General features: G+C 35.1%; 3 protein-coding genes and 1 pseudogene across 5 annotated transcripts; 3 read left to right on the top strand and 1 right to left on the bottom strand.

The window, feature by feature from the left end:
- The first annotated feature begins 2,445 nt into the window (after positions 1-2,445).
- LOC130591091 (inactive glucose-1-phosphate adenylyltransferase small subunit 2, chloroplastic-like) lies at positions 2,446-6,477 on the top strand (annotated as a pseudogene).
- Positions 6,478-14,847: 8,370 nt separating this feature from the next.
- LOC104907659 (hypothetical protein) lies at positions 14,848-27,437 on the top strand. 2 transcript variants are annotated; one of them, XM_010696619.4, is made up of 14 exons: positions 14,848-15,166; positions 15,705-15,849; positions 16,784-16,851; positions 16,955-17,008; positions 17,268-17,351; positions 17,428-17,513; positions 18,440-18,520; positions 19,622-19,752; positions 23,780-23,821; positions 23,928-24,004; positions 24,078-24,168; positions 24,293-24,374; positions 26,452-26,524; positions 26,958-27,437. In XM_010696619.4, the coding sequence occupies exons 1-14, from the start codon at positions 15,078-15,080 to the stop codon at positions 27,124-27,126; spliced, it is 1,272 nt and encodes a 423-aa protein (XP_010694921.1). In that variant the 5' UTR covers positions 14,848-15,077; the 3' UTR covers positions 27,127-27,437. The 2 variants fall into 2 exon arrangements, with proteins under 2 accessions (XP_010694921.1, XP_048498930.1); XM_048642973.2 differs by having other exon boundaries at positions 15,681-15,849.
- Positions 27,438-36,967: 9,530 nt separating this feature from the next.
- Positions 36,968-42,525, top strand: LOC130591244 (uncharacterized). 2 transcript variants are annotated; one of them, XM_057394249.1, is made up of 3 exons: positions 36,968-37,508; positions 38,237-38,296; positions 39,954-42,525. In XM_057394249.1, exon 3 carries the CDS (start codon positions 40,528-40,530, stop codon positions 41,707-41,709), a length of 1,182 nt encoding a protein of 393 aa, XP_057250232.1. In that variant the 5' UTR covers positions 36,968-37,508; positions 38,237-38,296; positions 39,954-40,527; the 3' UTR covers positions 41,710-42,525. The 2 variants fall into 2 exon arrangements, with proteins under 2 accessions (XP_057250232.1, XP_057250231.1); XM_057394248.1 differs by lacking the exon at positions 38,237-38,296.
- A 9,981-nt stretch (positions 42,526-52,506) lies between these two features.
- On the bottom strand, positions 52,507-52,890 carry LOC104907668 (uncharacterized). The gene has a single exon (XM_010696626.1). The coding sequence runs from the start codon at positions 52,888-52,890 to the stop codon at positions 52,507-52,509; it is 384 nt and encodes a 127-aa protein (XP_010694928.1).
- Positions 52,891-72,089: the final 19,199 nt, after the last annotated feature.

Here is a 72,089-nt window from a genome sequence, read left to right as displayed (position 1 = left end):
ATGTGCCACGTGGCGCTCTCCCTAGAGAGTTTTAGTTGATGTAATTCATGTATAATAAAAAAATTAAGAATTTGTATAGTATAGGGTTTGATCCCAAGACCTCAAGTACATATACTAAAGTTATAACCACTAGGCTAAGTTGTATTTAGTGTTATTATCATAAAGAATTATATTAATAAATGAAATTTTTTCTTACCCGGAGCATAGCCCGGGCCTAATACTAGTTTTCTTCTATAAGTAGTGTCCAAATTAGAAATGAGAAATCTATTACAGGACGGAGGGGGTAGTTTTAAGATATTGCAATTGCAAATTTTAAATAATACATTATGCATGTGAGCTCCACATTCACTTTCTCTATGAATCATTTCATGACTTAGATCATGGGATGATCTAAATGGATGTCATAACCCAAATTAGATCATTAAAAAATCATAAGACGGGAGGCTATGTTTTATTACATTTCAATCATGACACAAATTCAATTGCTTCTACTAAATTCATTTTCCTCCAACTTCCTTACTGTCATTTTGTGGATCACTCACGAGTTCCTACCAAGTCAAAGGCCGAAAATTTGAATTTTTTGCCGAAAATAGTGTTTTTGGTACCTTTTCACAAAACTTAAATTTAGGTTGGTATATCCCCACAAAATTTTTTTAGTGAGGTATATCCCCACAATATGTCCTATTACCTTGGTATATACCCACAAAAAACTCCACAAATTCATAATCTAAAATGACATGAGTGGCCATACTCGTATGACATCAAGAGGAGTACAAAATCTGTTCTTATATTTAATTAAACTCAAAAGATAGTAATTAAACAAAGTAAGAAAAGTTCATTGTCAATTCAAGAGCACAAGATAACACCATGTTAAGCAATGAGGTTAAATAAGTTATACAAACTATAAGCAAATTTATAGAAGGATAATATAGACCTTTTCAGCCTACCAAGTTAACTCCATTGTTCCTTGTTGTTAATTTGTTATGCTCTTCCATGGACAGTACTCAGCAAAATACTAAATCATCAACAAGCAAGCAGCCTCCATTGTTCCTCTGAGATTCCCAGACAGGAATTTTGCTTAACATATTCAATAATGCAAAACCAGCTTGCATCAACAAGAATAAAGCAAGCAAAAGCAAGGAAGAAGAAAGTGACAATGGCCCTGTTTGGCAATGAGCTTTTTCAACAGCTTTTAGAGGTTTTGAACCCACTTTAGAGTTTTGACCAGTCAAACCTCTAATATGGGTGTTTGGTTAGGAGAGGTTTGCAAAGGAGTTTTGGAGTCAAAACTCTCAAAACAAAAACGCTGCAAAATGCAACGTTTTGTTCAGAGGTTTTACAAAACATAAAACTTGAAGACAATTTTACCCAAAATCAAGTATCATGATTCATGATTAACCCAGTGCAAAACCACCATGACTTCCACCACCAACAACTCCACCAAAATCAACCACTGTAAACACCACTACCGACATCCACCAAAAAAACCACCACCACCAACCACCACCATTGATGAAGAATCGCTGATGGAGATTGCGCTGCCTGGTGATGATGAACAGTAGTGATGATAATTTAGATGATGCTGAGTTGAACGATTGTGATTGATGATGATGATTCTTGATAATACTTGAGGATGATGATGATAATACTTGACGATGATGATTCTTGATGAAGGATTGATGATAACGATGAGATGGTGGTTTTGATGAAGGATTGATGATGGTGATGATTTAGTTTTTTTTTTCAAAATGAAATCAGTGGGGATGGGTTGGAAGTGAAAGAGAAAGAGGAGAGAATGGGGTTGTGGAATTTGGTGGGTAGTGGCTTGTGGTGGGTGACAAAAGGGAATATAATAATAATAATAATAATAATAATAATAATAATAATAATAATAATAATAATAATAATAATAATAATAATAATAATAATAATAATAATGACCTATGTCTATAATTGTCATTTTACACCATAATATACTTATCAGCTTTTATCAAACAGCTAAGTTTTACCAAACACATTTATATAAACAACAGTCAAATCCGCAGTCAAATCCACTAAATAAAAAAGTTAAAACTCTAACAGCAAACTCTAAACTCTAACAGCTAAACTCTAAACTCTGTTTGCCAAACAGGGCCAATAACTGATAAGAAGCTTAGAATCAAAGTTCAACCAAGTGGCCTTAAAATAAGTTTAACAAATTCCCTTTGAACCCGCAAATAAAGGCCATATAATTTAGTAATGTCAGTTATTCTTTGTACCAACAAAAAAACATGGTTCATGTGGGAAATACCATGCAACAGCCAACCATGAAGAAGAAACCTAAATATTCTCTGTTCATGCCTTCTTTCTTGGTTTAATAATTGGACATTTGACTCTTAAATATAATACATGATTTTCAAAGTGGAAAATCTAACATTATTTTGTTATAGCAAAACAACAATCAACATTTGCCTAATTTATCATGGTGACATTGCAATTATCCTCAATATCCCCTACCAATATCACTCACTCACTTCTCAAGTTCTGCCATAACAACGTAAAAACTCCTAAGAAACTTCAGTTTTCACTTTGTTCAAGGTTTTCCATGTCCAATCTCCAGCATCCATATCGAAACCTTTCTTTTTCGCCGTCAGAAAATCAGGTTTGTATTTGTATTATGTATGTTTAGATTTCAAAGTATTATTGTAAGTTTTTGGGTTGGCTTTTTGACTTAATTAAGAGAAATTTTGTTCAAGTAAGAATGTTGCAACAATATTATTTGATGTTCAGACTGCAAGTTATTCCCATTAATGAGAAGAAGATCAGCAGGTGCAATTCCATTTGGAGCAAAATACAGACTGATAGATGCTGTTGTTAGCAACTGCATTAACAGCAACACAGCCAAGATCTATGCTTTAACACAATTTAACTCCACTTCTCTCAATTCTCACATTACAAGAACTTATTCAAATGTGGGTCTTGGAAAAGAGGAATTTCTTCAAGTCATTGTTGCTTGTCAAAGCCCAGAAAATTAGTCCTGGTTTCAGGTCAGTAAACCATTTAATACATGCCTCTTCCTTTTCCATATAAGTACCCCATTCGCTTTTCCACGGTGTCTAATGAATAGTTTCTAAGTTTGGCCTTGAATAATGAAGTGTTCACTTATTCAAAAACGGAAGAAGTATGTAGGAAGTGAAGCTTTAATAGTGTTCTATGCTACTCAGACTTGGGTACGTATTTATGTGTGACATGGGTACGTGTCCAACTGACAGACTTGGCTTCGTATGAGAACTATCCATGACTTTTGTTCAGAATCACGGAAATCAAGAATCCAAGTACATATACAACGTTTATAGGTTCAAACTCCGTTTTTTGTTTCTTTTCCCTTTGGTTTCTCTACTTGTTTACTTACTTTGTTAATGACAGGGAAATGCTGATACTGTTAGGAGATTTTTGTGGATGCTAGAAGACTGCTCCGCGACAGAGTTTATAATCCTCCCTGGCTACCATCTTTATAAGATGAATTACCAAGATATCCTTCAGCTCCACCACGAAAACCGAGCTGATATAACTATTTCAGCTCTAAGATCAGAGAAGAGGCATGACAAAGGTTTTGGCATATTGAAAGGGAATTCAGAAATTGAAGTAGTTGAATTATTTCAAGAAGAGACTGCTTTTCCTTTGGTGAGTTTCTTGGACCATTTTTCCATCATACAGGAGAATAAATATTTTTTCAGACTGAACTTTTTTTTTTGAAAATATAAATCAGGTAGGAAGAGTTGAAAATACTGAAGATAACAACTGTACTACTTATGCAAGCATGGGCATCTATGTTATTAGAAAAGATGTAATGGTATATATGCTCAGAGAAGAACTTCCATGGGCTAATCAATTTAGAAGTGAAGTAATTCCAAGTGCTTTATCATTAGGGATGAAGGTCAGATGTACATGCCTTTGCTACTTTCTTTACTGTTTGGTCAGATTTATATTTACTTTGTTAGTATCTATATTTATTGATAATTTATAGAATTAGTAATAAGTGTTGATTATAAACTATGTATGACACGTGATACTCTCTTTCTTCCATTCGCCATCATTCCATGTCAACAATATAAAAAAACAAAAAAAAAACTTACAGAACATTGTCAATATGGAGTCTCAAAGCCATGAGGTCCCAAGTATGAAAAAATGTGACTGATCCACACACTATAATTTTATTGATTCTCTGCTCAAAAGTAAAGATGATATTATCAGTCTTCAATGAAAGATAAGTAAGATGATATTATCAGTCTTCAATGAAAAATAAGTGTCACAACTTATAATGATGTGATTACAAAAAGTGAACGAAATGACTTATTGCCTTTTAGTAGCATATTTCCAAATTGAACAATTTGAGATCACATATTAATTAACACAACCATCTTTCATCACTCACTAAATGTAGGACACATAAGAATGCTACTGTGTAGCCGCTCATTCTTGTATTAAGTACGAAACATATATATATATATATATATATATATATTATATATATATATTATATATATATATATTAATAATATATATTATATATATACAATCTTTCTTACGTAATGGAAAGGATTGGGTTGGACCTTTGATAATCTCAACCCAATTCGATTCAAAAACTTTGTGAGCGAGTGGGAGGAAAGTAAGAGATCCACCTTAACTTTGCCCTAGGAAAAAGTCAAACCCTTACCTCCAAGTCACAAGTTCAATCTCTTATGTAGATTAAGACATGTTTGGAAGCATTTTTTTTAAGGTAAAATGAAGTTCCTCGCAAAAAGGGGTGAGACTCGATCCCGATTCTGGAATCGAAAGTGATGTCAATACCACTAGGCTATCACAAATTGTTCATGTATGGTAGCATATATACATTGTTTACTTGAGGATAGATGCATTATACTTATGAATCTGCCTCTACTAGTTTTAAGTTTGAACTCCTTAATACACTGTTCATTTATGGCTTCAAACAGCAAGCATATGGAATCTTTTGCCGGACATATTCTTTTAAGGAAGTTGTTCTGAGTATCAATTATTCAGAAATATTATGAGCATGTCGTTCATCGAAAAAGATGGTATGAAATTCTCACATACCTGAAAAAGTTTATCCTTTTGCTGTTCATTTGGTCAATACCAGGTTCAAGCATATCTATTTGACGGATATTGGGAAAACATGCAAAGCATCAACGGATTCTATCAAGCCAACATGGAAAGCACTAACATCACAAACATTAGATACAAGTCAGTATAAACCTTTTTTTATATTTAAGTTTGTCCTTATTTTTCTCGAAAATAGATCCCACTCTTTTTTAAAAGGAGGAGGTAGCGAGAATATGTCATTATCAGTACATCTTAAAGCTGTCAAAAAATGACCTAATCTGATAACCCAATCTGAACCTGTAATGATTTGTAACTGACTTGCACCTAAAAATTTGGCAAAACAAGTCACATGTAACCTGGCCTGTACCCGTCCTGATAATAATCGATACCTGCTCTTGACCCGATACTCTACGACCTGAAACTCAACTGATACCCGCCCAATAAAGACCATAACTAAAATGATCCGAGCTGACAACGATCTGAATCCGATTCGACACCGATCTGAAACTGATTATAACTTGACGTAACTTGTTATTAACCCGACATGTTGGTGCCCGTTACCAGATTTTACTAGACCTATGGCGACCCGGTACATTATTTTACCCGACTTTTTGCTACATGTTACCCGATTTTACCCGACTTGTTGATTGTTGATAACTCGACTTGTCATTGACTTCACCACATAGTAACATAATAACACTATTATAAAAAGACATATAATTAGATGAACTATTCAAGCATTGATTTTCAATAAAATCTTAAATGATGATACAAATTTGAAGCAACGCCACACAAATTCATACTTGTTCCGTGTTCGAAGTGACCTGAACCCAAGTATAATACAACCCGATAACAACCAACATGAACCCGACTCGAACCGCTATTACCCTGACCTAATGAGTATTCGACCCACGCATGATCTGAACCTGAAAGCACCCGCTACAAACTTGCAATAACCCCGATCCGATACCACATGATCACAAAAGATGACCTGTCCCGAAATTGGCCGCGCCGAACCCAATCGAACGGGAAAGAAGAAATTGACCGAGATAAACCTGACCGAATTATGACCGTTCCCGACCTGTTTGATTTAATAATCTGACACGACCTAACTGAACATGACCTGAAACTTGAGATGACCCGACCTAAACTCGACTCGAGTAACTGAATTGACATCTCTTGAATTTCATTGTCATTTAAAAGTCTCATTACATCTAATGCAAAATTCAATCTTTTGGTAACAGTTTCTGTGGTAGAGATTCTCCTCTCTATACTTTGCCTCAACGTCTCCCTCCAACTAGAGTAACTGATGCTGTAATAACCAACAGTGCCATTGGAGATGGTTGCATTCTCAATGTAAGAAGTCAACAACTTTAGTATCGTGTTCATAGCAAAAAAAAAAAGTTAATTAAAGATGTATTAACCTAGTGGTTAAGATTGAGGTGCTGTGAAGTGTAGACAAAAGGTTAGAGCATCTCCAATGGTTTCATATAAGGGCATGCTTGCAATTTTGGCTAAATATGTAGTTGTAGCTTAACCACTGGAGAGAAGAAAAATAAACCTGCTTGCAAGCAAGTGTAGCCCAAACAAGCAGAGTAGCTTGAAAAAATAAGAGGGAACTCATCCAATTATGATGTGTCATGTGAAAACTTTTATTTATTTCTATGTTTTAAAAAAATGACAAGCTAAAAAGTGATGTAGCTTACCATTGGGAGACATTGTAGCTAGCAAGCAATGTTGCTTAAAAGGCTGATGTGGTAAGTCGTGCTACAAGGTGTTATAGCTCACCATTGGAGATACTCTAAACAAGTTTGATTCCCCCTTCCCTTTTTTGTATTATGTACTGCATTCGTGGCTCATATATATTAAAAAAAAACTAGCAAAAAAAGTCAAATCAACTTAGGCTTTGGTCTCTTTCAAAAGTCAACATACTAAATTACTCTATAGTGAAGTTGTTCATATTTAGTAGAAAACAATCGGTTAACTTAATCATTTGCATATAAGAATTAATTTAAGAAAACCAATAACAACTAAAAAAATCTTTTTTAAATTTTAGGTTTAACGTTGGTATAAATTCATTTTGGTTAATAAAAGTAATATCAGGTAAAGACATGGTTCATATCCTGGATTCTCAATTGCCGGTCGAGAATATACGAAGGGACCAAGTAAAAGATGAGATTAAATTTTGCGTATGTAGCCCTGGTCCGCACTAATATTAGTGTGGATGAGAAGCCTTGTTTTACCCTCCAAATATAGTGACCCTTTTTTAATATAGTGATTCATTTCCAGTCTATATCATAAGTACTCATCTCTACCTATGAAATTTTCGAACATAGTGATTCTTTTTCTTTTCTATTAATATACGCTCCTTTTGTTACATTAATTTAACATACAAATTCCCTTTTTAACATATGTTTTCTCATACATTCACACTTTACAACCTATAGTCACTCCTTTTTCATATCGACTAATTTCTATTTTTTTTATTTTTTTAATCGACTATTTTTTACTTATTGCATTTTTTCTCCGTAAAGGTATAGGCTCCTTTTTTTAGCATATGGTTAATCTTTTTTATATAAACTATTTTATAATATACTGGCATTTATTCCATATAGTTATCATTTTCGAGTTTGATTTGTAAGAGAGCACCTACCGAGCAATATGACCGAGGCCTTGGCAACGAAAGCATTGCGGTTTCTTGGCCTTGCTTGTGGCACTAGAAGGAGCAGTGGTAGAGGTGGTGGATGGCTCGATCGCCTTGGCCTTATCACTCACCAATTCAGTCATGGGGGAAGGAGTGCTCGACGAGGCATCCAACGAGGCAACAGGTGGTTTAACCCAAGAAGGCTTCTTAAAACGAGGCTCGTTTTGTTGGCGTTCAATCTTGGAAGTAAGGATGCAAACATCATCACACGTGACATATTGCTGCAATTCAACCAAGTTGGCGATTGATTTGTTTAAATCGACAAGAAAACGAGCGATTTTTGTTCGTCCTCTTCTTGAATGTCACACGCCATAGTTAGCCGTCAAAACTCCTTAATGTACTGCTGAACGCTCAAAGTGGTTTGATGCAAGGAGTTAAGTCACACAAAAAGCTCTTGTTTATAGGTTTGAGGCACAAAACGCTTGCGCATCTTAGCTTTCAGAGATGACCATCAATCAATGGCCGGTTTGTCCTGCCATGCACGCCTTGTACGCATGAAGTCATACCAAAGGGAAGCGTACTATGTGAGTTTCAGAATAGCATAGGAAAAACGAGAGCCATCGCTTAAGTTCTTGTGATCAAAGAACCGATCCAACCTGATTTCGCACTCCAAATAGGATTCGGGATCGAGGTCTTCATTAAACGAAGGCAAATCAGCCAACCTTAGGTCATCTTCATGTCGAGGTTGATGTGGAGGCGAGCAAAGTTTGCATCACGTTCAAAGGTGGAAACTTTCGTGGACATAGCAACCTTATATGATTCTTGTTACAAGATTCACTTAATTTAGGCTCTTTGATGTAGTTTAGTGGCTTTTATATATGAAAGATTGAAACTTTATTTGATCTTGAATGAATCTTGATCAAAAGAATGGTTCTTTAATGTTTCTTGATTGTTTCTTTAATGAAAATAGTAGCAAGAGTCGAGTATATTGGCGTATTTCGTCTCAATAACTCAATTTGTAACTAAGATATGAAGAACTTAGGCGTATTTCGTCTCAAAGTTCAACTAGGATTTTGGATTCTCTCCTAAATCTGATAATTCACAAGAATTAACTCAAACATAATCTCTCATCTTATTAATATGGCCGAAAATTCCTATTTATATTAAAAGATTCCTAAACTTATTAAAACTAGTAAAGCTTAAAGGATAAAGATAAATAACTAACTAACTTATCTATCTTTATCTTAAAGGATAAAAATAAATAACAAACTAAAACTTATCTATTCTAGACGCCTACTTTAAAGATAACTATAAAAATAAGACTCCTAATATGACTCAATGACAAAGGAATTAGACTCCTAAGTATAATATGATTTCTTAATTCATCACTAAAACACTCTTAATTAAAGCAATTAAAAAGCAATTAAACTACATAGTCTCCTAACAGAACTAGGATACTACATAGATGTCCTAACAGAACTAGGACTCATCCCTAAACGACCTTAGCCACGCATCAATAACCCCTTTATATATATATATACTAGCTTTTTATGCACGCGATGCGTGCGATGATATTTTTATGCATAACTATTACTAAGTAGTAAACAAACATAAAATGAATGTTAATATCTAAGTTCACCTCCATTTTGTGAATAAGATTCTTTGAAATACTAACAAATAGTATTTAAAAACACTTTAATAAATAAGTATAAGTAATGAAATTGCATTTATAACTACTTTTTTTGTTGACTACAACTAATTTTCTTGAAAATCCATGGACACTCATCAGCCCAGTCAACTTCAAATATGTAATCAACAGTGTGGAACTAATTACTCTATTACATTATTACACTATTACTCCCTCAGTTCAGCTGTTTTACGCCGAATAGAACATGCCTTAAGTAGCATTACACTATTACAATATTACTCCATCAGTTAAACTTATATATACCGAACAAAAAAAAATTAAGTCCATATTATCTGTTACGTTGAATTTCCAATGCAACAATATTATAATTTGACTAATTGCGCTAATTTATACTTTGACCTACACTTCTATTTGAAACCCAAAATTTTGAGTGACTTTTCGCAGATTAATGTAGTTTTTTGTTTTTTTTTTCTGAAAATGGATTTTCGCAAAAGTTGTTCGCAAAAAGTTTGATTTGTTTTGTTTTCAAAAGTCATTTCTAAATATAGATTTTTTTGCAAAAGTTTTGGGCGAAAATTTTAATATTGACATTATTTTAGAAAAAACTAAATTTATTTTATATGAAAATGAATTAAATTTAAGTCTGATTGTATAAAAACCCTTTCGAACTCATTTCTATCATCTCCATTTTCTTAACTACATAACAGTCTACTAAGTTGTTATTGTTTATTTCACAATGTATTAATAATATATTTTGAAGGTTAAAAGAATTATGTACCTTTTTGAAAGTTCGCAAATTGCCGATGGATGAATGTGTGATATCTCCGTCAAAATCTTATGTTTTTTCTCAGATTTGTGTTTATAGGTAACTTTTGTGAGTATGTAATTGTGAATTGTTCTTGAGGAATTTTTGTAAATGTTGTTATATGTATTGACGTTCTAGGTTATTAGTTTTAGTTTGTATGTTAATTTTAAGTTTTAATTAGTTTTCCTGATTGTTTGAGTGATTTTTTTTGTTTTGATAATTTGATTATTTGAGTGATTTGCGTGATTTTATATAACGTGATTTTCTTAATTGTATGAGTGATTTGTAAAGTTCCTTCTTTTAAGTGATTTTTGAGTGAGTGTTGTAAATTAATTTTCGGTAGTTTTCTTTGAGTGCCGATTGTAATTTAGAAAGGGAAGGGGGCAAAATAGGCATTTCAAAAAAGGACACCATTGTTCCCCTCTTCCCTTATATAATAGAGATATAATAAACAATTTAAATAATTCAAATAACTTTAAAGAAATTTTTAATGATTTTAAGAGGGTTTATAAATCAAAGTTTATGGTTTTCAAATTATTTATGAAATCATTTTAAGTACTCACAAAAACTACTTTAACTTAATTTTCATTAACTTAGATAATTATTTTAAACATGGAAAACCAACTTTATTGTACTCCTTATTGTGTTTTAGAAAAACTAAGAAACATTTTCAAGTTATAAAAGATTAAGTTAGTCTAAAACATACAAACTTAATGAACTAGGCTAGTTTAGGAAAGTTATTGATTTTGTCCTAAAAATAAAGGTAAAATAATAAAACTAATTTAAAACTCAAATAAACTAAAAGAAAAGGAAAAATAAGTTTTAAGAATCAGTTTCTCAATTGAGAAATGAAACAGAGAAAAACGAAAGAAGGAGAATGCGACAGAGGAGGCGAAGTAGAGTGAAAAGAAAGAATAAGGTGGCGCTAGTTGCTTGGGGGGTGTCCGGCAAAGCTCGGGCGGGGATGGTGGGTCAGGCATTTCGAGTGGTGTGGCTGGGCGTGGCTGGAGAAGAGAAGGGGAGATATTTGGGCTGGCGATTTTGCGTGCCGCGGTGGTGACGGCGAAGGTTGAGGTGGTTGGTGCGTCGGTCGATGGTGGTGTAGTGGTTTCCGGTGGTGAAGTGAAACAGAGGGAATGTGTTTATGGATTGTAAATTTTTTTATTTATTTTTCAAAACAAAAATCAAAAATTAAGGGAGAAGAGAAAGGAATTGAAGCAAACCTTTGAAGATTGTTTGCTTGAGCGATTTGGGTGAAAGCAATCCAGTATTTATAGAGGTTTGTGGTCAGTTTTTTGAGCTTTGGTCAAGCTCTATTAATGGTGAGCTCAGTGAGGCTATGGCGTTACGGGTTAGCTTTTGAAATTTTACCCCTAAAAATCTAAAATTGTGGACTTAAATCAATTTCAACTACAAAGGCTTTAAATTTTGTTAAAAAATTGGTTCCTCTGTTGTTGTTGTCAGATGTGAGAAGGGGAGGAAGACGGTGATGTTGAATCACGTTTTCCACTCTCTTTTTTTGTTTTTGTTTTAATCTTTTCCTTTTTCTTTTGGCTAAAATAACACATGGGCTTTGGACTTGGATTTGGGTTTATATGGTCTGGGTTGCTAAGATGGACATTTCTTTGTACAAGAATACCTACAACCAAATAAATATTTCAGTTACCATTATTAAATTATTTATAAATAATGAAAATGAATAATAAAACAAGTTTTAATTAAATCATTTAAATAAAACTTGTTAAGTAAATAAAAACTAAATGAAATCATTATTTTAATAAACATAATAAAATTAAATTATCATAAAAATAAATTTAAGTGGAAATAATATTAAACCTTAGTAAATAATAAAATAAACTCTGAAAATCCAGGGTATTACATTCAGTTAATGCAATGGTGCTGCCCAGTTAGTTATGTATCGAGTTTCAGGATCTGTCATTGGAGGTACTAGAAGAAGGAGATGTTGAATAAGTGTTGGGTTCTTTGTCAGTTTAACCCTCAATTTATGATGAAATTAGGGAGGGTCAATCAAAGGATGAAAAGTTAGAAAAGATTTGAGATAAGATCCAGGATGGTCAGGTGTCGGATTTCCAGATAGCTGATAACGGAAGTATCCGGTTCAAGGGGAGGTGGTGTATACCAAGTAATAGAAAAGATTTGAAGTGGAAATTAATGGAAGAAGCTCATAGCTCACCTTATTCAGTACACCCCAGGTGGTGATTAGTTGTATAAGAACGTGAAGCAAACATTCTGGTGGCCAAACATGAAGCAAGAGGTAGCAGAGTTCGTGGCTAAGTGTCTCACATGCCAAAAGGTCAAGTTTGAGCATATAAGGCTGCAAAAGAAGGTTCAGCCTCTGGATATTTCAAGTTGGAAATGGGATTCTATATCAATGCATTTTGTGTCTACTTTACCAAGGACTAAGGCTGGAAATGATACAATTTGGGTAGTGGTAGATCGTTTAACTAAATCCGCAACTTTCATACATATGAAGAGTAATTGGTCGATGCATCAACTGGCTAAAGCATATGTGAAGTAGGTGGTGAAATATCATAGTGTGCCTAAGGACATTGTTTTGGATCGTGATTCGCGGTTCTTGTCCAACTTTTGGCAGAGTTTGTAGAAGTCTTTAGGTACTAATTTGTTAATGAGTACAACTTTTCATCCGGCTACAGATAGGCAAACAGAATGAACGATTCAGACTTTAGAAAATATTTTGCGATCTTGTGTTATGGAGTATCAGGGTTTGTGGGAAGATTCTTGGATTTGATAGAATTCTCCTATAACAACAGTCATCATGCAAGTATAAGTATGGCTCCGTTTGAGGCTTTATATGGTCGAAAGTGTAGAAGTTCAGTCGACTAGAATGATATTAGTGAAACCGTGCTGCTTAGACCGAGTTCCTCAAAGAGACGGTGAAGCAAGTGAAAGTAATTAGAGAAAAGATCAAGGTAGCTCAAGATCGGCAGAAGAGTTATGCAGATTTGAAGCGGAGGGATGAAGAGTTCCAGGTTGGAGTAAGGTATTGTTGAAAATATCTCGAATGAAAGAATAACAACCTTAAAACGAGTACTATACTTGACCTTGAAAAGAATCAATTAATCAATCCTTTTCCCACTCTCTTGAAAAAAGAAAAACAACCCACGGAGGCGGAGGTATCCCAAAGGGATTAGTCTCATTGTCTCTGCATATGTCCTTTTGTAATATTTTGGTGTTTGAACCATAAATTAAACTCATTTCTCTCTTTATGTCATCACAAATTCCACTTCCAAGTCCTAACCCTTGTTTATTTTACTACTATGTGAGTGGAGTGGTGCAACCATGCAAGTAGATTTAACTTTTTGCTTGTTTTGTGGTAAATGAGTATTATAAATGTGGTCTTTTATTTATTTTTTTGGTTTTCAATAGTTTGGGTCCTAAAACTTCTCATCCATGTACGAAAAGTGTGTCGCAGTATGGGGAGGGAGAATGCAGCTTGAGTTTTTCTTTTACTAAAATCGCAAGAAGCAGGTCTGCTATCAATGCTAGAAAAATTGACCTGTTAAACCGGTAACAAGTCATTAATTTGTTAAAAATTTAAATGACATCAAAGTTAGCTTATTCCAGGATAATCAAATGATTGGCTTATTTTTAGCGGATCGCGCAAAGGTTAGTTTATTCTTAACAATTTTTCCTTAAAAAAGGGTTGGCAAAACGTGTCTGACGCAGACGGTGCGCCTGATGCCGCCACGTGCAAGCGACACATGGGCTGAGATAGAGACACATTGGTTGAGACAGAGACACATTGCCTAGCGCACTCTCTGCGTGAGGCGCATATTGCTTTTCTATATTTTTTAAATATTTTCCTATAAATTTGCAATGATTTTTCGGATCTAAAGAGATTTTCGAACGACTATAGGAATACAGATTTTACGAACACTCTCTACACTCGAATACTTACAATTCTCTTTCTAAACCAACTTTCAGACACAAACACAAACACATACCTACAAAAACACATACGTACATTCATATTTCGATTGATCTTTAGGCTTCATGATTGCTCGTACCGAAGGTTGTCATTCTCTCAAACCTAAGTCGCATAGGTATACTCCCGAGGGTCCTTACAAATAAATTCATTATTTTTTATATTGAAGTTACTAACTGCTACTTTCATGATATAAATCTTTAATATAAAAGTCGTTCTTTTGTCTATTTTAATATTTTTTATTTATTTATTTTCATACATATGCATGTTACATGATTGTCCTGTTCATGCTTATCACTAACATGTTATTATTGTCCAATAAAAAGACTTCTTATGAATATTACTCCATCTTATACACACAAATTTATGGGGAACATGACAAAAGTACTTAATTGTAATGTAGTTACTGCAAAATAATTTAAAGTTCAAAAATGTATTATATAAAATATTAGCATACAATCATGCATGGGCTTAAACTTATGGAGATGTGGTAGCTTTGGGGAATACCATCTCGAATTCCAGAACATTACACAGGGTTCAAATCTTTATTCCAACAAAATATTGATGCATTCACTTGGGGTGGCAATGAACCTTTATACTTGTTATATGCTAGTAGTCTAGTAGAAGTTGATATTTGGACCAATTATTTTTCTTATATAAAAAAAGCATGTAGTAGTTAAATTTAGTACAAGTAAACGAAGTTAAAAATATGGAAAAGGTCTTGGCCAAGGTTGCGAGAGAAGCCCGCCGAAGTGAAGTGCGCGCCTTCTGTTTGTTTACCGGGAAAAACACGAATTGTATTTGTCGGAATTGTCGCACAACCCTCTGTTCCTTACACAACTCCTTGTTCCAATCTTCTTCTTCTTTTCTCTCTCTCTCTTTCTGACGATCTAGACGCAAAGACAGGACAATAATGGGAATCTGGGCGAGCAAGGAACCCCCTCCGCAGGTGGTGTTGGTCCCACCCCTTTTCGACTTTCCTCCGCTTGGAGCTCGAACCAGGTTCCCTAATTTTTGCGGTTATTTTTCTATTGAATTTCTCAATTCTTAAATGTACCTTTCTGTCTTACTTTTGCATTTCTTTTCCGGGAATTTGCCAATCTAATGACATTTTCGTCAATAAAATGCCCACTAATATCTAGTCGTAGAGGTCAAATGTCCGGTTGTGATTTACGACGGGATGTTTTGAGCTCTACAACAATATATTGGTGACATTTTATTTAGGAAAATCCCACTGAAGATTATGTACATTTGAGAGATTTCATTTACTACAGTACTAGTAAATTATAATTCCCGGTAATACTCTGCCATGTCCTTCCATTTTCCGTTTGGACATTGCGTGCATTGATGTATCTTCTTGTTTTACTTTGTTCGTGTGCTTTTCCCTGGTGTCCGTATGACCGTATTTCTGGGTTGTTTTTTGTTTTATTTTTTAGCGAGAATGTCTACTTATGTAGGGGATACTTGTTATGTAATGATGGGTGAGATAATTTTTAACTGCTTAGTTGACATGCAGGTGTTTATTTTGATATTTATGCAGGATGTTGGAGTCCTCGTATGATTTGTTATTTGGAAAGCTTGCTCTGAAATATCTTTTCGAGGATTACTTTGATGACCCGGGGAACTTTAGTACAAAAATCTTGCTAAAGCCTTTGGATGACCCTCATGTAGATCTTATTGCAACTGTATCCTTTTTGAATAATGATGTGATTGTGAGGTGTGCAATTCCTGTATAAGGTGATGTATCCAATTATTGTACTCACAAATTGTTCTCATGCCATGGCCTTGCCACCCTTTCAGAACTCTAAGGGGGTGTTCGTAATTGGATCTAATAAGTTCTGAATTTATCTCATGTTTACACTTGAGTGGACCTGATTAGACCTAGTGGGCCCTGAAACTTTATTTTTTAAGGTTAATAGGATGCACCCTAGATTGGTTATGAGGTCAGGCACATACATTTTAGGTTATGATCGTGTATTAGGAAAACGAATATATAAGTGAAATAGGTAGTGAAGATTTAAATTGATAATGTGATGAAAAAAGTGTAAAATTTGATGATGATATGACATTTTAGGTCCTTTATCTAATCCTAGAGGTTTAATAGTTGAGAAACCAATGTTTTCTATAAGTCTATGAGCTTCTTATACTTTTTTTAAGGGAATGAGCTCCTCATACTTGATCTTGATATAATAGTGACATTTTCTTCGTCTTAATGGTTGATAACTTAACATAATTCAAAACAAACTGAGGGCGTCTACTTCTTCGTTGTCTTTCTTCATATTGATTCAACCTTCGTATGTTGGAACAGCTACATTGAAAATTTTGTTAATCATGAGGTGATAGTGCTCAGTTATTAGAATAAGGGCCAACATTTGCTTCTCTCTGTACAGAAGGATGAATGACCATTAGCACCTGTGAGCTCTGGTTCCGAAATTTCTAGTGTCAGCCCGAATAGCTGATCAAACATTTTGTTCAACAGTTGTGAGTTTAACATTTAATACTTTATTCAATCTCTCATAAATTTATAGCTCTGCTCACCTTTTCTTATGATTGCTTTTTCAGAAGCCAAAGTTGAGAATTGTGAAAATGAACAACATTTGATTTCTTAACAATTAATAGGTTTCTGGTCCACTTTATCGTAAGTCAGGAGGAACCGTTGGAAGTAATGCACAGTTCCGTTGGCAAAGGTATACCAAATTTTCAGATGACTCCTTTTTGTATCTGTTGGTATATTAATTAATGAAGTTTAGTCACCTGACTCATTTTTGCTTCTTTTTTTCTGACAAGCAGTGATGTTGATGATCCTCACACATTTGTTGACTTATGTGTTGCAAACACTGATCCGTAAGGAACATATCTTGACCAAAATTCTACATGTTCCTCCTATAGAATTTGTTGCAGTATTCTGGCTCCGCAACAATTTTGTCATTTGTAGTTAATATAAAAGGCTACTACAATCAGTGGGGGAAAGCATTATATGTCTGATTCTCCCACAGGATTTCTGTTACAAAAAGTTGACAATTTCTATAGAACTGGAATAGCTTGTCCATGTCTTTCTGCACTTGAACCCTAAATCTTTAATAGTATAGATGTTTTATTTTAGGGTGTTACGGGTACGATCTTGTGCATATTACCCAAAATATGGATTTGGGGCCTTTGGAATCATCCCGCTTATAACAAAGACAAGGTACTGTCTGAAAGTGAGAGTATAACAAGTTCTGATTTTGAGTACATATAATCATATAGGACTTGGTGCTGTGCAGGAAAACACCTGATGATTATGGTGTGATGGGATTGAGATACGGCTCAGGGAATCTTTCATTTGGAATGACAGTTGTTCCTTTCCCTAGTATGTGACTTACCTTGCCAAGTAATTTATTGAGTTTCAAGGAGTCATTTATGGATTACGAAATCTTTTATTTCTTGCCATTTGCTAGTATTTGATGACATTCAAAAAGTCATTAGTTTTGTGTTTTAGAAATGGTGTTTTATTTGCCTTTGCTGGTTGAGATTTTCTATGCTCACTATATCAAGAATCTACGCTTTCTCATATACTCCATTTTCCTAAGTCTTACCCATTTACTCTTGAAGTGATCAAAGTTATAAATATTTGAGCATCTTTTTTTAATCCATATATAAGAAAAATTAAATTATCTTGTGAAGCTGTGATTTTGTTGGATTTGTTCTATTTGATGAAATTAATTTTTTAAATAATTTCTAATAATATGTTGAAAAGGATTTTAATGGTTAAAAATGTGCATCGAAGACCGTGTCAATAGATACGAGTAGAACTTAGGAAAACGGAGGTACTATGAATCTATGATCTAGTTGTCTAAATCAGTAGGATCAACCAATCAACTACCAGTGCTCTCATTTATGCATATGTGAACAGCCACATCATGAAGAATATATGTTGCTACAATGATAATGTTGATGGGGGTCTCCATGGTTTATGTTATACTCCCTCCCGTCTCTATTAGTTTACCCATTTGTTTAGGGTACATTTGCCGAGGCACTGATTTAAACCTTAATATTTCTAATTATCAATAAGCAAACATTACAAAAAGTTGATATTTGGATAGTAGACATTGAGACAAATCTAACAAGATTTCACATTATTATATTTTTTTTTAAGTACAAAACACAAGAGATAGTCAAATTCATGTATGTGAATAGTGTCAAAAACCAAAACGGGTAAACTAATCCGGAGGCAGTATCAGCTAAGATTATTACTGCCTGCTAAGTGCTCCATTATCAATATTTCTTTTCCTCCAGACTCTGATGAGTTTCCTAGAAGTGCTTGGTTGGTCAGCAAGATGGGTAGACTTACTGCCGGGGCACAATATGAACCACAATGTAAGTACCATCATCCCCAATCTTGCAATGTACAATTCATTAATGTCAAAGTTAATACTCGAGTTAGTTTTTTGCCTTGTCACAGTTTCTTGTTCTGTTTTTTTGAGATTGGATTATAAGTAGTTTATACATTTTGTTGCCTCTAACATCCTTAAATCCTTTAGACAAGTAAGCTGTATAACTCACATTGCAGGTTAAAAAAAAAAAAATTCCCTTTGTATGAAGTCAAGTTGCTTTGCTATCTTTGATGGTCGCTGACCCTAATGTAATTTAATTTTGCAGATTGAGATGTTATGGGTTTTATAGATGTATTCTTATTTCCAAATTGAATGGAGTTCTTTGAATATTGGTGTGCCTTGCTAGTACCCAAATATTTCTAATGAGGCTTCCTAAGATGTAGAAACTAATTTTGAGCCTTGTAGGAGCTGTTGAAAAACAAAATCTTTCTGAAAACATGTTTTTTGCTTCATTTTCTTCAACCAAAAGGGTAACTCTGGAAGATTGCTCTTATGTCTACTACTTCCTTCGTTTCATATTACTCGCTACACTTCTCAATTCACGGACTTCTAGGCAATTTTTGGAGAAGAGAGAGGTAGAGAGTAAAAAGAAAAGGGACCCATGTGAGAGGAGAGAGATAGAGAGAGTTTATTACCCAAAAAGGAAGTGTAGCAAGTATTATGAAGCGGAGGAAGTATATGTTAGATCATCAGGCGAGTCTACTATATATTTGGAAGCAAGTGTTATGCTTCTTTCATTTGATGTATTCAGAAAAGGCATATTTAATAGTCTTATTTAAATTTGGGATGCTAGGGTAAGTAGCTGGCATCTGCCTAATTTTACCCTTGAATGTAAACATAAGATAGTCCTTGTTCAATTATGTGTTATTTCACAATGGTCATTCTATTTGTCGATCTTCTTATGTTTACATCTCCGAGTATTGTGTAGTACAGTCGCAAGAGGTTTGTTGATGCTTTTGTTAGATAGTTCGGTTATCGCTTATTTAGTTACTTTGCTTTTTGTTTAAAGTTTACACGGTAGAGCATGAGCTAGATAATTTAAACTTTTGATGAGTAACTTCTACATGTGAATAAATAATTTCAGATGGAACCAAAGATGATTTTAGATTTAAAAATCTAAAGAACTGGAGCTGTGCAATTGGATATGGATTGGGGTCAGGCAGTCCACTGAGCCCTTCTTTCAACTTTGGTCTTGAACTGGCAAATAGTTCCCAGGTATATAAATTATTATCATCTCTGTAATAATATCTTGTTTACCTGTTCTGCATATCTTCTTAGCCTTAAAACTTGCTCTTCTTTTGTCATCATAGGAAAAGCAATATGTTTCACTTTCCTATCATAGGAAATTGAATATTACTCGCAACATTGACATTTTTGGCAATACATTCTCTTTTTCACTATCCTAGCACACGAGGGTTCTTTTTTTTTTTAAAAAAAAAAACTATCTCTATTTTTCTCTCTCTCTTCTCCTGAATTCTTGCGTCATCCTTCAATGTTGCGAGTAAACGAATCGGAGGAAGTATATTACATACGTTTATGACGCATTTAGGTTCAGGTTCTAGTCCAAAGAGAGTGATACATTGCAAGACCATCTATTAAGTTCACCTATAGAAAAAGGCACAAGGAGAGGGGCAAATGTGTCCCTAGTCTCATTTAAGTTATGACACATGTTTAAGTGAATACACAAATTACAAATCAACAAGAATTCTGTTATAGAGATGTCAAGCGATTTATGTAATTAGGATAGTTTGTTATGATAGGAGGGAATATAGGGAAATTGTCACAGCAAGAATATCTTGTAGTTATAAATAAAGTAGGAGAATGAAAGAAGAGGTATCGAGAAATAGAATGAGAGAAAGTGACTTGGGAGAGCTCTACATCCTCTCGAATGAGTTTGGGTTATATTTGGTTTTCTTACTTGAACAATCAATACAATACTATCTAGTTACCATTCTTGATAATTTGCTTTGTTGAGTTGAGTTCCAAGCAAACTTGGTATCAGTGCGTCCATTATCGGAAAACGATGACGAAAATATCTTAGAGTTCCAGCTTGAGGTTGAGGTAGCTTTACTGAAAAGAACCGTCATCGAAGAAGTAACCACCACTGTCATTGATGTAGCTCATAAGCTGCAACTGATGAGTAGCCTCGAAAAGATGGCCACTTATGCTATGTTCTTTTGGACTAAACAAAACTCTACTAACTGAATTTGTCTAAATGAATTTTCATTAATTAATTCAGTCTTATTTCAAGGAGGATCTCCAAGGAGTCCGAACCAACTCTGAATGCCTGGAAAGAAGAATAGTCTCACCCCATAACATCAAAAGTCAAAACCACCTGATAGCGCAAGCCGCAGATATTTCAAAGCGATTAAATAAGCGAATTGAGAATTCAAATTTTGTACTGAAATGAATATGTCTAAACTGAGCTGAACTTAATTTGCCTGAACTAAACATAATTGTACTGAAATGAATTCAATACTTTCTCTTCAAGCTCCGGACCTGAATTGGTATATGGATACGGGTGCCTCGTCTCATCTCATGAATAATTCAAGTATCAACTCTTCTATTCTTGATTGGCATAATTTAAATACTCATATTATGATTGGTGATGACACAAAAATACCAGTTAAAGGTTCGGGCACTACCACTCTCCCTAAACCTTTTCCGCCTCTAACACTCAAAAATATTCTTTATGCTCCTAATATCATTAAAAGTCTCGTCTCAGTTAGTTAATTCACTTCCGATAATTTTGTCTCTATTGAATTTGACCCCTTTGGTTTTTCTATGAAGGACCTAGGGACGGGGCTCATATTGACGAGGTGCAATAGTGTTGGAAATCTCTATCCTGTGTCATCTTCAACTACATCTTTTCCTTTTGCTCTTGTTACTCTCTCCCCGGATTTCTGGCATAATCATTTGGGCAATCCTGGCAATCATGCTCCAAATTTTCTTAGGACCAATAAACACATTTCATGTAATGAAGGGACTAACCCTTCAGTTTGTTATGGTTTTCAATTAGGCAAACATTGTCGCCTTTCCTTCCCTATTTCTCATGATAAAACTTATGCTCCTTTTGATATTATTAACACTGATTTGTATACTTATCCTCTCAATTTCGATACTACCTATTGTTTCTAGATGATTATTCTCATTATCTATGGGTTTTTCCTCTCAAATCTAAATCGAGTGTGTTTTCTGCTTTTGTCACTTTTCATGCTTATGTCAAAACCCAATTTGGTCAATCTATTAAAGCTTTGCAATGTGATAATCATCGGGAGTATGCTAATGAAAATTTTACTCTTTTCTCTCAACAAAATGGCATGATATGGCGACACTCGTGTCCTCATGCCTCTTTTCAAAATGTCACTTTTTAACAATTGAATCGAGTCGGTTCCATTGTGCCGATGTGATGTCTCTAGAATGAGAGAGTTGGGATTGATGTGGTCAATCACGGTGCATGAGTGACAATGTATTTTGAAGAGTTCAACCCAACTGCCATAGTTTGCTTTCTCCCTATCGAGGATTTCAAGGACTTCGTTTCTGAATATTACTAACAGCATTAGCAGGGTGATAATCATTGGAGGGAGGGGGGGGGGGTTGAATTTTTGGAAGACTCTGCGTCAAGGGGGTTCACCATGGCAGCAAGTCAGTAGGGGAATAAGGTAGAAGATGATGGTATACTGAAAGTAATATGTGGAGGGTAGGGAAGTCAACGCAAGTAGAAGGCAAAGTAATAAGAAAGCAGATGTGAATGCGGAAGGCGAAGGCTATGGAAACAAAAATTGGATCTTTGTAATTTGTGGAACCTAGAAAAACCCTAGTGCTTTGATACCATGTTAGATTGTGTAAACTCCTCGATCTTGGAGTGTTGTATATTGATCATATATGTAGGTTACATAAGTGTTCGTCCTAACAATGTTAGGAAACCTGATGAGATAAGGATAATATAATCCTAATTCTATAAAAAAAATATATCCCTAAATATGTGGAGAAAATATCTTAAATATATTCTCTATCATGTATCAACTACTTATACATTAAGTCAAGTAGTCAACAATTGGCCACATCTTACACGAACAAGTAGACGCATAATAAACTGAAGACAAACTCTATGTTAATTTGTGCCAAGCATGCTTTCCTGTAGCAGTGGTTATCTTGGGAAATATAGCATCTGCAGTTTGCATATTTGCAATGGGCTTTGAGCCCTTGACGGTTTCCTCCTTTAAAGGATTACCGCTGCTTTCATGTTTTAGGAGTTTTTGAAGTCCTGTGATTACTTTGTGTGTTCCTTTCGACAATTTCCTATATGTCTTGACTTCAGAATTTTCTTCAATTGAATAGCACAAATAATTGAAAATAAGGGCTTATTTGTTGGTTTAAAGTTGGAGATATATCAAAATGGGGGGATGAAAGAAAAACATACTAGAAAGGAATATTTATCAAAAACCACCTTTTATGACCACTTTTTTGTGAGAAACCCCCTTTAAAAAAAATGGTTAATTAGCCACCTTTTTGGTTCTTTTTTTTTGTTGGAAGCCACCACTTGGCGGAATTCGGTGGTTGACCTCGATTTTCCGGCGTTAATCATCAGATTTTCACCATTTTTTCAGAAGTTCGCCATTTCTTCCACCTTTACGCTTCTCCCTTCTTTTGCTAGCAACTTCCTCCCTCGAATTTTTTTTTTTTTGAAATTTCGGAGCATGGAAGAAAGAGGAAGAAGAAGGGATAGGAAGGCTACGAGGGAGGGGGGGTTGCCGGGAGATGCGAGGGGGGAGGGGGGTTGTCGGGGGATGCATGGGGAGAGAGGGGCTTAGGCCGGGAGGGTGAGGATGGTCGTGGGGGGGTTTGCTGGCGGGTTGCGAGGGGGGAGTGGGGTTGTCGGGGGATGTGAGGGGGAGGGGGGTTGCCGGGGGATGCGAGGGGAGAGGGGGAGAAGAACAAAGGGGGAAGAATGGCAAAAATTTGATGGTCAACGCCGGAAAATCGAGGTCAACCACCGGATTCCGGCAAGTGGTGGCTTCCAACAAAAAAAGAACCAAAAAGGTGGCTAATTAACCAAATTTTTTTTTAAAGGTGGTTTTTTTTCACAAAAAAGTGGTTATAAAAGGTAGTTTATGACAAATTTCGCTACTAGAAAATGCAACGAAATGATGATAACAACAAACTTTTACTTCTAATAATATACAAAATGTTGCTGTATGGTATTCCTAGTGACTTTTCATGGATCGGTACTCTATTGCAGTTTATTGCCTCATGCTACCAACATGTTGTTGTTCAAAGAAAGGTATGTCATCCACCTCATTTTACATTTATTGGCTACTTCCTGTAGGGCTGTTTTTCAAGCCCTTATTGTTTTAGCCACTAAGCTGTGTACTATCTCCATCTTTCAGGTACAGAATCCCTTTGAGGAAAATGAAATAATTGGAATTACAAATTATCTCGATTTTGGTTTTGAATTGAAAACAAGGTAACCTAAAGGTGGACCAAAACAAGGTTTTCCTAGTGAACTCAAGTTCATTCATTTTTTATTTCTGTTTCAGGCTAGAAGATAACAACAAATCAGATAAATCTCAAGAATCAACATTTCAAGTAGCAGCATCTTGGCAGGCAAACAAAAATTTCTTGTTGAAGGTACATGATCAACTATTGTGATTTTTCATATTAAAATGAATTGACGAAGGTACATGGCTGTATCACTCCTCTCGATTTTTCATATATATGTAGTTTGATGTTGCATTATTTGGTGACTATGCAGGGAAAGGCGGGGCCTTTAGGCTCTACTTTGTCATTGGCATTCAAGTCCTGGTGGAAACCTTCTTTTACTTTTAGCATTTCAGGTGCCTTCTCTTTCGTCTTATTTCTCTCCCTTTGTTTGATAATTTATTCATGAAAATTGATGAACGTTGATAGTGAAGCCATTCCCGTTGAGAAATTAAGTGAGAAAATAGAGGGACTTTGGGGTAGAAGGGGGTAGTAGAGGAAAGTTGTCATGTACTATGATGACATTTCTTATCTTGGTTGATAATGGGTGTATATTGTCACATATACCAATTGCCATATGGTCTTTAGTAGTCAAGTTTGTTCATTTTAATCCTAGATAATTGGGGCAGGGAGATATCGTATACTATACAGTGCCAACCATTCTAAGCTTTGCCTCCACAGAAGTGACACAACCTATCGTCCCTGTGGTAAGGATACTGAGACAAATTTATAGTACTTCAAACCCATTTTGAGCAACATATCAATTACATCAAGATTTTATTGGCAAATTTTATTATATGTGGATTCTTAAGATATGCTGAACAAGCTTAGTTCCATAATTCAAATTTTGTTTGCTATCATGTGAGATAATGTGTTAGGTCATTATTCTGAACGCAAGTCCGAAAAGAATGAGATGGATCTGCTGTTTCCTGTGCTTCTGTGACGATCATGGAGAGGAGGCGGCATTACGTTTCTTCTCCTATCCCTTGCAATTGAATTTCATATTGGATTGTCCCATATATAATGTACTTTTAAATAGAGTCTAAGTATAATATTCTATTATTCTTATGTTATTTTACTGCTATGCTTGTCTTATGGTCTGTTTGGTTTGATGGAAAAAAATTTCCATGGAACATGGTTTTCCATGAAACATAGTTTCCGTTGGAAAAAGCAAATGAATATTAGTTGTCCTTATATTTGTTTTTGGTTTGATGGAAAACTATCAAGCTAAGAAGAGAAAAATGGAGATGTTGGGAATTGGAGAGCGGATGAAAATGATTTTCCTTTAAATTTCGGAGGAAAATGTTTACAGAGGGATGTAATACTCATTTCCACCTTAGGTTCCTTTTTAAATCCCTTGTCCAACCAAACAATGGAAAAAGGGGAAACTCGTTTCCTGGAAAACATTTTCCTCCAAAACAAAATGGGGCCTTAGATTCTATTAAATGTCAATTATATTGACAAATCATACAAGTCAGTTGAACTCTCTTAATCTTCGAAAATATCAAGTAGACTTCGTTTGTGGTGGGAGTCAACAAGCTGAACATTTGACTGATTGTAGAACTTAATTTCATGTCTTAATCTGTCGAGGAATTTGTAAGTTGGACACTTATTGGTGATGTAGAAAATATTTGACTGCTTATTGACCAGTAATAGAATGGGTTCAGTTGGTTCATGCTCAGTTGATGAGACAAACAATCAAATTCATATGCTATGTTCCTCTTTTTTTTCCTATCTTTTGATGGCCTCATTTTCAGAGAATACATTCTCTGGGGACTAGGGGCTTTGGTTTGACTAACTTATAAAAGGCCTGCAGCATTTAGTTTCTTTTCAATTTGGCTTATACAGTTTTTGTCCGTGTTTCTTTCAGTGGAAAAGAATATGACAAAATAATTATTATTGGTTGTGTTGTCAATTAGCTTATTGATCTGTATATCACGTCAATATTAGAAATATATATTTTTTGGATGGTTAGGCCTTAGTTTGAATCAGGCTAATTTCGATTGGTCAGGTTTTGGATATAGTTTGGGTACAAAAATAGGCTTGGTTCAGGTAATTTAGAACAAGTATACTGATACGAGTTACTTTTCATAGGTCTATCAGTAACTTCAGACTATTTTCTATAGACCCTATTGAGTTTCAAGAATTTGTATACGTTTCATCATTGTCTTAGAAAAAACTAAATAATTTGTTGTGAGATGCAAATTTTAAGGATTTTTTTTGTTGTGTCAAACAATTTCATCTCCAGTGAAGTTTGTGTCACCAAATATCTTTTGCACTAGGCGCTTTAAAAATTGTGTATAATGTTTTCTTGCTGATCTTTTGATTTCATTGCATAATCTCATTTCAGGAATATGCATCTATTGGTTATAACACCTAGAATGTTTGAGAAGGAACTTATAGATGTCTAATTTGACCTTTGTGGTTCTACAGCTACCAGGGATCATATGGTGGGAAATACGTCTTTTGGATTTGGCATTCGTGCGGAAAATCTGAGAGAGGCCAGGTATATTTTGTTTTTGAAATGTAGTAAGGAAGAGGTAGTTTTAAGTATCTCCTCTCGAGCAGATCATCTCAGAGAAGTTGGGTATATGCAAAATCCCGTCATCATTGTGCATGGAAAATGGCTTAAATTGTCTACTCTTTACTGCCACAGTAAACAATGAAGCCAGGAACAGGAGGGGGGACTTGAACCCTCAACCATGATCTAAGATTAAGCTTTTCTAGCCATTTATGATTATCAGTCCTGAATCATAGAACACGAATCTGTGAGCTGAAGTCTCTGATCACAATAGCTTCCCCTTGTTTAGTTGATGTGTGCTCCAGTATTTTTAAAAGCTCATATTCTTCAGCTCTGCTTATATATGCACTTGTGCTATTCAGAGCTTTCGTAAGAGTTTGTATCCTGCAGTTACTGGATGGACTTTTTGTTTTTGCAGTTATGAAAGAGCAGACCCAAATTTTGTCATGCTGACTCCAAGTAAGGAGCACATAGCAGAGAGTGTGCTCTGGAAAGACCGGAAGGAGCCATTTTGTCAATCAGATATAAGTGCTGGAAATTTTGATGGCTTGCCCAAGGAGTTGAGACCTTTAGGAAGATTTTTGTAGTCCTGTCCTTTTGTCAGCGCACATGTTAAACCCATATCTGTGGAACTATAAATTTTATCTTTGTCAAGAAAATACTTTGTATAATTAGGATTGCCTCCACTCATGAGAAAACCTTTTAAAGCAGTGTAAGAAGATTGTTGTCAAAAAAAAAAAGTGCAAGAAGATTAAAGTTACAGTAGTTTCTTTTGTTGGCAGAATCATAGATATAAAGCAGAAAAATGAAACAATTACAATTACCCTTGAACCTTCCCTGCTTTAATGGCAAGGTTGTAAGCTTTTGCTACCTTAATTCTAGCTACCTTTAAGTCTTATTGAACTAAAGCTATTTTTAGGATGGTTCGAATGGACGAATGCGCTTGATGTGGTTTTTAAGTTCTTTTCACCATGTCTTATGAGTCCATTCAAATTTCTAATCGGTGAATCTGAAGATGTAATAGATCCTTAATGTCATGTAAGAGTGCATAGGCCTATGCTTGAATAGCGGAAGATGTCTTTATACCGTTGTTGCTGAAGGGATTTAAGTACTATAAGCGGAATTTCACGAATCAAATTCATAACCACTTAAAACAGGATCACGTCTCAAGGATAAGAGAATAGTTTAGAAGTAACCTTTGAAGTGTGATTTTCACAAAGCTTGTTATAATCCAGAGAAAGAATCGCAACTGTGATTCCTCTACTTGGTCCACCAATCCGGATCAACACTTCCCCAATGCTAGCTGGAAGGAACACGTTTTTCTTCTTCTTTAATGGAGTAAGCGTGACTTTTGGGAAGAATAAGAGAGAAGAATATGAGTGAGATCTTGTATCTTTTCTTGTGATTGTCTAACTAAATATATAAGTATATTTAGGTTAGGAATCCCCTTCTCCTCGCCTTCTCTCTCTCCTCTTGGCCGACCACCCTAGAGCCCTTTTGGGCTCTAGGTTTTTCTTTTTGTTGATCCAAATAATTATGTGTGACCTAATAGGATCTATTTGATTGGGCTTCGGGTTTATAATTTACTAACACAAAGTTCTATAGCATTCTCTAGCAAGACATAGACGACCCAATTTAATGATTTTATTATCTCCATAATACAATCCATATTATATTTAGTAATTGCATTAAAGTTGAGGACATAATTCCTTCAATTTCCCACTTGTCCGAGACGAGTGTGCAATGTTTAAATTCCTCAAGTCTCTTAGTGTCCAATTTGATAGTATGATCATATCTCTATGTCATCCATACTAGTTTTCAAATTAATCCTTGACATCCGAGTTCGAATTGATCAACAAATGATCATCATATGATCCATTTAAGCACAACCATGCATTTTTCAATTTTCACTCTTCAAGGGGCCAAGACACCCATCCCATCTCATATAGGAGGACCTTTTCAATCTTGTGGCAACCAAAACTCCCACTTAACTTTTAGTACAACCCGAATGTTGCCTTTATAGTCCCCTTTTACGGCATGGCGTTTCACAGTATCAAAGTTATACTAATCATTAGGTTAAGCAGTGTTCCACTCATGTCTTGGGAATCCACTAATATAATTTCGAAGTTATAAAACTTCTAAGTAGGTCTTGTTCGATTATGTATCAACTATAGGTATCCATATGATTGATTAAACATCTCCATGTTCCCATAGCCCATGAAACGACGCTATCAATCAATCTTATATGCTAATCCTTTAATAAGTCATTTATGCCCAGTTGAATGCCTTAGATTAGGAACTTTAATATTCTATGAATTCTGTTCACTTATGGTGTTTCATTCATCAAATCACATATTTGACAAAACCATTGAATTCAAGATATGTTTTGGAAATTTGATTTAATACCAAACCGATAATTAAATAAGACAAAATTTATTCTCATAAACATAAGTAGCAAAATCATGTCTTTATACTGTAACAAGTTTCTCTAAACCTAGTACAATCTAAAGCCACTCTAACATTTGCTTCAAGCCTATAGCCCTAGCGTGACACTCATGCTTGGGTTGAGGTAGTGGTTTAGTTAGCGGATCAGCCACATTCTCATCCGTGTGAACTTTACAGATTCTGACATCCTTCCTGTCAACTATCTCTCAATTGAGGTGAAACTTCCTCGTCACATTTTTGGACCTGTTATGTGAACTGGGTTCTTTTGCTTGCGCAGTAGCACCATTGTTGTCACAGAACAACTCAATCCCTTCCAGAGCACTAGGTATGATATCCAGCTCTATCAAGAACTTCTTTATCCAAACTGCTTCCTTAGCTGCTTCAACTACTACTAAATATTCTGATTTCGTCGTAGAGTCTGCTACAGAGCTTTGCTTTGAGCTCTTCCAGCTCACTGCTCCTCCATTTAGACAAAGACGTACTCTGACTAAGAGCGGTAATCATCACTGTCGGTTTGGAAGCTTGCATCAGTATAACCTTCAACAACCAACTCACTTTGTCCTACATAGACTAAGAACAAGCCTTTAGTACTCCTTAAGTACTTAGAGATGCTCTTAGTTGCAGTCTAGTGTGCTTCTCCTGGATTTGCTTGGAACCTGCTACACATGTTCAAGGCATATGCAACATCTGGTCGAGTACTTATCATGGCATACATGATAGATACTACAACCAAAGCATAAGGGATGCTACTCATTCACTTTAACTCGTCAGGCTCATTCGGGCACTTACTCTTGCTAAGCGATATGCCATGTGACTTAAGCATTATTGCTACTGGAGAAAAAGTCTCATCATAGTCTATATCGTGAATTTGCCTGAATCCTTTTGCAACCAGTCTTGCTTTGTAGACATAGAAATTTCCATCTTTGTCTGTTTTCAATTTGAACACCCACTTGCATCCAATAGGGTTAACCCCCATCAGGCAAGTCGACCAGGGTCCAAACTTTATTCTCAGCCATGGAGTCTAACTCGGATTTCACGGCCTCAAGCCATTTCTCAGAGTCTGGGCTCGTCAAAGCTTGTTTGTAGGTAGTAGGTTTTGAATTCTCCAAAATCATAATTTTAGAGTTTTCAGTTAACAGGAAATCAACCAACTTCTTATTTTGAATCCTTGGTCTAGTAGACTTACGCGGGGCCTGAGCATCAAGAGAAATGGTTTCTTCAACATCTTGAAGATTTTAGCTTGAATGAGATTCAAGTAGGACGTTAGGAGGTTCATGCGTTGAATACGTCATCTCCTGAACATGACTTTCGTCTTGTCAAGCCGTCTCTGACATGGTGTGAGCCATGTCCAGTTGTTGCTCATCTCGAATTTCTCTGAGTATTATCTTACTCCCACCATGTCTTTCGAAAAAAGAATTCTTTTTCAAGAAAGACATCATCACGAGAAACAAACACTTTGTTCTCTTGACGGTTATAGAAGTATTAACCCCTTTTCTTTATTGGGTATCCCACAAAGAGGCATTTATCTGACTTGAGTGCAAGTTTGTCTGATAGTAACCGCTTTACATAGATCTCACATTTGCAAATCTTAAGAAGAGACAAGTTTGGAGTTTTTCAATTCCATAACTCATATGGAGTCTTTTCTACAGCCTTTGACGGGCTCCTATTCAGTGTGTGTGCAGCTGTTTCGAGAGCATATCCCCAAAAACAAATCGGAAGATCCGCAAGACTCATCATTGATCGAACCATATCTAGCAAGGTTCGATTCCTTCTTTCAGATACACCATTCAACTGCGGTGTTCATGGTGGAGTTAACATAAGCTTTTAGATGATCATCAAATTTTTGGCTCAAATACTTGCCATCACGATCAGATCGCAGTGCTTTTATTGTCTTACTAAATTGATTTTGTACTTCACTTTGCAACTCTTTGAATCTATCAAAAGATTCCGACTTATGTTTCATTAAGTAGACATATCCATATCTGCTCAAATCATCAGTGAAGGTAATGAACTAATTAAACCCTCCCCTTGCCTTATGCTCATAGGACCACAAAAATCTGTATGTGTGAGGCCCAAGAGATCACTGGCCCTTTCACCCTTCCCAATAAACGGTGATTTTGTCATCTTACCCATTAAGCATGATTCACATACATCAAATGATGGAAGAATACCATCCTTTTGTAACTTTTGGATACACTTTTGGTTTATATGACCCATTCAACAATGCTAAATGTAGGTTAGGTTTGCATCATTTGATCTTTGTTTCTTGCTATCTATGTTATAGACTTGTAATGACCTATCGAGCACATATAAGCCATTTCTCAATTTAGCACCACAGAACATATTATTGCAGGAAATGGAAAACATTCGTTCTTAATTTCAAAACAAAACCCTTCAGAATCCAAAACAGAAACTGAAATTATGTTCTTAGTTATCGAAGGAACAAAATAACAATTATTTAGTTCTAAGACAAAGCCAGATAACAAATGTAGACTATATCTTTCTATGACAAGTGCAGCAACCCGTGCTATATATCCAACGCGCAGCTCTACCTCGCCCTTTGCCAGCTTCATACTTCTTTTATTCCCTGCACATCATTAATTATGTGAGAACCACAACCGGTATACAATACCTATAAAGAAGTCAAAGTCAAATTGATTTCTATAACAAATATACCTGAAGTTGAAGCCTCATACTTCTTTTCCTCTAAGTATACAAAGCAGTTCCTCTTCCAGTGTCCTATCTTGTGATAGTGGAAGCACTTGCTTTCTGCGGCGACCTTTGGCTTGGCAATTTGCTTAGGTTTTTTAGCAACAACGACAACTTGCTTGCCTTTGTCCTTATTTCTTGCCAATTTCTTCTTGAAACCTTTTTGTTGTATTCACTATTTTGATGACAAATATTTATCTTTGATTAATTTAGTTTCTTTTATTTCGTGTGTTATTAGATTTATTTATTTTATTTTATCTTATAATCTAGGTTTGTTATTTGTATCTTAGGTTTATTATTTTATATCACAAATATCATGTAATAACTTATGGAGAATTGATTAGGAGTTTAATCAAAAATTAAGTTATTAACTTTATTTGTGTTTGTGACCAATAATTAATATTATGGACTTTAATTTGTGAAAATATTAGAAACCATAATATTCTTGGAAGCTAGTATATGCGCAGGAAATGAAAATGCTAATTGATGAAAAGCTTTGTGAGGCGCTAACTTCCAGCACCTAAAAAGGAGGGTTGTTGAAGTAGTTCCTAGATTTTAGGAACTACAACAACCCACAACAGCCCACCTAATTCCAAGGCGTGTGATCGTGGCTGAAGATTTGGAACCGTAACAGCACATCTTCCAACGGATTTCTAACGGCTACAAAGTGGATGAGTGAGGCTGAATTTTAGCTCCCACTATGTTCGTGTAGAAGATCATGGGGCAATCAATTATCTACTTATAGTTGTGTTGTAACGAACAGAGAATTAAGCTTCCAGAATTTTATTGTAATATTTTATGTGAAAGTAAATTCGGTTTCATCTCTTCTTTCATTATTATTCAATGTATTAGAGATTAGGTTGTGTGAAACAAAATCTGTAATCATTTCGAGAGAAAAAGAGAAAGAGAAAGAAAAGAGAGAAAGAGAAAGACTTCGAGTGAAGTCAAGAGAGAAAGTCACTTGTTCAGGGGGAACAAGGTGACAGGGAACAAGTTCCTAGAGGAACAGAGAAGGTCCAATATTAGGTTGTACAAAAGAGAGTCTTTTGGCCTAAGTATATTAAAGAGAATTGAGTCAAAATCTGTCGTGGTCAAGGTTTTTCTTCCTATTGGGCCTAGGAAGTTTTCCTTGTAAAAATTCTCGTGTTCTTATTTCTTTTAAGTTTATGTACTTATCTCTTTCTTAGTTAAAGATTGTTTTATTTCCGCAAAAAGTTAGAAAATCTCCCCAACTACAATTCACCCCCCTCTTGTAGTTGCTCAAGTGTTTGCACTCGACTAACAATTGGTATTAGAGCCCGGTTCCTCCAAAATCAGTTAACACTGAGGAGCTAGTACTTCGTAATAATGAACACTTCGGGAGAAAGATTGGAAGAAGGTTACTCAACTCAGCGTCCACCTATGTTAATGGCAAGTACTATCCATACTGGAAAAATCGTATGGAAATTTTCATCAAGGCTGAAAATATCAAGTTTGGAGAGTGATAGAATTGGTGACTTGAAGTCACAGAAAAATGAAAAAGGCGAGACACCCAAACCTCTCTCAAATATGAAAAAGATGACTTCGAAAGATGGAGATGAACAACTTGCCAAAAAGATTCTCCACTGTGGCTTGGTCCCATGAACATAGAATCATGGATGCAAATCAGCCAAGCAAATGTGGGAACTTCTTCAAGTTACTCACGAAGGAACAAGCGAAGTAAGAGTCAAAATGATATGCTCATGCACAATATGAGCTATTCAAATGAAGCCTAAGGAGTCAGTTCAGAATTGCTCACAAGGTTCTCCAACATATAATGAGCTTGAATCCCTAGGAAGGTCATTACTCCAAGGAACAAGTACGAAAGTACTTAGAGTCTCCTCAGGATGACAAATGGATGGCAAAGTCACTGCTTGCTTGAAACAAAAAGATTTCACCACATTCAATATTGAACAACTTTCGGTTCCTTGTTGACTCATGAATACATCAGGAACTCATGAGCTGACTCTAGTAGACCTAAAGCTTTGGCTCTCAATCGAGAACAAAGTATTCAGAAACTGATGATGAGAAGCAGCTTGATCGTGAAAAGATTCAAGAAATTCTTAACAAGAATTAAAAGGAAAAACTGAAAAAGCCGAAAGCTAAGCTGTCAAAGTTGGAATCCTGACACTTTATAAAGGAATGTCCCTTTGGGAAAATGACAAGGTAAAGGAAATACAAGGAGAAAGGAAAGGAACAACAAAAATATTTCTCAAAAGTTGATATGAGAAGGGTCATGGTAATTGCTTGGGGAGAATCAGACTCTGACGAGGAGCAGGAACCACCTGAAGAGGAAACAGCTCATTTATGTCTCATGGCAAAGACAGATGATGAAGAAGACTTGCCAAGCAATAAGGTACGCATTAATGTTATTGAAGAAGAGTTAAAAGAACTTTCAAAGAATCAATTATTAAAACTTACTTTTGGAAACTTTGGATGACTACAAGGCAATCGCTTAGAGAAGAAAATCTGAAAAGGCCTTGGAAGTCACCAAAGAATATTCAAATTGGTTTAAAAAAGTAAATGCAAATATTGAGGAAAGATTCTTTGAAGTTTTTGATGAAAACCAACGTATTCGAGAAGCTTTTGAAAATGCTAAAAATGAAAATTATTTCTTGAATATGGAGATGGCTGAATTGAAACTATTTGTTCCTGAAGGAACCAGTTCCTCTATAAATACCAGATCCGGTTTCGAAAAACTAAAGTTCGAACATGATAAAAATGAATATCTGGTACTTAAAGGGAAATTGGAATCTTCAAGAACAAAACTTCCTGATCCAGTGAGTTGGATACAAAAGTATAAAAATGAAGGAAGGAATGGATTAGGTTTCAATCACAAAAAGAAAAATAAAATGAAAAAATATGTTGATTTCCAAGCAGCCGAGTATGTCTTACTGTGGGAACAGTGGTCACTTAGTGTCTGACTGTTCCTCCAGAGAAGAACATATTGAGATGAACACTCCTTAGTTAAGCAAGTGTGGAAAATTAAGAGAAACAAGCCCGACAGAGGAACCCAAGTCAGACTGGGTTCCTACCACTGACTAATTGTTTTGGATACAGGCTAAAGTTAGGGGAAACAACCTGTGGTACCTCGATAGCGGTTGTTCTAAGCACATGACTAGAGACAAAAATAAATTTCTCTCGCTTTCAGCCTATGATGGAGGAACTGTGACATTTGGAGACAATCTTACAGGTAATATTGTAGCTGTAGGTAAGGTAGGAAAGTCTAAGTCACATTCCATAGATAATGTATTTTTGGTCGAGGGTTTGAAACACAATCTACTTAGTATTTCTCAATTTTGTGATAAAGGGAACAATGTGAAGTTTACTGATGAGTGTTGTGTAGTAAGTATTACAGGAACAGGCACCAAGATTCTGGAAGGAACTAGGAAGGGAAACACTTATGTTGTTGACCTAAACCTGGTTCCTAGGAATAATCTAGCTTGTTTAAGTGCTATCGACAATGAACCACTTGTTTCGCATAAAAGGTGTGGTCACGCAAGTATGACCTTGCTCAGAAGCTAAGTGGTAAGGACTTAGTTGTTGGTCTACCAACAATCAAGGTCTCAAATCATGAAGTTTGTGGACCATGTGCAAAAGGAAAACAAGTTAGATCCTCGTTCAAACCAAAGAAGATGGTAAGCACACAAAGTCCTCTTGAATTGATTCATATGGACTTATGTGGCCCTGTTCGAATCCAAAGCAGATCTGGTAAGAGATATGTACTTGTTCTAGTTGATGATTTTTCAACACACTTGGGTTATTTTTCTTCATAGCAAAGATGAAACATTTGATGAATTTGTAAACTTTGCTAAAAGAATACAAAGAATAAGTGGTTTTAAAATTAAGCATTTGCGTTCTGATCATGGTAAGGAGTTTGAAAACTCCAAGTTTGATGAGTTTTGCAGTAATGAAGGACTGGACCACAACTTCTCAGCTCCTAGACCCCACAACAAAATGGCGTGGTGGAGAGGAAGAATCGTACTTTGGAGGACATGGCAAGAACAATGATAATAGCCAGCAATCTTCCGAAGAACTTCTGGCCTGAAGCAGTGAACACGGCGTGCTATATCATTAATAGAGTCATGTTCAGACCCATTTTCTTGAAGACCCCTTACGAGATATTGAAAGGAAGAAAACCCAACATCTCTTATTTTAGAATCTTTGGTTGTAAATGTTTTGTACACAATAATGGTAAAGACAATTTAGGAAAGTTTGATGCTAGAAGTGATGAGGCTGTTTTTATAGGATATGTTTTAAATAGTAAAGCATATAGAGTTTACAACAAAAGAACAATGTGTGTTGAGGAAAGTGTCCATATTATTTTTGATGAAACTAACTCCATGCAGGAACAATGTCATGAAAATGACTTTGAAATAGCACTGACTCGTTCTGAAGAGTCAGTGAACCTTGATGAGGAACTAACACCTGCAGGTACTGACAAAAAGCATATTCTTGAAGAAGAGATAATTGTTCCTGATGCAGTCATTCAGGAGGAACAGGCAGAAGAAATTCATCCAGAAAATGAAACAACTGAAGATCCTCAAGCTGAAGGAGTAGAGACAAGGAGATTTGAACCAAGACCCTGGAAACACCTGAAATCCCATCTCTTGGATTTAATAGTAAGTGATATCGAAAAGGGAACTTAGACGAGATCCCAACTTAGATTTTTTTGTGTTTTCCAAGCCTTTTTGTCCATGACAGAACCTCGAGATCACAATGATGCCCTACTGGAGTATGACTGGATCAATGCCATGCAAGAGGAACTGGATGAGTTCCGGAGGAACAAGGTCTGGCATCTTGAGACCAAGCCTAAATACCAAAAGGTAATTAGGCTGAAATGGGTCTTCAGAAACAAGCTGGATGAGCATGGAATAGTCATAAGGAACAAAGCCAGACTCGTATCAAAAGGGTACAATCAACAAGAAGGTATTGATTTCGATGAAACCTTTGATCCTGTAGCTAGAATAGAAGCAATAAGAATTTTGATTGCCTTTGCTGCATTCATGGGTTTTAGGTTGTACCAAATGGACGTCAAATGTGCCTTTTTAAATGGGTATTTAATAGAAGACGTTTATGTGGAACAACCACCCGGATTCGAAAACCCTGATCTTCCTAACCATGTCTATAAGCTAGATAAAGCTCTTTATGGGCTGAAGCAAGCTCCTAGATCATGGTATGAAAGACTCTCAAAATTCTTACTTTCTAATGATTTTGTAAGAGGTAAAGTTGATAGAACCCTGTGTAGCACCCCGATTTTTGAAACAGTTTATTATTTATTTTATTAACTATATTATATATTTTAGTTTATTTAATAATTAAATTCATTTATCTTTAGGAATTATTTTGTAAATAATTTATATGCTTATAATGGGACAAGTTTAGTAAGTAATTTAACTAATAATAGTAATAAGAGGAAATATACTCACATATATGTAAGAAGGGGGAAAAGGGAAAAATAAAAACAAGAAAAGAAAAAGGAAAGAAAAAAAAATAAAAAAACAAAAAGAACAACATTCATAAACGGTGCTTCACCACCGTTCAACATCTTCACCACCTTCACCATCTTCACCATCTTCACCATCTTCTTCTCTCAAAATCTTTAACATTCTCCCTTCATCACACAACCACCACCGTGCCGATGACACAACCACAACCGCCATTAGAGGTGACACCATAGAAGTAGGCGGCGCAAGGAAGAAAAGGGGGGTCGTCGTTGCTGTAATTTGGAGCATTTGGTGATCGAATTAGGGGCGTTTGCAAGTTATTTCTCATCCCCAATCTTCTATATTAGTGGGTAAGATGAATTCCTCAACTAATTTAAGTTTTCTTTTAAAATTATGACGTTAGGGTTTTTAGATTGAAATTGAATTGGGGTTTTTGATTTCTAGTGTTTGGGTGTGGAATTTACTGAGTTGAATGTTCATTCATGAGTTTCATAGTTAGTTTAGATTAGTAGGAAGCTTGTTAATGTTCAAATGAATATAGTGTGCTGTAATTCGTAGAATTACCAGTTCAGGTTCGTATTTTGCGTTTTTAGGCAGTTTGCGGGCATTTCTAGCAAAAATACTATTTCACAAAAGTTGTTCGTATTGAAATTTTACTCAAAATAGGCTCAAGAAACGCTTGATTTGGACTTCGTAGGAGAAAGTTATGCTCATATTAAGTTTCTGTTCGAATTTCATATTTTATATAGTTGATTTAAAACTCTACTTTTAATATAATTGCTTCATAATGAACTTTTGAGTTACCATATGAACATATGATTCTTTAATGTTGATTTTATATAAAGTAAGATGATTTTGATTAATTTGGTAAGGGTTTTAGTTAGACGGTTTAAGTTAGACGGTTTGACTTATACGGTTTGACTAAGACGTTAGAACATGCAAGTCATTTATATGGTAAAAGAACATGATATGTTTGTTTGATGTTTTATGTGAAATTAGAAAAGGTTGATGGCTTTGTGAACTAGAGTTAGCTGTATCCAAGCCTTTTACTTACGAAGTACACACATTTATATTGTAGATTCCGGTTTCATTGAGGAGCCGTATTGACTGAGCTAGTTGGTTTGATATAGTTTAAAAGGTAAGATTCCTTACTTAAATCTTTAATAGTTACAAGAAAGGTCTACAAAAGATAAGATTTCAATTGAAACTTTCATATTTACGAGAAACGATTATAAAGATATGGATCTCTCTTGAGTTGAGATTGGTTTGAATAGGAGGATGTTTCTCCTAATACGGATAGTTTGTTTTCAAACCTTGAATTATAAAATAGTTACAGAAAAGATTTAGGAAAAATTGACAAAAATAAGCCAATCTTTACCCGGTCTTCCACATTTAAGTCAACCTTTTGAAAATCCAGAGATAATACAACCTTTGCATCATTTAAGCCAAATTTAGGTCAGATTACCTATAACTTGTTCGTAACCGATGAAAAATATTTTGATTTTTTTCTTTTTTCTTTAATTAATCTCCTCCCTCTTTCTTCTAATCTCCTCCCCTCCTCTCTCTCCTCCTCCCACTTCATTCGACATCACCACCACTTCTTAATCTCCTCCACTTCATTCACCGACACCACCACCAACACTGCCATCAATTTATTCTCTCTCTTCTACCACAACCACCACCATCACTGACTTCTCCTTTGTAATTTCGGCTTAGTGCAGTGGGTGGAAAATGGTGGTTTCGGGCTAGGGGTTTGGGTGGTTATGGTGGATTCCAGATTTGGGTCTGTGTTGGGTTTTGGTGGTTTTGGGCTGGGGTTTGGATGGTTTCCGGCTGGGGGTTTAAGGCTTTAGGGTGGTTTTGGGATGGTTGACAATGGTGGTGGGACTAAATTGACAGGGTAGTGGGGCTGGGTTTGGTGCTGGTGGGGGCTGGGTTTGTGGTGGGGTTGGGTTAATAGTGGTGGTGTGACTCGGTTGGTGGTAGGTGGGGTTAGCTTCAACGGTGGTGGGGTTAGGTTAGTGGTGGTGGGGATGGGTTACATGATTAGCGGTGGTTGGTGGTGGGGTTGGGTTAATGGTGGTAAGTGGTGAGGTTGGGTTAATGGTGTTAATTAATTATAGGAAAAAAAGGAAAAAAAATTAATTCCAACAAACCTGCTGCAACCTGTGTTAGCAGGTAACAAGAGTCCCCTGTCCTAATATTAGTTTAAATGATATAAAGGTTGTATTAACTCTGGATTATCAAATGGTTGGCTTAAATGTGGAAGACCGGGTAAAGGTTAGCTTATTTTTGTCAATTTTTCCAAAGATTTATGGATAGTTTTATGTTTTTAAACTGGTTGCGATTGCCTTTATGGTGTCTCAAGGAATTGGAACTTTGTCGGGATCGTCTCGACATTACAGAATAGTTGGGGGGTACGTTGATCAGTACCTCAGACTTAGATCTTCTGCTACGGTTTTGATTGTTTGTGGGGTGTGCACACTAGGGATCTTTGTCTAATAGTTACCCAGACGGCCTAGCTAGCCCAATGGGAAATAAAGTTCGTTCCATTCCATAGATTTATGATTCTAAAATTCTGAAAGAAACTGTTTTAGCAGAGAAAATAGAAAAGTATTTGGTTTGGAAAAGAAATGAAGAAAAATGTTTTACAATGTTTTATTTAGTAATGGGGTTGCAAAAGTGAATGATTTGTAGGATATAATTAATGCATCCTACCTGGATATGTATTTGGCTTTACAGTATTGAATCTTGCTCAGCCTGTTTGGCTGATACTACATGCTTGATATATGCAGGTACATGAAGGCTTAGAGTCGGGGTATGGGCGGAGAGCAACGTCCACTAGTTTTGTGTAAATATAGTTATAATAGTTTTGTTCTGGTGCATTTCTTATATATAATCAATATTTTGAGACTTAGGGTTGTAAATATTAATCCACCTAAATCTTTATTCGGTCGGGTTGTAATAGTTTAAAATAAGCTTTAAATTAGTTTTGGTGCAGGTAGTTCTTCCTTAGCGATTATTCTCGTAATAATCGTGGAATAACACGTTTGGATTTCGAGTAGTTATACAGGAATTTCATTGGTATTTGAAGTAGGTGGAGTTGTTGGGAATTTGGATTTTGGATTGCTGATTTGTTGAAACAGGTTTAAAATTCGAACGCCAGTCCTAAATTAAATTTTAGGCAGTCCATTTTTCAAACGGAACTCTGCCGAATTTTCTATAGAATTTTAATATTATTTAATTTAATGAATCACTCGAAATTCAGGGGTGTTATAGTTGGTATCAGAGCCTAGGTTAATAAAGGACTGGGTTAAGTTAGAGATGATAGGAAACTAAAATTTTGACAAGCCGAGGTGAGAAAGTGAGATGGGTTATACACGGGAAGTGTATATTCTGTGTTGTTTATATGCTTATATTAATTATGTGATTGTTTTTGTATATCGTGATTTAGAGTTAATATTCTTTTATGACAATCAATGTGTTATACTCGTGTTTTATCGAGATTCAAGTTCTTTTACCTTATGTAGTGCTTACAAGATGCACAAGCGCGAAAGAAGTAAATCATCAGAGATGCGCGCTTTGATGCGCCAGATGGCCGAGTCTAATAAGGCCATGACTGAGGCTGTGCAATTGCTAGCGGAAGCACGAGCTGCTACTATTAGCACTAGCAAAGTAGCTATCACTGAAGTTGCTGCTGTGCATAAAGCAATTGACGGGAAGAAGCTGCCTAAGTATGATGGAAAAGGCGACCCCGTGAAGATGGAGAATTGGATTAGAGAGTTTGACAAGATCTTCGTCACTCTCCAGGTCCCTGAAGAGATGAGAGTAGACTCCGCAGCCTACCATCTCACTGAAGATGCTGATATCTGGTGGACAAACAACAAAGATAATTTTACCACCAAAGTCACATACGATGAGGATGGTTTTGAGGAGGTGGAGACAAAGGAATTTGGTTGCAAAGAGTTCAAGAAGGCGCTACGTGCTGAGTTCTTCCCACCTCATATGAGGAAAAGGAAGAGATCTGAATTTGAACATTTGGAGCAAGGAGATATGTCTGTCCAACACTTTTATACTAAATACCTTGAGTTGTCTCGTTTCGTTCCTGAATTGGTCCCAAATGAACAAGAAAGAGCTCAGAGGTTCGAAGAAAAACTTGATCTTGAACTTCTTAGCAATATGGGAGCGGCCGACTTCACGACCTTGAACGAAGTTTATACTCGTGCTAGCAATGCCGAGAGAATCAAGGAGAGAAGGAAAGCTGGAGAAAAGATGAAAGCTCCTACAAAAGAAAGTACCCAACAATGGGATAAGGGCAATAATTTAGTCAAAACAAGAGCAGAAACTTTGATAATCGGGGTCCTAGGGGTAACTTCAATAGAGGAGGTCAGAGTCAACAAGCCTCAAGGAGTGCTCAGAGTTCGTTTCAGCCCCGTAGCCAAGCCTAGAGCCAATCTCAATCCCAAAACAACCCAGGACCTGTTCGTCGTTATTTCTGTAAAAGATGTGAAAACAATCATCCAGGGAGGGATTGTGAAGGCAATAAGGTGACGTGTAATTATTGCAAGAAGGAGGGGCATAGAGCTTATGAGTGTTTCACTAACCCTGATGCTAAGATTGGCCGCAATTATGAGGTGTTGAGGACACCCACTGCTAGTACAGCTAGTAATCGCCCAACTACTTCTGCAGCTACAAATCGTAGCGCAGGAACTACTAATGCTGCTCGGGCTAAGAGAAGTCTTGAGAAAAAGAACATGGGCAACCTTAATCATCTTAAGCAAGCAGATGCAGATGACCAGGGGAATGTAGTGACCGATACTTTATCTATTTTACACCTGCCTACGTACTATTTGATTCAGGTGCATCACATTCATTTATCTCTGAAACTTTTGCAAAAAGGTTAAACTTAGAAAGGGTCACACCTTGTGAGGCCGATATTTCCGTTCCTTGTGGTCTAAGTGTCACATGTAATAGGATGTATTTAGATGTCCCTATAGCTTATGGTGAAACTACCTTATTCGCTGACCTAATAGTTTTTCCTTTGAAAGATTTTGATATAATACTGGGATGGACTGGCTAGAAAAGTATAAAGCCAAGATAGACTGTCCGAAACAAAAAGTAACAATAGAGAGTCATAAGGGTGTTCATGTGCTTTATAGTCACGTCCAGTGAAGATTATTTCTGCTCTTAATTGAAGTCTTATTTAAGGAAGGGATGCCCTATGTACCTTTGCCATATTCATGATACTAGTAAGGAAAGACCACAGCTCGGAGATGTCCCAGTTGTGAATGAGTATCAAGATGTGTTTCCAGATGATATTCTTAATATGCCTCCAAAGCGTGATTTGGAATTTAACATCGATTTGGTACCTGGAATGGGACAATATCTAAGCCACCTTATCGAATGGCGCCTGCTGAGATGAGAGAACTGAAACTCAATTAGAAGAGTTGCTAGATAAAGGCTACATTCGACCTAGTGTATCACCTTGGGGTGCACTAGTTCTTTTCGTGAAGAAGAAGAATGGTACCCTACGATTGTGTATTGACTACAGAGAACTCAATAACATCACTGTGAAAAACAAGTATCCATTGCCAAGGATAGATGACTTGTTTGATTAGCTGGCCGGTGCAGGAGTATTCTCTAAGATCGACTTGAGATCAGGTTACCATCAACTTCGTGTTGCAGGTAAAGATATTCCAAAGACAGCTTTCCGTACCCGTTATGGACACTATGAGTTTACAGTTATGCCCTTTGGCTTGACTAATGCTCCAGCGGTGTTCATGGATTTAATGAACAGGGTATTCAGAGCTTATTTGGATAAATTCGTTATTGGTGTTTATTGATGATATATTGATTATTCAAAGAATGCGAGTGAACATGAAGACGCCTCCGTGCTGTTTTGCAAATACTGAGAGAAAATCACTTGTATGCAAAGTTCTCCAAATGTGAATTCTGGCTCGAGAAAGTGGCTTTTCTGGGTCATATCATTTCTAAGGAGGGTGTTTCAGTTGATCCATCTAAAATTCAAGCGGTTTCTGAATGGTCTACTCCGAAGAATGTGACTGAAATTCGCAGCTTCCTTGGTCTAGCTGCTACTATAGGAGATTATGAAAGATTTTTCCAAAATAGCTCGCCCATTGACAAGTTTAATGAAGAAGTGCACCAAGTATGAATGGAATGATGATTGTGAGAAGGCTTTTCAGATGTTGAAGGAGCGTCTTACTACAGCTCTAGTCTTAAATTTACCTAATGGGGATCAAGACTACGAGGTGTATACAGATGCTTCGAGAAATGGCCTTGGATGTGTGCTTATGCAGAAACGGAAAGTTGTAGCTTATGCGTCTAGACAATTAAAAGTTCATGATCTTGAATTAGCTGCTGTAGTCTTTGCTCTTAAAATTTGGCGTCACTATTTGCTTGGTACTTCATTCAAAATATACTCTGATCATAAAAGCCTCAAGTATATCTTCACGCAAAAAGAGTTGAACATGAGACAAAGAAGATGGTTAGAGCTGATTAAGGATTGATATGGAGATTCAATACCATGAAGGCAAGGCCAATGTTGTCGCTGATGCGTTAGCAGGAAATCTTCTCACTCATTGTCACAACACTTTCGAGAAGGTTACTTAGAGATGAATTTCAGAATTTTGGTGTCGAACTTATCCGAGTTGGAGCACAGCTTAACTCCCTTACATTGCAACCAGATGTGTACGATGAGATTAAGGAGAACCAAGCTACTGATGCACTTCTGAAGAAAAAGATGGAAGAGGTTCAAGATACTGAAGATGCTTATTTTAAGATCCATGTAGACGGGAGTCTTCGTAATAAGAATAGGTGGTGTGTTCCCGACATACCTGACCTGAAGAAGAAAATCTTAGGTGAAGCTCATTTGACTCCATATTCGGTACATCCAGGAGGTGACAAGTTGTATAAAGACCTCAAAATCATCTTTTGGTGGCCTCACATGAAGCAACAGGTCGCCGAGTATGTTTCCAAGTGCTTGACTTGCCAAAAAGTCAAGTTTGAGCACAAGAGACCTCAAGGCGAAATTCAACCTTTAGAGATTCCAATGTGGAAGTGGGACTCAATTTCTATGGATTTTATCTCCGGACTTCCAAGAACACCTAATGGTAATAAAATCATTTGGGTCATTGTGGACTGACTCACCAAGTCTGCTCATTTCGTACCAATGAAAGATACATGGAAACATCAAAAGCTAGCTGATGCATATAGGAAGAATGTTTTGCGCTTACATGGTGTGCCAAAGGATATTGTGTCCGATAGAGATAGTAGATTCTTATCTAATTTTTGGCAGAAGCTTCAAGAAGCCTTAAGGACACGGTTGAAAAGGAGTACATCATTTCATTTTGCTACTGATGGTCAGACAGAGCGCACTATCCAAACACTCGAGGACATGTTGAGGGCATGTGCCTTAGAATTTCAAGGCTCGTGGGAAGATAGACTGGACTTGATATAATTCTCATATAATAATAGCTATCATTCTTCAATAGGAATGGCCCCATATGAAGCCTTGTATGGCCGCAAGTGTCGTAGTCCTCTTTGTTGGAGTGATATTGGTGAATTCTGTGTTTTTGGTCCTGAAATGATCCAAGAAACTGTAGAACAAGTAAAACTGATACAACAGAAAATGAAAGCGGCACAAGATAGACAGAAAAGTTATGCTGGTAAATACCGACGACATGCAAAGTTTGAAGTCGGTGAGAAAGTACTCTTGAAAGTTTCTCGTATAAAGGGAGTAATGCGATTCGGGATGAAGGGAAAGTTAAGCCCTAAATTCATCGGAGATAGCTCGAGTTCACAACGTTTTCCATATTTCTCAACTTCGTCGCTACATTAGTGACCCCTCACATGTACTCACACCTGATGAATTGCAACTAGAAGATAACCTTTCATATGCTGAGGTCCCTATGAAAATTCTTGATAGTAAAGTTCGAGCAACTCGGAATGGAGAAGTTAAACTGGTGAAAGTATTGTGGTCGAACCACAAGGACGATGAACTTAGTTGGGAATCCGAGGATGCGATGTGAGCTCAATATCCCCACCTATTTCAATAGGTACGCTTATAGTTACGAGGACGTAAGTAATTTTTTTTATGGAGGGTGGAATTAGTATGATTTCATTTCAATTCTTAGTATTTAAAGATAATTTTGAGTTGTATTAAGTGTTTGATCCTACTTGGAAGTTAATGGCATGTTGAGAGTATGCTAGTGAGATAGTTTATGTGCAAGTTTGATACTATATAGTTATTATCCTTCGTATTGTAATAATAGATAGTTGGCTAAACATGTAAAGTTAATGAGCTAAAGTAACTGATAGGATTTTCTCTACGAGTTTAAGAATTGTTTCAAGTTTCGAGGACGAAACTTATTTTAAGGGGGGTAGATTGTAATACCCCGATTTTTGAAACAATTTATTATTTATTTTATTAACTATATTATATATTTTAGTTTATTTAATAATTAAATTCATTTATCTTTAGGAATTATTTTGTAAATAATTTAGATGCTTATAATGGGACAAGTTTATTAAGTAATTTAACTAATAATAGTAATAAGAGGAAATATACTCACATATATGTAAGAAGGGGGAAAAGGGAAAAATAAAAACAAGAAAAGAAAAAGGAAAGAAAAAAAAATAACAAAACAAAAAGAACGACATTCATAAACGGTGTTTCACCACCGTTCAACATCTTCACCACCTTCACCATCTTCACCATCTTCTTCTCTCAAAATCTTTAACATTCTCCCTTCATCACACAACCACCACCGTGCCGACGACACAACCACAACCGCCATTAGAGGTGACACCATAGAAGTAGGCGGTGCAAGAAAGAAAAGGGGGGTCGTCGTTGTTGTAATTTGGAGTATTTGGTGCTCGAATTAGGGGCGTTTGCAAGTTATTTCTCATCCCCAATCTTCTATATTAGTGGGTAAGATGAATTCCTCAACTAATTTAATTTTTTTTTTGAAATTATGAAGTTAGGGTTTTTAGATTGAAATTGAATTGGGGTTTTTGATTTTTAGTGTTTGGGTGTGGAATTTACTGAGTTGAATGTTCATTCATGAGTTTATAGTTAGTTTAGATTAGTAGGAAGCTTGTTAAATACTATTTCACAAAAGTTGTTCGTATTGAAATTTTACTCAAAATAGGATCAAGAAACGCTTGATTTGTACTTCATAGGAGAAAGTTTCTGTTCAAATTTCATATTTTATATAATTAATTTAAAACTCTACTTTTCATATGATTGCTTCATAATGAACTTTTGAGTTACCATATGAACATATGATTCTTTAATGTTGATTTTATATAAAGTGAGATGATTTTGATTAATTTGGTAAGGGTTTTAGTTAGACGGTTTAAGTTAGACGGTTTGACTTAGACGGTTTGACTAAGACGTTAGAACATGAAAGTCATTTATATGGTAAAAGAACATGATATGTTTGTTTGATGTTTTATGTGAAATTAGAAAAGGTTGATGGCTTGTGAACTAGAGTTAGTTGTATCCAAGTCTTTTACTTACGAAGTACACACATTTATATTGTAGATTTCGGTTTCATTGAGGAGCCGTATTGACTGAGCTAGTTGGTTTGATATAGTTTAAAAGGTAAGATTCCTTACTTAAATATTTAATAGTTACAAGAAAGGTCTACAAAAGATAAGATTTCAACTAAAACTTTCATATTTACGAGAAACGATTATAAAGGTATGTATCTCTCTTGAGTTGAGATTGGTTTGAATAGGAGGATGTTTCTCCTAATACGGATAGTTTGTTTTCAAACCTTAAATTATAAAATAGTTACAGAAAAGATTTATAGATAGTTTTATATTTTTAAACTGGTTGGGATTGCATTTATGGTGTCTCAAGGAATTGGAACTTTGTTGGGATAGTCTCGACAGTACAGAATAGTTGGGGGGTACGTTGATCAGTACCTCAGACTTAGATCTTCTGCTACGGTTTGACCGTTTGTGGGGTGTGCACACTAGGGGTCTTTATCTAATAGTTACCTAGAGGGCCTAGCTAGCCCAATGGGAAAAAAGTTCGTTCCATTCCATAGATTTATGATTCTAAGATTCTGAAAGAAACTGTTTTAGTTGAGAAAATAGAAAAGTATTTGGTTTGGAAAAGAAATGAAGAAAAATATTTTACAATGTTTTATTTAGTATTGGGGTTGCAAAAGTGAATGATTTGTAGGATATAATTAATGCATCCTACCTGCATATGTATTTGGCTTTACAGTATTGAATCTTGCTCAGCCTGTTTGGCTGATACTACATGCTTGATATATGCAGGTACATGAAGGCTTAGAGTCGGGTATGGGCGGAGAGCAACGTCCACTAGTTTTGCGTAAATATAGTTATAATAATTCTGTTCTGGTGCATTTCTTATATATAATCAATATTTTGAGACTTAGGGTTGTAAATATCAATCCACCTAAATCTTTATTCGGTTGGGTTGTAATAGTTTAAAATAAGCTTTAAATTAGTTTTGGTGCAAGTAGTTCTTCCGTAGCGATTATTCTCGTAATAATCGTGGAATAACACGTTTGGATTTCGAGTAGTTATACAGGAATTTCATTGGTATTTGAAATGGGTGGAGTTGTTGGGAATTTGGATTTTGGATTGCTGATTTGTTGAAACAGGTTTAAAATTCGGATGCCAGTCCTAAATTAAATTTTAGGCAGTCCATTTTTCAAACGGAACTCTACCGAATTTTCTATAGAATTTTAATATTATTTAATTTAATGAATCACTCGGAATTCAGGGGTGTTATACCCTGTTCCGTAGATCTAAAAGAACAGACATTCTAGTAGTTCAGATTCATGTGGATGATATAATCTTTGGTGCCACTAACGAATCTCTTTGTAAGGAATTTGCTGAGTTAATGCATAGTGAATTTGAAATGAGCATGATGGGAGAATTAAACTTCGTTTTCGGCTTGCAAATCAAACAAACTGAAAGAGGAACAATGATCCATCAGCAAAAATATGTGAAGGAGTTACTGAAAAAATATGGGCTGGATCAAGCAAAAATCAACCATACTCTAATAGGAACAGGAACAAGGTTAGATGAGGATCAAAGTGGTAAGCCTATAGATCAGAAACTCTACAGAGGTATGATTGGATCCTTACTTTATTTAACTGCTAGTAGGCCTGATATTTCCTTTAGTGTTGGTTTATGTGCTAGATTCCAATCAAATCTTAAGGAATCCCATTTGACAGCAGTCAAAAGGATCCTTAGATATTTAAAAGGAAGTGATGATCTTTGTTTATTCTATCCTCCAAGTGACATCTTTGATCTAGTTAGCTACTCTGATGTTGACTATGCTGGAGACTTGGTGAATCGTAAAAGCACTTCAGGCATTGCCCAGTTCCTAGGATCAAGCTTAGTTTCTTGGAGTTCAAAGAAGCAAAACACTATTGCTCTTTCAACAGCCGAAGCTGAGTATGTAGCAGCAGCTGCATGTTGTTCTCAGGTATTATGGATCAAACAACAGGTACGCGACTTTGGCATAAAATTTAAGTGTGTTCCTATAATCTGTGATAATACAAGTGCTATATGCATTTTCAAGGATCCAGTTCATCATTCTAGAGTCAAGCATATTCACATTCGCCATCATTTCTTAAAGGACGATGTAGAAAAAGGATTAGTCAAAGTTGAATTTTGTCCCACTAAAAATCAAATAGCTGACATATTGACTAAACCTCTCTCTAGGGACAGGTTTGAAAAGATACGCTCGGAACTAGGAATGATAAGAACTGTTTGAATGTACCAATGATGTTAATTCCCTAAGGATCGTTTCTTACTAAGATGCCCCGCAACTTTCATGAATAAATTTCATACACCTAGGGTCAAGTATAAGGACTCACATTTGTCTTTAAATATTACCCTAATTGTCCTTGCACATAATTTGATACGTAAGTAGTTTGTACAATGTGGACAAATTTTATTATAAGCAAGAGTAATTTTTTCTTTCTCTATTTTTTCTTTTCTTATTTTTTCCTTCAAAATTCTTTGATTATCTTTTCTATCTATCTCTCCTAAATTATGTACATAAATGCGTTAACATGTAATATGGCCAAAATTGCAAGTTCGGTTAATCTAAGTTAAAAGGAGAAATTTCATTAAATTCTTCCCAAAACCCCATAAACAGTTTCACTGGACCTAACCCCTTTATTTACTTTCACACGGCTTCATCATTGCTTTTTAACCTCAACCCATCACATCACTAACTCCTCACATTACTGACCCCTCACACCTCTCTACTCTCACATCAATTCCTCTCTCTCCTCCTTCATCTTTCATCTTCAACCTCTCTCCAAAACTTTTTCACCATGTCTTCCCACAGCAAAAAATTCGGTGACCAAGAAAAATTTCCTATGGAGAAAACCCCATCACTAGAAGACATTAGCGTTCAAGAATCATCAAAAACCAAAGAAGATTCAACTGAGTCGAAAGCTGAATCCTCTGCCCCTGTTTCTCTCTCTCCAAAACATGAAAAGGGAGAATGTGAAGTGGAAAGCGACCAAGAACAGGAAATTCATGTTCCAACTAAGAGGGGTAAGAAATCCAAATCATCTCAATTTCTTGTAGGTTTTTGTATAGATATTGCATGGTGCAAAAAATCAAAGTGGTTGGAATTATTGAACATTTTAAGGTTTCAGAAATGGACAAAAGTTGTTAGTTTAGATGATGGATTATATGAAAAAGAAATGCGTGATTTTTGTTCCAGTTTTAATATCATTGAGGGAGCTTTTGTGAGTGTCGTAAGTGAAAGAGTTGTAACCATAACTGAGAAGAAGTTGGGGGAGTGGTTTGAAGTTCCAATTGAGGGTTATAAAGAGTATGTTAAGGGTAGAACAAAACTGAATATCAATGGAGTCTCTAATGACAAAGTTCTTGCTTTCTTGAATGGAAATCCGAATGCATTGTCCCTAGATCAAAAAGAACTTTCCCCTTTCCATAAACTGTTATTTCAATTTGTGTGGCGTTTTGTCTTACCCCGCTCCTCAAAAAGAACCCAGGCTAGTTTAATGGATCTTTCCATTATGTACTGCCTTGCCATGAACATCAAAATCAACCTCCCTTCTTTGATAATTTCTCATCTGTCTCATTGCATTTCTCATAATAAAAAAGTTAGCTATGGAAACCTTCTCTCTACCATCTTCAAAAATTGCAAAGTAAAACTTCATGCTAGTCCCTCCTTCTGTCTTGAACCTGAAAATTACTTAACCAAGGACACATTATCAAGACTCAGTTAAAGGTTGGTTAATGGGAAGCTGGACTTTGAGAGGGAGGAGACACCCGTTCAGATGGAAGTGGGTGTTATGAGGAAACTGGGTGAAGAGGGAGTTCCTGTTGGGTCTGTGAGGAAGAGTCAACGACTTGCTGGGTCCAAGTCTCTGAAGGAGCAGGATCAAGGTGAAGATGTGTTTATTCACCTTGACTCGGATCCAGTTCCTTCAACAGCTGTTGATTTCCCTTTGCTGTCTACCACTGGACTTCACAGAATGCTCCGGGAAATTCAAGACTCCCTGACTCTCCTGCACTCTAAGATCAATGTCATTGAAGCCACTGTCTCCACTTTGGATTCTCAGCAGCAGCAACAACTGGTGGCTATTAAGCAAGCTGATATGGGGATTAGGAACAAAGTAGATGGTGTCGTCTCCAAAATTGATTCTATGGTCACCACCCTCTTTAAACGCCCCAAGCGCTAATCTCTCTTTTTAATTATGCATAATTGGACAAGTTTTTGTGGCTGTAATATTTGTTAAACAATCTCTTTTCTGTTTTATCTTTATGGGTCCTTTTGAGACACATGAAGTACTTTAGTCTCTACTATTTTCTCTTTACTCTTGTACTCTGCATAGTGATTATTACCTGCTGTCCATATTGCTGCTTTTCTACTTTTCGTATTTTTGGTGTGCTTGGATGGCTAATATTATAAGATATCTGTTTGAGCGACTTGCTTGCTGCCTAGATTGTTGACTCTCTAGTGCTGCAGATTCATTCCTTAGTTTTGATAATGACAAAAGGGGGAAGAGCTATTATTGGTATAGTCAAATTTTTCCTTAGTTCCTATGCATGTTTTGCTCATTCCTGTTTCCAGTCCTAGTTGAGTCTAGTTACTTAGGTTGTGTGTTATTTTTTTTTCTGTTTTGCTGTTTTCTGATTTTATTTCCTTTCGTTAAAAACGAAAAAATGAAATTTTTTTACCAATTATTTGCCATCATCAAAAAGGGGGAATATTGTTGTATTCACTATTTTGATGATGACAAATATTTATCTTTGATTAATTTAGTTTCTTTTATTTCGTGTGTTATTAGATTTATTTATTTTATTTTGTGTTATTAGATTTATTTATTTTATTTTATCTTATAATCTAGATTTGTTATTTTATCTCAGGTTTACTATTTTATATCACAAATATCATGTTTGATAACTTATGGAGAATTGATTAGGAGTTTAATAAAAAATTAAGTTATTAACTTTATTTGTGTTTGTGACCAATAATTAATATTATGGACTTTAATTTGTAAAATATTAGAAACCATAATATTCTTGGAAGCTAGTATATGGGCAGGAAATGAAAATGCTAATTGATGAAAAGCTTTGTGAGGCGCTAACTTCCAGCACCTAAAAAGGAGGGTTGTTAAAGTAGTTCCTAGATTTTAGGAACTACAACAACCCACTACAGCCCACCTAATTCTAAGGCGTGTGATCGTGGCTGAAGATTTGGAACCGTAACAGCACAACTTCCAACGGATTTCTAACGACTACAAAGTGGATGAGTGAGGCTGAATTTTAGCTCCCACTATGTTCGTGGAGAAGATCATGCGGCAATCAATTATCTACTAATAGTTGTGTTGTAACGAACAGAGAATTATGCTTTCAGAATTTTATTGTAATATTTTCTGTGAAAGTATATTCGGTTTCATCTCTTCTTTCATTATTATTCACTGTATTAGAGATTGGGTTGTGTGAAACAAAATTTGTAATCATTTCGAGAGAAAAAGAGAAAGAGAAAGACTTCGAGTGAAGTCAAGAGAGAAAGTCACTTGTTCTTGGGGAACAAGGTGAGAGGGAACAAGTTCCTAGAGGAACACAGAAGGTCCAATATTAGGTTGTACAAAAGAGAGTCTTTTGGCCTAAGTATATTAAAGAGAATTGAGTCAAAAACCCTCGTGGTCAAGGTTTTTCTTCCTATTGGGCCTAGGAAGTTTTCCTTGTAAAAATTCTCGTGTTCTTATATCTTTTAAGTTTATGTATTTATCTCTTTCTTAGTTAAAGATTGTTTTATTTCCGCAAAAAGTTAGAAAATGTCCCCAACTACAATATCAAGTGTTTGCACTCGACTAACACCTTTTCCTTTTGAACCATCAAAACCTCTTTCTTTGATTCCTTAGGGATGTTCCTCTCAGCATTGACCAATAACCCATGCATCTCTTGCAAAGTATTTTTAGACTCATTCATGTTATAGGTCATCCTGAACTGATTGAAATTGTCAGGCAATGGATGGAGAACGATATTAGTAGTCAACTCAACCCTATAAGGGAATCCAAGTCGTTCCATGTTTTCGAAAAGACCCATCATTGCGAAAACATTGGGGCCAACAACTTTACCCGGCTTCACGTGACACTCTAGGTTCTCCCTATTAGTCTCATACCGCTCAACTCGGGCCTGAGTTGTTAACATGGCCTGCAACTCTTTCATGTTCGTGTAGGCATCCCTGGTTTCGAACCTCTTTTAGAGGCCCAGCTCCATGGCTGCTATTATCAGGGAAGTGATTGGTATAGACCTATCATTAGCCTATTTAGCACGACGTTTGTCTGCTTCAGTTAATTCATCAATAACGACAGGAAGTGGGGTATCTAAGACATCCTCTCGACCTTCGAACCACAGAACGAGTCGTAAGGTCCTTTCCCAATTTAGAAAGTTTTCACCATTCAGTCTGTCCTTTTCGAGAAAAGGACGAATGTTGAAAACGGAGTTGTTGTTGTTGTTGTTGTTATTAGACATAGTATCTACAGACAGAAAACAAAAAAAAAGTTCAATTTATGTTTATAAAACAACATGAAACATGTAAAAGGTTTCTAGGTTGATCACCTATTCAATTTTAATGTCCCATTTGAATAAGTGAATTACAAGATCCAATCATCATGCAACACTAAGCAGATGGAAGTCTTATCTTAACGTTACATTCTTAAGGTAAGTAAACTCTTTTACTAATTATAATACTTTATAATTCTTGTTTACATTGATAAACATCGCATGCTTAACAATCTCTTACTTCAAAATCCAAAACGCTTTTGATAATTTTGTTAAGGACAACCAAACTAAGTTGCAAAATTCACAATTTTACCTTTTCCCAAATTAATGATAATAACCTGCGGGGGCATGACCTATTACTATTAATTAAGGGTTTAACAAGTACTTTATGTTTGGAAAAGCTAACTTTAATATTTGCGGGACCTGAGTTTATTATGTTATGAATTAGTGAACTCTAGCGCGCGCATTGATAAACAACATACAATAAGCTTATAAGCATTTTAAACAATAATAAAATGCAAAATAAAAAGGTTCTAGTATGGCCCCTAATCCTATGAACTAAGCATCATTGGCCCCTTCTTGGAGTCTTCATGGATATCCATCCACCTTAGCCATGGGCCTTCTCTTGATGGGCTCATCTTTGGATTACATAAGTATCAAAACAATTTAAATAATATCTAAATTAAATAAATTACAAAAATACTTGATAATACTCAGATCGTATTTTCTAACTTAAATTTGGGCCACACTTGTCATACTCCCTCCGTTTCCTAAATATCTTCCTTGTTACTGTTCCTACAGATAACAAGGAGGATCCATTTGTGTGGAATATGCGGTGGGTAAAGTAGGAGAGAGATAGGGGTTAAGATAAATAAATAAATAAAAGGGGTTAAAGTAGGAGAGAGAAAGAGAGTAAAATTAAATTCATAATGTAATGGTGGACCATAGGATAGGGACATGAGATGGTAAAAAGGGGGAAAAAAATTCCAAATAAGGAATGAAGTAAAAGAGGGAAGATCTTTTGGAAAAGCACTTAAACGGAAAGACGGAAGATCTTTAGGAAACGGAGGGAGTACATAACATTTATATCAAAATACAAAAGCCACATAATTATATCACATATTATACTTGCCAACAATTAAAATATCAAATATTCTTAATTAAAGCAAGAGGATAAAGTATTTAAGTAATTCCTAACCACCTAAAGATTCTATCCTAGAAAATCTAGCCTACTCATTTTAATTAGATTAAAGAATAAAATTATGGAAATATTTAACTGAAAATCTACTTAATATTTTCAAAATCTGTTTTAATGATTTTTCTCAATTTGTTTTTTGGAAAAACTGCTGCTGGGCAGCTGCCACCACATCCCATTAGCTGCCTTTCTAACCACCTGGAGCAACCACCGTGGCCCCACCAGCCGGTGGTTGCGCCACCCAACTGTGTCTACTCCTGCTTCCCCCTTTTTTGTGTTTTGTGGAATTAAATTAAATTACAACTTCTTGTATAATAATTTAGTGATAAAAAAACATAAACTCGTTTATGACTAATTCTGAAAAAATTAATTTAAAAATTCATTTTAATTAATTTTTAGGGCTATTCATATCAATTAACGTAAAACATATAAAACTCCTTTTACATGAATTAATTTGTCATATATAAATATTTTAAATATGAATATTGAGATTAATTATATGACCAAAATTTTCGAAATTTTTCATAAAATCCCTATCTTATTTCGTTTTAGCATTATTCACATAAATTAATCTCTAATTCACATAAAACTTTCTTTTACATGAATTAATTTTCGTAAATAAACAATTTTGAACATGAAAATTAGATCAATAATATGAATTAAACTCTCCAAATTTTCGAGAAAATTGGAGATATAAAATTACAATTGATTTTCGAAAATTAGGGTTAAAATTTTAAAAATCCGACCAGCCTAGAATTAAATTTCGAAAAAATAATTTTCGATCGAATTAATTAAATTTTTGACCAATATCAAAATTAATAAAATTAAATCTCCATTTAATTAATCCAATTAAATAAAAAAAATCCAAATTCAATTCCTCCCCTTAATCAAATTAAAATTAGTGACAAAAGTCAAAATAAAACAAAACTTTATGACCAAAAACCTATATGCAAAAGGTAGAGATTTAAGTACTATAAGTGAAATTTCATGAATAAAATTAATAAGCACTTAAAACAAGATTGCATGCATATACAAGCAAGAATAACATAATAGTTTAGAATTAACCTTTAAAGTGTGATTTCCACAAAGCTTGTTATAATCCGGAGAAAGAACCGCAACTGTGATTCCTCTACTTGGTCCACCAATCCGGATCAACACTCCACCAATGCTAGTTGGAAGGAACAAATCTTTCTTCTTCTTTAATGGAGTAACGTGGCTTTCGGGAAGAATAAGAGAGAGAAGAATATTGAGAGAGATCTTGTATCTTTTCTTGTGATTGCCTAACTAAATATATAAGTATATTCAGATTAGGAATCCCCTTCTTTCTCCGCTCATGGCCGGCCACCCTAGAGGCCTTTTGGGCTCTAGGTTTTAATTTTTGTTGATCCAAATAATTATGTGTGACCTAATAGGATCCATTTAATTGGGCTTCGAGTTTATAATTTACTAACACAAAGATCTATAGCATTCTCTAGCAAGATGTATAGGCGACCCAATTTAATGAATTTATTATCTATATAATACGATCCATGTTATATTTAGTAATTGCTTAAAGGCGAGGACATAATTCCTGCAGCTGCATATTACTCGCTCCATATCTTTATCAAGTATTGCTCATCCATAAAAAATAATAAAATACAGAATACAATACAAAAATTAATTCTAAGAATCCACCTTTATCTTACAATAATAATAAATATGAAACATGGAATATAATATACAATTAAAAATCTAACAACCACCTTTACCAGTCAATAGGTAATAAACAAATATGGCTAATAAATATTTAAAACCCTTTACATGCTTGTACTAAAAATTCATAGAAACATATAGTAAATAAATATCACATGTTCCCACACAACAAACTGAGAAACATAATATTTCGTTACAAACAACCTTACCTAGGAATTATCAAAGTTTCCTAAGCATGATACAAAGTTCCAAAACAAAACCTAGTACATGATACTAGGTCCAAAAACTCTTAGACATTCACGTAGCTTGTATAGACTATCCTTTGTGCCACTTTGTTTTTAAAGAAAAATTTCATTAATTGAAGGCTAAAGTACATCTGCAATTGGTATTAAAGAAAAATAAAATACAATCAAACAAGGTTAAATCAAACTCGTCTTTTATGAAACTACGAACAATGAGCAGATCGGCAAAAAAAGCACAGATCCCTTGTATTTGTTGAATCTTGCAGCCACCAGTGAGCCAGTATATCATTTGATATAGTTTGGAGAATAAAATTCTTGATTTAACAATGTTGTCTGTATCCGAGCTTCCAATACCTTCATGTTAATAGTCATGAACTTCAACCAATGAGAACAATTTCTCATACCTACAAACATACTAACAAGACTTACAGCTCCCATAGCAGTGAAGGAGACCTCCATAAAATAGACAAAAGCCCCATAGTATGAGTCGAGAAACTTTCATCAAGAGAGACTAATTTATTCAACAAAACATGAAAATAAGCTAACGACTGAAAATAAGAGGGAAAAAGGGGCTTACCATGAATGAGAACATCCATGGCAGCATCAACAGTCCCTCACAAATGTAGAGGGAAAAAAAAGGAGAAGAGGGGGCAACGAGAGAGAATAGGGGACATTAGGGTGTAACACCCCGATAATTCTCTATTTTTCAAAATACCTTTTTAATATAAAACTTAAAGAATTATCAAAACATTATCGCCCGTGTGCTAACGTATCAGCTTATTCAGAATTTTACAGCGGCAATAATAAATAACTTTGAAAACATATTTAACTTAGTCAACCATAAAGTCAACTCCAAACCAAACCAAAAGTCAAACCAACTTAAAAGTCAAATACTCAAACCATAAATAAAGTCAACTATAAAAATATTAAAGCTAAACACAAGCTCTCTCCGAATCCCAAACCCATGATGCATCATCTTTAAACATGGAATGGTTGATGCACTATTGATCCCGATAAATTGCTCACCAAACAGGTCATCACGGGATCAATAAGGCACAACCATGATTAACATACACACAAAAGCACGTAATCAACAAAACTGAGTATTACATAATCAACACACATAAATTCTAACATGATACTAATAAAATTAAAGTAGAATTAAATAAGAATATAATATAATGACAGACTAATTATATTTAAATTGACTCCACCACCAATAAGTGAATTAAAATTTAGATTGAATAGGCAATGGAAAAAGTTGTCCAAACACTACTAGAAAAATAGCCTTTAGGAGCGCTTAAATAGCAACACTTATTAAAAAAACTGTTGACTCCAAGAATTGATGGAATAAATTGGAACACTTTTAACAAGCGTTGCCAGTTTCCAATATTTTGTGAACAAAAAAACTGCACATAAAACAAAAAAAATTTCAAAACTCCCACCACTAAAGCAGGTAACGTGAAACTAGGAAGAAAAAATAAAGCCCTAATTCACTCCAACTCCTTCTCCTTCAGCAACTCCAAATTCTCTGAAAATTCAGTCGAACAAGATCGAGTTTCATGTTCGAAATTTGAACAACTCCAATTAATTTTAGCAAGATCCAGTTTCCTTGAACTTTCGCTGCTCCAAGGAAGGATTCCAAATCCTTATTTCTCTCAACAATTAGGTATTCTTTTTATAAGAATTTTACTCAATTGCAATTCGAATTACGGATTAATGTTGCTGGTACGAATTTTTTTGGTACGAATTTCATTGAATTCGAATCATTATGAATCTTGCTGGTATTTCTTTCTATGTGACTTTCAGTCAATTCGAATTATTGATGCAAAAAAATCGTTCTTTAATTCTGAAATTGCAACTTTGATTGGCTAGGCTGGCTTTTTATCCCAGTATTGAAAAATCTGGATTTTGATGAGCTCGTTGTCTATGTGCAGTTTGATGATCGAGCTATTGATGATGTTGTGAACAAGCTTTTCTAAAACTACAAAACCTGGTGCAAGTTTTTGGGATGAAAACACATTAAGGTGCGAGATTTTAGTCTATGTTCTAAATCATTTGATATAATTGATGAGATTTCAGAAATGAAATATGCCTGCTATAGAAGTCAGAAGATTATTGTGGCCATGCTTAAAACATGATAAGATCATCTCTGTTTGCTAAGTTCACCCAATTTTGATTGAATAGAAATATATATTAAATAACATAAAAAATGATTTTCGCTTTATCTTTCAACATGATAAGATCATCTCTGTATTTTACGATTTTTGTGTGCTTTAGTAAATTTCTGGCAGATAAAGCTGCAATGTTCAATGTGTAAAAGTTCTGTGATTACGTTTCTGTAAATACAACATCTGTGTATTTCCTTTTCTCCTTCAATTACTGAACTCCATAGCTTCTATGTGTTTTGAATTTTAATGTACTACTGTAAGTAGGGCAACACATATTCAGGAGTTCTACTGATTGAGGGTTGCCCATAATTTTTTGATTTGTTTGTATGTTAGATGATATTTGAGTTGGACTTGGTGGAACTGTTATTGTTCTGTAAAGTAAAAAAAAAAAACTAGTCATATGTGATATGATATGGTTTCTCTTATCACTTACAAATAGACTCCAAATCTGCGAACTTATGGAATCTTTTTCTTCTTTTAAATTTATGATTGCAGTTTCTTGTGTTAGACGAAGCAGACAGAGTTCTTGATGTTGGGTTTGAGGAGGAGCTGAGAGTTAAGGTACTAGCTAAGTAGCTATAGCAGTAAAGTAACCAGGATAAATTCTTTGTGGGTGCCCAATTGAGCATTTTTATCAGTCATCTCACTCATACATCGACTTGAAAACTAGCTTATTCTAACTGAGAATTTAGCCTAAACTCAACAAGTTCTATTAACACTCAACTCATCAAGCTTTTGCACTAAATGCCTATTTCCTCGAACATGGCAAGCGAAAAAAACAAATCATCCAAAGGAACATCTAGATTGGAAGTTGTTTTCCCTTATACAGATGTTTGATTCTACTAATCCATGAATATTGCACATGAAAGATACACCTCACTAGAGTTAGTGCAATAATCCATTGCACATGAACCATTTATCTAATTCTTCTCACACAAATTTGTCATATGATTCATAAATGTTCTATGCTAATTGTTAGTTTTATGCTTGTTGGATGTAGGCTGCTAATAAAGCTTCATCTTCTGGAAATGACAACTCTCGTTAATTATTTAATTAGCTAGTTGGATTTTTGTTGAAAGGTAACATTCCTAGTAGATCTTATTTATTATTTGTTAAACTAGTATGTTGCATGTTTGTGGCCTTTTTTTTAATTACTTTTGTTGACATTTTTTTTGCCCCTCAGATTAATTTTGGATGCACCAAAACGAAAAAGTGAATGTTGAAGATTTGAGGACATTGGAACTTCTGTTTCGGCACAAGAATGAAGATATATTAAGTTTTGTTATTATTTAGTTGGATTATAAATTTTAACATTTGTTGTTATACATACATTGGTTGTACCTTGAGTTTGTCTAAATGAGTTAAACTTTTTGGTTATTTTTAGTTTAAAGATTTTATATAAAGTATTAAACGATTATATTTTTTCATTAATCAATATATTATATTTTGGTTCACTTGCAAATGTTAAAACCAATTTGTAATTTTAGCATTGAGATCATAAATTAACTCTAGCGACACTTTAAAAGTGCAAAAAGGATTATACGACGCTTTTAGTGGGTCTCCATAGCTAAAGAAAAATAGTAAATTGTATCAGATCTTGTTCAACGCTTTAGGAGCGTAGCTACCTTATTACAACGCTAATAAAGTGTTCTAGCAGCGTGCTTGAAAGCGTTCCGAACTAGCGACGCATTTATCCTAGCTATACCGATGCATAAATAAAGCGTAGCTACAGGGTGTAGCGACACAGGCAAGCGGAGCACTTTTTAGTGCGTCTGTAAAAGTACTTGCGACGCTTTATAGCGTTGTAGTAGGCTATTTTGATGCGTTGCTGAAACCCAATTCCATACTAGTGAAACCAAACCAGTCTTCAATTCAGAAGACGAAGCATGGGCACGACTCCGTCCTACCAAGACCAACGATATCGAGGTACTAATTAAATAAAATAGGACACTGTGATCAATTCGGTCCCAAGAAAAACCATGTGCTACTACAATGTACTCCAACTCATACTAGTCCAACACTTCAGCAATGCACAAGTCTAAAACTTATTGCTATTCACTTTTCATTTTAACTGATTAATAAATTATTTACTTGTGTGACTCACAAAGTAAGACAACCAATATAATCATCAAGGATGCATGAAACTTCCATTTTTATCTTATGATTGATAAGGTGATCAACAACTCGACAATCCAAGAATAGATTCATTATTAGTCTCATAAATATTATTTATTTGTTGATCTAGGTCAACAATCAACAACCTTTCATAGCTGAATAACCAACTTACCAAATAAGGCCCTCGGTCATCATAAAGTTAATAAAATAATCCAAAGGGACCAATATGATCCAATTCATGATCTAATAACCACAGTATTATTCATCCATCATGTGAATTAATAATATAATGATTCCAATCTCATATGCTTGCATCAATCATCCATACAAACATAATACAACCAAAATAGGCGACATGCTTCACGCAACGACATAAAATATGTAATTCTACTTGAATATAAATCACATATGAACTATAAATAGTTCTCTATACATGATCCTACGTCAATCCTAATTTTAGGACATGATACTAGTCTACAAACACATGTACGTACCTTGTGTAGACAATATGAAAGGTCACTTTATCAACATTAGAAATCGCCTAAAGAGAATTTTCCGCCTACCAAATATCAATACAACCACTAATCAATACTCAAATAAAATTCCAGCAACTTTAAAATACTTTAAACCCTCTTTAAAAGTTTTTAAAATCCTTAATCATTAAAACTTCAACTACTAATGTCTCCTAGTATAGTACTACCATACTAGTCATTAAAAATCATCAAAAGTTCATACTTTAACAATTAAAACTCCATCATAAGCATATGAATAAATATTCCAGCAACTTATAATATGTTTAACACCCTTTAAAACATATTTAAACATAATCATAAAGATAAGACTACTCAATTTTCATAAACTATAATATAGTACTACAATTTCCAACTCATAAAATCCTGAAAATTCATGATTTGATTTTTAAAACCCTTACTTAAAAAAATTAATATATCTTAAATTTAATTACTTTACTATTCAAATTATATAATCTAAAATTTATATTTAAATAATCAAAACTACAAACTTTAATCATGAAAATATTAAATCAATCCTTAAAACATAAACTTAACATTAAATAAAATAGAGGAGGAAGAGAAATAAACCAAGAAGAAGAGAGAAAGGTAGACACACGTCACGAGGGGGACGCCGGCTACTGTCGATGGTTGCGGCTGCCGTGGTCGGCCGAAGAACACCCAAAGAGGATATAGAAGAAATGGAGAGAGTGAGTGAGAGAGAGAGAGAGAGAGAGAGAGAGAGAGAGAGAGAGAGAGAGAAAAAGAGAGAGAGAATAGCAAATTAGGGTGTGTTTTTAGTGTGGCAAAATTGTTTAATGAAGGGGTATTTATAGGTTCCCCAATTAGGGATCCAATAGTGGTTTGAGCTTTGATGGGTTTGTCTAATACAGATTCTCATGAAAACATAAAAAAAGTTTTGTGCTCCTCTTCCCAATAACTAAAATCTTTTGTACATCCACTCAACTAAATAAATATAAAATTACTTTCAAAATATGACTAAATAAAATATTTGATTACTTAAAATATTAAATAATCCCTTTGACTTTGAAATAGTGAACACTTTAAGAACTTAATTATTTAAATAATGGAAAAACTACATTAAAATATATATATATATAAAATTAATAAAAGTGGATTTTTTAAGAGAGAGGCGTGACATTCTTTGTGCCATCTTAGTCCACTAGAAGCAACTCAAGGAGTATTTTTCTCCTATAAGTAATGATAATAATAATAATTAATCACTACAATAATAAAATCCAAGCAACTATAATAATACTTAAAAGTTCTCTAAAACCTTTAAAAATTATTCCTTTAATATTAAAGATTCAACCTTACAATTATGAGCATAGGAGTAATGTTTTACTCAAAAAAGTTTGAAAACTCATGATTTAGCACTTTATAAATCCTAAAGCTGAAATCTTTAAATCTAAAAATTTTAAAAATTAACATTATAATCTATACTACATAAATTATGATATTAATCTACTCATAATAATAGTTTTATCAATAAATTAACAATAATACTAATTAGAACAATAGCAATAATAAAATAGATAATAAAACTGAAAACAATAAGAAATGAAGAAGAAAAAAATAACCAAGCAAAGGAAGGAAGAGAGGACTAGGGCCAAGAGGAAGGACAAACAAAGAAGAAGAAGAAATGTGGCTTGTGGCGGCGCACACGAAGGAAAAGGGGGAGGAAGTCGACAAGAAAGAAGGAGGAAGGAGAGAGAAGAAAACGGGGCTTGGGAGGAGGAGAGGGGCTGATCGGAAAAAAAGATTGAGTGGGGGGATGAATATTAAGGTTTTGTAAAATCTATATAATACTATAAAGCAATAAGGATCTACTGATGTATCAAGAGCAAATTGAATTGCTGATGTGTCAATCCTTTGTATATCTTTTTCAATTTTTTGCCACATGTATTTGTCTCTAAATATTTCTGTTATGCATTACTTTTTTTAGGCATATAATTGGAAAGCTATTTAAGAAAGTTCTCTATTATGGAATGTAAATCAACTAAATTTTAGGAATCGATTGCTATTAATTAGTAATTACTTATGCATCATAAAACTGCAAAAAAAAAAATCTCCTAAATCCGATATTTTAGGCACTAATTAAAAAAATCATATCCCCTAAATAAGGTATTTTAGAAACTAATTAAAAATTCATATCCCCTAAATTCGGTATTTTAGTTACTAATCATATATATTGGCACTAATTAATTAAAAAAAAAATTTATAGCAAGAAACTGATATTTTAAGTACTACTTAAGATATTACAACTATTTAAAAGAACATGTTGTACTCTCTTCTTAGACCCAAATTAAAATAAAAGTCTTAACAGATTATGATATTAAACTTAAGGTTTACCAATGGACGTATTAATCATACCATCAAAGTTATAAGTTCATTGCAAACTATAAAATCATGGACCATCATATTACAAAGACTACGGTGTATCCCATAAAACGATGATAATTATTAGTGAGTTACAATGTGATTAGCAATACAAAACACGATCCACGATAAAATCAATAATAATTGATATTAGCACCTCTGTATAACACAAAAATAAACATCTTATGTATTAACACTTAGCTTGCATAAAAGAATAAACATCTTATGTACTAACACTTAGCTTGCACAAAAGAATAAACACTTATGTACTAATACTTGCACAAAAGTCTAAACATCTTATGTACTAACACCTAATATTAAACTATCAACAAAAAACGGATTAGCCAATAATAATTAAAAGATAACAAAGTCTCAACAAAAGTTAACTTTTACTTGGCTCATGAGGTTTGTAAAACTTAAAGGAGGGTAGCTCAATTGTAACAACAAGCATGAGATGTCTTAAAATTTAGTATAATAACAATGGGACCCCTTTCATTGTACAAAATATCACATCGCAATATTTAAAGTCCGCTAGGAATATGCTATCTTAACTGGTAAATGTATGGCATCTCTATGTAAGGTTAAAGATTAAAATTACATATAGAACTTATGTGAAATTTATTGTCCATAATTTTAGTGTAGTTGTATCTTTGTGAAGTTTATAAGTCATATACTTCCTCCGTTTCGAATTACTCGCTACACTTTGAAAATTCCACTATTCATGAATGAGGTTTGACCATGCATTATTTACTATTAGATAAAATCAAATGTTATAATGTAATATTGTTGGATTTGTCTCAATGTATATTTTCAGAAATCAAATTTTATACTTTACTAATACATAATTAAAGATATTAGTAGTCAAAGTAGTGCATCGACAAGCGTGAAAGTCAAAGTGTACGAGTAATTTAACACGAGAAGTAATTTGTTCAGTTTATTCACAACAACCGAATCACAACTAAAAAAAAAATATGACCAATCGTATGAAATTTGAGAGCTCATAATTTCTAGATGTTCATCTCAAAAGATAAAATGTCATATAATATATTCCACATATAAATTGATTTTTATTTCTATTATTGTTCATTTGGAACAAGTATTATTGACCTGGGTCAGTGAGCTAATCACAAACTCACAATAAAAATGAAAAAAAAGGGTGAATTGTGCATGTAACAAATAATTGACAATACAATTTATTCTATATTTTACTTTCCAAAATAAATAAAAAAATGGGTCAAATAGTAGTTACAAGCTTTAAATTCTAAGAGAAGTGCATAAAATCTTACTTGTATCTAGTAGCCGGATATAATCTTAACAAAAACTAAGTTTGCTAATAAAGTTCCAAACTATAACAAACCCTTGCTTAGAACACTCTATCTTTTTCCATCTAAATTTGATCATCTAGAAAGTGAATCATCATCTACATATAAAAAACTTATGTAGATAACATCTCAATCTCCAACATGAAACGTCAATGAATAAAAACACAATCAAATTCTTTTTTCTCCATTTTCGAAAATATCAAGTGTGTTCGATGAATCTGTGGTCAAACTTTTTGGATAACTTTTTTCGAATAAATCTGGAATTGAACGGGAAATTTTTTCTTTAATAACATAAGATTCAATTGATCGAATGTAGCAATTTTTCGAATAAATCTCCATTTTATTTAAATATGATATTGCCCAAATTCAGGAGAAAGGTTCAATTAAATTTAACAATTCTAGCTATGTTTTAAATCTCCATTTTTGGTTTGTAATTTGCACGGGTTCAGTTAGCCATATCAAGAGTTACCAGCATTAGGGTTTGAAATTTTATTTGTGATAAAGATCACGGGATCTCAAGACAACAAAAGAGTGGGGGTGAGAGGGAATGTGGAAAGTGGGAAAAAAAGTGGTTGCATGATTGAATCCCAATAATGGATCGAATTGTGATTTTATTTGGTCCTGAATGTATAGCAATGGGTAGAGCAAAGACTTTTTCAGTCAACGTCGCACGATAATATTAATTACATCAGTTATTGAACGCACGACTTACAAATTAGTTTTAAAATATTCCTCATAATAAACGATATGATTATAAAAAGTTCAAATCACGATCTAATATTCACCCCATGATTTTGGGAGAAATATCATAAAATCATAAAATTTATAAATATAAAAATTCCGTGCATTTTGCACGGGTCAAAACCTAGTTATTTAATAAACTACTAATCTTCTATTTATAGTTTTTGGAAATGTTCCAACTAGGAAACCCTAACTAATTTTTAAAATATTTAAATAATTAAATAACCTTTGATTTCGTAAATTCAATACTTGTTAACTTAAAGTATTTGACCTCCAAAACAATAATAATAATTATATTCCTCCTTGAAAGAAATATAAATATGATTAGAATAACATTTTAAACTCTATAAAATATACCTATAAAATTAATAAAAACGCAGGTTAATACAGTCTATTTCGATTAAAATAAGTTTCGTCTCGAAATTGAACAAAAGATTCCTATAAGAACGAAAATTTATGAAACTTTTGACACTCTTAAAATAGCTGGAACTTGCTTGTGTCATATAATTCAATAACCTGCGCCACAAAAAAGACACACAAACTCATTAAAGTGTAAAATAAATCCACCTACTCATTAAAGAGTATATGAACAAATCAAACTTATGCTTAAATAACCAAAAAGAAGCATATAATGTATAATATGCCATAAATTAAGGAAAAAAGCGCGAAATTCTGTCGCATTATTAGAAAAAGTTACTCCCCCATAACTCACCTCAAACAGGAAAGGACATTTCTTCATCATAATATTGTCCTCGGCTTCCCAAGTAGTTTCTTCTAACTCATGGTTAGACCAAATGAGTTTAACAATTTTCACATCGTTAGTGCGAGTACTCTACACCTTATTATCTAAGTTTTTAAAGTCAAATTTGAAACTTTGCAGGCCTTTCCTCATAAGTCAAATTTGAATCTAATTCGAATGTTTCAAGTGCAACACATGCCTATCATCGTGAAGATACTTTTTTAATTGCGAGATATGAAATGCATAATGCATTTTCTCAAACTCCATGGACATGACTTAAACAACTTTACTAATCGTTGGGAAATTTTATGGGGGCCAATATACTTGGTACTTAATTAGACCCTTCTTACCAAAACGCATTGCACCTTTTACAAGCGAATTCTCTTCTCTTCAAATCAACGTACCTTTTCTACCTATCGTTAGCAGCTTGAATTCTAGACTGAATCAGTTTCACATGCTTTATAGTCTCCTAAATAAACTCAGTCTTCAAAATAAGGTTCTCACTAAACTAATTCCAACAAAGGGGATTGCTACACTTACTACCATACAATGCCTCAAAAGGCGCCATGCTAATACTAGCAAAATAACTATTATGATAGGAAAATTCACTCAAATCTAATTCGATCTTCCTAATTACCTTGAAAGTCAATAGCACAAGATCTTAATATATCTTCCATAGTCTAGCTTACGCTTTCAGTATGACCATCAGTCGTTGGGTGGAGTCTTGTGCTCATTTTCAATGTAGTCCCAAGGTTCAACTTAACTTTTTGCCAAAACTTGGATAGAAACCTCTAATCACGACCAGAAACTATATCCTTAGGAATTCATGCAATCTCAGTACATTCTATTGTAAGTCTTTGCTAACTGTTTCTTCTTCCATGTTTCCTTAATGGGTATAAATATAACAGATTTGGTAATTCTATCTAGTATAACCTAAACCGTGTCATTTCATGTCCTTTTCTTTGGTAAACTACTGACAAATCCATCGAAATTGAGCCCCATTTCCATCTAGGAACTTTTAAAGATTGAACCTTTTCCCATTGGCCTCTTATGATCAATCTTGATCTTTTGACCTGTCAAACACCTTAACACAACTGAACAACTAATACACTATTTTAAGATCCTTATACAACTTTTCACCACATGGGTGCACAATATACTACGTATTATGACCTTATCTCGTAAGCTTTCTCTTCATTTCTTCACACTTTTGTGGTATACACCACCTTCCTTTATATCTGAAACTTCCATTCTCATGGATCTTCAAATCAACTTCCTTTTCTCACTGGATCTTCTCGATCCTATCTAGTTTCTAATTGCCAAATTGGCTTTCCTTAAATCTCATCCAACACATATGATTCTAAAGTAAGGGCACTAAGCATCATCTCAATCTCTCCAGACATCAAGATTCAAGATTCAACCTTTTCATATCTCTATATAAATCATCTGGCACAATTACAACATTAACCCTATGGCTTGATTTCCTATTAGAGCATTGGTGACCACATTCGACTTCCCCTTATTGTGTTGGATATATAAATCATAATCCTTATCAATCCAGCCACCCCAAACACAATCCTCCCCCCTCCATAACCTATGTATACTCCCCTGCCAGGACAAAGACAACCCCTTGCTGCACAATCCGTGCCAGCCTCCTCCTCCTTGTACAACACCCTTCACACCTCTACAACCCCATTCACCGTTATTTTGGAATGTTCAATGCACCTGTAACAGCCCGCTCCTTCGAGCTGCTAGCGAAACACACTCATCATCCATAAACAACAATTAACTCTTAATTAAATTACTTGGCAGCGGAAAAATACCTTAATACACCAATATCTCAAGTAAAATTCCCAAATATTATATACAACGAAATATAAAAACCAACTATCTAAAATACAAGCTTAATCCTTAAGCCACTATGACACGTTGATCTTGCTCCACTTCGAATTCCGAGCTCTGAATATCAAATCTGCAAATTAAGGGGAGATATACAAAACAAACACAATTCCAAAATGAGTGGAAAACTCGTAACCTTTACTTGAACCCGTTATAAACATTTTATTTCTCAAATCATTTTCATCTCGTTACACCGCTGGCATAGTTCACTCTCTTAAACAAATTAGAGGCAAATGCAGGCTTTGGACAAACGCTGCCTCCAAGGTTTGTTATGAAGTCCAACAATACTACCCCCAAGGTTCACAGTCCATGGAACGTAGCCGACCGTATCAGGTCAAAAGAGTAACCGTCCTCCACCCATACCTTGCCCACTTTCTATTTTCAGTTTATAAACTAAGCCAGCAAAACAGTTACATATTCATATTCAATCAATGACATTTCATCATCACATTCATATCTATGGCCATAGTACGAACTTAATTATCAAAAACATAATAGAGATCCACACGCACACATGGGCATGAGTAAATGATTTTACTGAACATAAAAGTTACATCATACGCGATTTAGATGTGAACAATACAACCTCCTTCATTAATCTTCATCTCCAAATGAGACTCAAACTCCATAATCATCCTCCGTAATAACCTCACAAAAATAACGACAATCAATAATCAATCTTAACTACAAAGTGAAACCATAACCAATTCCTAATTTGAAGATCTTTTACAACCATACTTCCAAACTCTTAATCCTAAATTCTATAAACTAATTTTACATATCTTTAAATCATAAAACTAACTTATTGAACTAAACCAACTCAACTTAGCTAACAAGCTAAATTAAACAAATGAGAAACTAATTTAGTAAAATCACACATCAAACATATTACTATTACTAACAATATTATACTAAATTCATTTAAGAATTTATAACCCAAAACTCTTTTATGAAATCTTGGAAATACTAACGGAGATTAGCAATCAACTACAAATCTAATTTGTAAACTAATGAGACTGTGATAACTCTAACAACAACAACACAACAATAACAGTAACACAGCAACAAAACAACAACATAGCAGCAGCAATAATCCCAATTAATAATCAACCAGTCAACCACCACTACAATGACAACAACCACAACAACCACCACAACTAGCCTTGTCAACAACAACGCAACAAAAAGTAGCAACAACAACAAGAAAACGACAAAGCAGAGTACGAACCCATCAACAACAGCAACACCGGCGAGAAGAGGGGAACGACGTCGCGGGGGAGCAGAGGAAAACGAGAACAGAGCAGCAGCGACGACAGGGCTACGGTGGTTCAACGAGGCTTCGGCGAGGCAGAAGAGTCATGTGGCGAAGTTCATCGAGCATCAAAGCTCCGGCGAGCTTTAGCGGCGAATCGAAGAAACAGGGGAAGAGAGATGCATGGGAATAAGAGTTTCACGGGTTTGGGGTTTCACGAGGTTTTGAGTTTTTCAATTTGGGGGTTGGGGTTCTGAGAGAAATCTACAGGTGGGTTTTTGGTTTATCATTAAACCGACCAAGGGGGTGGGTTGGGATTTTTACGGTGAAGGTGAAAGAAAGATGTGGGGTTTTTGAGATATTTGAGGTCAGAAGGCTCGAGAGAGTAATAGAAAGTAATGAGGTTTTAGGTTTTCCATTTTGGGTAAAATATAACTAAACTAATTCACATAAAACTCAATATATGAATTACTAATAATAATAACTTCATAAAATGAAACAAATAATTATATTACAAATACAACAAATAAAAATCACATTCCACAACTCAAATAAAATAAGAATTTTCGAAACACAATTAACTTAATAAATATAATTAACTTCTAAATAAACGTTATTGAAAACAGGGCTATTACAGCACCCCTACCCACTGCAAGCCTCCTTGCATACCCCTTTGATATGCATTCATTACTTATATACCCTAAAATTTGGCTAAGTGTGGGAAATTAAGAAATTTGAGCTTAAAATGCCAAAACTCACTAGCGGAACAATTGTATATTACTGCAGTCAAATTATTGTTGTTTTATCCATATACAACAATAGACTACGTGAGAAGGAAAAAAAACGTGTAAAACAACCTATTGTTGCGGTTTTTAGTAGAAACCACAATAATGGATAATTTTTTCAGTTTTTTCACCAAATACCCTTGACAAATCACGAATTTCACCATATAACCTCAATGTTTCAGATGTTCACCATATACCCATGACTTTTCAAAACTGTTCACCATATACCCTTTTTGATAATGGACGTTAAGTTGCCTTTTGCTTTATTTACAATTTTGCCATTATTAACCCCTAACCCCAATCCTAAACCCTAATTCCTAAACCTTAAGCCTAAGCTTAACCTACCCCTAACCTTAACCCCCTACCAGCCAAGGCCCCACCCCTAACCCTAACCCTATGTCAGACAAGCCACCACCTCTCCCCCTCCCGTCCACCCCAACCTAGCCCAGCCCCACCCCTCCCTCTCCCCTCCACTCCACTCCACCACCGCACCTACACCACCAGTGATCATCGCCTCCCCCACCTACACCACCAGCGACAATCAACTCTCCTAATCCCCGCGAGTACCCCATCCTCCACCCCTTTGACCACCTTTCCCACCCTCATTTCTGCCCCCCAACTATCCTCGCCCTCGAAAATTTTCTCTCCTCCATTCTCATTGCAAGGAGCACCCACTTCACTCCCTCGCAGCCCTCGCACTCATCCTCACCACGCTTTACCAACATCAACAGATAACACACAGTGAAGCTAGATCTGAAATTTGTGATGTGTAGTGATGTGAATTTCGTGATGTGCAGCGAAGCTGGGTAAATCCTTTTGAGTGAGGGAGGAACATAGGAGAGAAAATAAGTCTGATGGTTGGGGTGTTTGTGGTGGGAGGACAGAGAAAGATTAGTTGGAGAAGGTGTGATGGTGTAGAACAAAGCTCTAGTAACTTAAAACACAGATAACTTAAAACAAAGCTCTAGTAACTCATTAAGGGAGCCTATTAGACACAAGACTCACAAGGTGAAACAATTAACTATTTGAATTATTGCCTAAAACCTTTCTTTTTAATTATTGAACTACAAGAGAAACTATATTAGAACTGACTCAATCTATACTAGACTTAGGCGCTCAACTTCAAACTCATTTTCCCCCTTTTGACATCATGAAAAAGTACATAATGATAGACTTAGGCGCTTCAACTTCAAACTCATTTTCCCCCTTTTAGCATCATTAAAAAGTACTTAATGATAGATTTATTCCGCATCAGTTATCACCTAATTCAAAAAATACTAGCATCAACTACCAATCAATTTATCATACTGCAAGAAATCCGGTTAGGCATACAAATCACAATCCATAACCAAACGCAAGTTATCCAAATAGAAATCAGTAAAGTTAAACAAAAAACCAACTTACATAAGTAAATGGTTTGTATTAAGGGGGGAAAACAGTAACAAATGCAATTTATCATAACGGGGTAGGGGGAAACAACTAGAAAGGGTAATCACTCCTCGTTATCCTCTTCTTCCTCTCCATAAGAAGCATCATCATGATCTTCTTGTTAGAGGATGGGAGGATCCAACACCTTCATCTTCCTCAACATCATCTTGATCCTGATCCATAGGATCAACATGGTGACAAGAATCAGGTGGAATATGAGGGTCAATGGAAACAGTAGCACCCTTAACAACAGGAAGTTGATCCTTTACTTATCGAAGGGAGAGAACCTGCAACTCAGTCTCGGACAACTTCTTCTCGAGTTTAGTGACCCTTAGACTTATAGGACTTTGACATACCCTCAATAATCTTATAA

The sequence above is a fragment of the Beta vulgaris genome, chromosome 4 (assembly GCF_026745355.1).
Source record: "Beta vulgaris subsp. vulgaris cultivar EL10 chromosome 4, EL10.2, whole genome shotgun sequence".
Lineage (NCBI taxonomy): Eukaryota > Viridiplantae > Streptophyta > Magnoliopsida > Caryophyllales > Amaranthaceae > Beta > Beta vulgaris.
The sequence above is the reverse complement of the archived record's forward strand: the minus strand, read 5'-3'. Positions and strand labels throughout refer to the sequence as shown.

Coding starts and splice junctions, on each gene's coding strand:
- LOC104907659 (XM_010696619.4), top strand. CDS start 15,078: ATGGGAATCTGGGCGAGCAAGGAACCCCCTCCGCAGGTGGTGTTGGTC. Junction 17,514..18,439: donor GACAGTTGTTCCTTTCCCTA/GTATGTGACTTA, acceptor CTTTTCCTCCAG/ACTCTGATGAGTTTCCTAGA. Junction 24,375..26,451: donor TTTTACTTTTAGCATTTCAG/GTGCCTTCTCTT, acceptor GTGGTTCTACAG/CTACCAGGGATCATATGGTG.
- LOC130591244 (XM_057394248.1), top strand. CDS start 40,528: ATGGGTTATACACGGGAAGTGTATATTCTGTGTTGTTTATATGCTTAT.
- LOC104907668 (XM_010696626.1), bottom strand. CDS start 52,890: ATGAAAGAGTTGCAGGCCATGTTAACAACTCAGGCCCGAGTTGAGCGG.